Source organism: Mytilus trossulus, chromosome 11 (genome assembly GCF_036588685.1).
Source record: "Mytilus trossulus isolate FHL-02 chromosome 11, PNRI_Mtr1.1.1.hap1, whole genome shotgun sequence".
Lineage (NCBI taxonomy): Eukaryota > Metazoa > Mollusca > Bivalvia > Mytilida > Mytilidae > Mytilus > Mytilus trossulus.
Window position 1 is genome coordinate 45475819 of NC_086383.1, and position 59799 is coordinate 45535617.

General features: G+C 32.1%; 1 protein-coding gene across 3 annotated transcripts; it reads right to left on the reverse strand.

The window, feature by feature from the left end:
- Positions 1 to 6545: 6545 nt before the first annotated feature.
- LOC134691181 (cAMP-dependent protein kinase inhibitor alpha-like) lies at positions 6546 to 51858 on the reverse strand. Of its 3 annotated transcripts, XM_063551504.1 has the most exons (4): positions 51737 to 51858; positions 39026 to 39195; positions 13131 to 13311; positions 6546 to 9863 (listed from the first exon to the last, which is right to left on the reverse strand). In XM_063551504.1, the coding sequence occupies exons 1-4, from the start codon at positions 51780 to 51782 to the stop codon at positions 9799 to 9801; spliced, it is 462 nt and encodes a 153-aa protein (XP_063407574.1). In that variant the 5' UTR covers positions 51783 to 51858; the 3' UTR covers positions 6546 to 9798. The 3 variants fall into 3 exon arrangements, 2 of the variants coding, with proteins under 2 accessions (XP_063407574.1, XP_063407575.1); XM_063551505.1 differs by lacking the exons at positions 39026 to 39195; positions 51737 to 51858 and adding an exon at positions 38574 to 38949; XR_010102102.1 differs by lacking the exons at positions 6546 to 9863; positions 13131 to 13311 and having other exon boundaries at positions 39023 to 39195; positions 51720 to 51858.
- Between the last annotated feature and the right edge of the window lie 7941 nt (positions 51859 to 59799).

The following is a 59799-nucleotide window of genomic DNA, read 5'->3' on the forward strand; positions in this document are numbered from 1 at the left end:
AATCTTAAACTTTGACGTGTATAATTATAAGCCATCTGTAAATGTCTTATAAAATCTTACTTATTTATTAATAGTTTTTGAGAAAGATAAAGATATGAAAAATCAAGAGAGAATATTTTCCAACCAAAACTTCAATGGCTAATATCTCGAAGCAAGCATGTACATTGACCTTATTTTTTTTTTGCTCTTTTGATTCCTTAATCATGTTAATGAATCTCCTATCAATATATACTAGTGTTATGGAAAGCTCTTTATTTTAAAATTGAGTACCGAACTTCCTTTTATTTTATATAAAATCTTTGAATACATTTGGGACAGGATGATTAGTTTTGAAATTAAATATCCCGACCTAGTCAGTAACAAGCTTAAAACAAATAACATTGCATAAGGAAAGGCCCAGCGAACATAAATATTCCGGCCGCTTTTTAAAACATGCATGTGCGTTGAAACAGCTGCCGGATGAAAGTAACCCCCTCTCCTGCCATATATCAACCAATCGACTCCAATCTGTCGATCCCTTCATTCTGGCGTCGTACATGCCGGTCACATTTTGAACCAACGGTAAATGATTGAATAATTTATTGATTGATTGATTGATGTTAAATGTCACTTTCCGCACACAGGCACTTGTCTCATATATTAAGGTATATAGGTAAAAACAATTTCTGAGACAAGTGCCTGTGTTTCCGCACCAGAGATAACCAACGACCTTCCGCGGTGGTTGGAAAATTGACAATCATAGGCACTGGTTAAGTTTGAAGTCGAGTACGTGCGGCGTTTGACCTCAAATAACTTCAATGTTGACAGGTTACTCATGATACAGAAGTTATACTATTATAACACTACTCGCGGCCAGTGACTAGTGACGTCTAAATTTACAATGAATTCAATTGAAGTTGCTTGATTCAGTGATATTTTAGTCTTTTATACTAATTCGTGATTTAAAAAAATTATGCCTGAATTATTATTGGCTTTGAACTACTTTCAGTATCTGTGATGATATTCTCAGATCTGTACTCTTGCCTTTTTGTAAGTGGTTCATGTTGTTTGTGTGGCTTTGCATCGATCTGATCAAAAGGGGTTTAGAGGAGAGGGAAGAGGGCACACCTACCACTTTTTGATCGCTAACCAAAAAAAAATGTTTTAAACGATATTTATAAATGTTTAAAATAAAATTGTCCTATACAATTACATTTGGAATTATGACCCGCAAATGGGTTTTATTTATATAAAAAAAATTAAACTGAAACAAAAGGTTGTCTTCAAATCAAATTGTTTTCACGGAAAGTGTATTGCAAGAATCAACTTGACTTCTTTTCATTCTGATGTTTTAGTTTTCAGAGTTGATGGTCAATTGTTTGTACTTCTGTGTCCCGGGTTTGTCTTTAGATATAGGAAAATGTGGTGTGAGTGCCAATGAGACAACTCTCCATCCAAATAACAATTTAAAAAGTAAACCATTAAAGGTTAAAGTACGGCCTTCAACACGGAGCCTTGGCTCACACCGAACAACATTTATTGTGCGAGAAAATATTTTAAGAACACACGATGCCTACTGGAGACAAAAAGACCTGGTCGTTTCTGCACAGTGAATTGAACTTGCCATCAAAGAATACAAAACAGTTAACTGGCTCTTTTTTGTAGATAAAACTAGATAGCTGACATAGTTTGAATTAAAGTAAGAGCACCAATTTCCCGGTATCAAATCATTTAAAAACCACCAATGCCATATATATATAAAAGAAGATGTGGTATGATTGCCAATGAGAAAACTATCCACAAGAGACCAAAATGACACAGACATTAACAACTATAGGTCAACGTAAGGTCTTCAACAATAAGCAAAGCCCATACCGCATAGGAAGCTATAAAAGGCCCCGATATGACAATGTAAAACAATTCAAACGAGAAAACTAACGGCATTATTTGTATAAGAATATGAACGAAAAACAAATATATAACACATAAACAAACGACAACGGCACTGATTAACAGGCTCCTGACTTATAGCGTTCCGGAAGGGTCAACATGCAGTTTAGGGTCAACATGCCGTTTCTGTTCCTTTATAACAAAATGACCCTGTGTTAATTCTCGATCCCCCCATGGGTGTTCATTGCGAGATAAGCTTATGTTAATTAAATTGTCGAGATGATAAGTATAATAATAAGTGTATTTTTTCATTTGGTATATTTGTAAGCATATTTGGAAACCGTCTAAATGATGATGTAATACTTATTACAGCCTATTACACGCGACCTTCTATCGCGAACCATAATATCACAAGTATAGAACGCATTGTTTGTGTATTGCACCTGTTGGAATTTCAAAAGATGTCTTTCGTAACTCGATATGTTTTGTAAAGGACATCTGAAATTTCTCTTTTTGTTCTGACGTTAGTTTTGATCTCCCCCGTCCTCTGAAAAAGAGTTTCGGAATACGCCTAGCTATGAGTACATGGAGTATGTATTGAGGAGTAAACTAATCTAATTTACGCAATTGAAAAATGTCCAAGCAATTTACAGCGCATGCATATGATCTAACTGTAAAAATAAATACATGAGGAAGAATTAAAATACAAGGAAACACTTAATAAACCCGGAAGAACAAATATCTAATATTTATGTATATTTAATTTGTAGATCATTCAAATTGCTGCGAACGCATACAATCTGTAATTTCTTCGGTTATGGATGTTCCTGCATGTTGAATGTAATTCCAAAATTGTCCTTCACGGACGCATATCATTTGAAAAGCGTTATTTAAAATTTTTATACATATTTTTTTTCTTCAGATTTGAACGACACAGCATGAAAACACGCTAAAATGTGCACCTTACATAACATCTGATAGTTTATAACATATATAAACATTTCAGAGAAGATACAGAAAAAAAGTATTGCAACTATTTAATTGCAATGTCATTTCAAGGAATATATATTGCTTTCGCCATGTGCACAATCAAACTTCCATTTTGTAGAGTGACATATGATATTTTCGTTTAAAATTCGTTTGAAAGTTATATTGACCTGATCATGTTGATCAACTTGATTTGAGAATGGAAAAGGGAGTTTTTCAAAGAGACAACTCAACTACTCAATCATAGAGCAGAAAACAGTACACTTTTTAATTGTTTGTTTATTTGTATGTTCAGTGTAGTGCAAATGAAAAAAAAAGAAACATATCAGATGGCTACATGTAAAGGGTAAGGTTTAGATCTCACAAAACATGTTTAACCCAGTGGCGGATCTAGATTTTTTTACTAAGTGGGGGCCCGTTGACTGCCTGAGAGGGGGCACACTCCCGTCACGCTTCAGTGATTCCCTATGTAATCAACCAATTTTGTTTCTCAAAAGGGGGCCTGGGCCCCCTGTCCCCCCATAAATCCGCCTTTGTAATCCGCCGTATTTTGGCTCTTGTTAGTCTTGTATGTTTTTTTTAATTCTAATAATAGCTGTATTTGGTACAACTTTTTGGAATTTTGGATCCTCAATGCTCTTCAACTTTGTAATTGTTTGGGTTTATAAATATTTTGATATGAGCGTCACTGATGAGTCTTATGTAGACGAAACGCGCGTCTGGCGTACTAAATTATAATCCTGGTATACCTTTGATAACTATTTTCACCACTGGGTCGATGCCACTGCTGGTGAACGTTTCGTCCCCGAGGGTATCACCAGCCCAGTAATCAACACTTCGGTGTTGACATGAATATCAATAATGTGGTCTTATTTTATAAATTTCCCGTTAACAAAAGTTTAATTTTTCGAAAAACTAAGGATTTTCTTATTCCAGGCATAGATTTCCTTAGCCGTATTTGGCACAACTTTTTGGAACTTTGGATCCTCAATGCTCTTCAACTTTGTAATTGTTTTGCTTTATAAATATTTTGATAAGAGCGTCACTGATGAGTCTTATGTAGACGAAACGCGCGTCTGGCGTTCTAAATTATAATCCTGGTACCTTTGATAACTATTATTTAATAAATGTTATGGAGTTGAGTGTGACGGCCATTTTCACTAAACTAGTTACACATTTTTTTCGTGACCAGCTGAGGACCACCACCTCAGGTTGCGGGATTTTCTCGCTGCGTTGAATACCCATTGGTGGCCTTCGGCTGTTTCCCATTTCCCCATTCTCGATTTTATTTGACTTGTATTTTAAAGAGGTATTGCCCCTTTAATTACGATCTATATATGATATTATTGCCCCTTTAATTACAATCTATATATGATATTATTGCCCCTTTAATTACAATCTATGATATTAGGGGTGACATGTTCACTGTAACTTGTTAACTGTAAATTATAGAGAGGAACTGAACGTAGCAGAAATGTTCAGCAGATCTTATTTTAAAAACTGGAAAAGAAAGGAAAATTGTAAACATTAAAAAAAGATAAGCAAATAAGATATACAAAAACGTGAATTCAAATTGTTGATTAACTACTAATATAGGACTTATTTACCTAGCATGTTGATTTATTGACAGATATATAGCTTTAACCTCGAAAACTAGTATTTATGAGAGAAAAAAATATTTTGTGATCAGCAGAAAACGATTTTCTTAATATGTCAATAGAAGCTGTTATGCAGTATGTCCTTTAAATGATCTATACTTTTTTTTAGATATTATCTTGAAAACTATGAAAGAAAATTAGACGGAAACTTTAAAGAGCACAACTAGCATTGAAATTTACAACGGACTACTTATTGTAGTTACTGCTTTTAAATGAACAATTTCACCATTTGTTTCTTTTTGGCAGTAATTTAAAACTAATAATAAAATGAAACTGTTGTTCCATTGATGTGGTTCATAAGGGTTTCTTTTTTTTTTCATAGATTATGCCGTTGGTTTTAATGTTTTTATTGCGTCACACTAGTCATTGTCATTTTGGGGCCCTTTATTGCTTGCTGTTCGGTGTGAGCATAGGCTCCTTGCTGAAGGCTGTACTTTGGCCTATAATTGTTTTCTTTATACAACTTTTATAGGGTCTTTGCAGGGGTATACCTCGACTAACAAACGATGAGATCAAGTAACTGTTAAGTCCATTGGGATGATATATTATAGTATTTTTATGCCTACAGAAATATAAATTGATGTCTAGCAAGGATTTGTATACAAGTATACAAATCCTTGATGTGTAACAAACATATATAAGTATACACCATTCATATAAATTAAGAAATGGGATTTCAGAATGTAAAATAATGCAATATAGAGGGTCATTACGTAATTAACAACAGCACAATGACAAAAAACGTTCATTTTTCATCTGTATTAATGGGCATTTGCCTCCTTCTTCTAGCATAACAGCTGATGAAAATTTCTAAATGTATCAATAAGAGATTTGAATGCATGTTTGGGTTCCAGAAGGTACAAATAATATAAAACTGGTTTATTTTCTAGCAGGATAAGTGGACAGCTCTCTTATGTAAATATAAGTAAATTTCTCAGTGGTAATTTCACCAAACCTGCAACCAAATAAATATGGAATCACCCTTTTTATATGTCCTGTACTGTCTTTAATGGGAGATGTCTGTTGTTGTTCTGTGGTGTACTATTGTTTTGTTCATTTATGCATTTATCTGCTGGGTGTTCTTGCATTTGTTTGTGCTATGTTCCGGTCACATGGAGTTGTCATTTAGGTGATATTTTTTGTATATTGGAGGTGGGGTTGGCTGGCTGTAAGACCGTGTTCAAGCCATGTTCTGTGCCTGGTCAGGAGTTGTTCCAATTTTTGTCATATGGTCCGTTTCCTGTCTGTGTTGGCATTTGTTTTTGTGGCAGATTGTTGTCATCTTCTATAGCTTATGTATTTCACTCTGTTTTAGTTTTTTAACCAGTTTTTTTTTCTTGGTTGATTTAAGTCTTATGAACAGCGGTATACTGCTACTGCTTTTATATATTATAATAGATAAATTTTAATGCAATGTATATTAATGATGTGCTTATTTATAGAAATCAGTTGAGGCCAGGGTGACGATGGTGGATCTAGAAAAAGTGAGGGCCCACTGGCTGCCTAAGAGGGGGTCTGCTACTGTCACGCTTCAGTGACTCCTGTATAATCTACCATTTTTTTCTCAAAAGGGGCCCCTCTAAATCCGCCTCTGGATGACTTTTATATATATTGCATTTTTACTTTAGAAAGTACTCTTTCAAACATAGATTTGTTCATGATAAAAGATTGAACAGACATATAATTAATATTTCCATAATTGTTTGCCCAACTTCAATTCTCTAACATAATTAGTAAGCCAAATGATCTTATTTTACAATAAATCTTAATCTGAAATTTTCTTTCAATTGGCCACATGGTGCGATGCCAACAACTTAAACTCACTCTTTGCGCTTGGTAAATAGAAAATTCCAAATACTCTTGGATCAGCTTCCTTTATTTTTGGGGTTTGACAACAAGTGGAAGTTTTTAACGATCTTCACTGGCTATACAGCCCTACTTGGATCAGGTTTGAGACATGAGATATGTCAGTTTATTTAAAGCTCATTTTCATTCTTAGAAAAGTTTGTGGCCTAGCAATCAAAAATATAATAGTATTTTAAAAACTTTATTTCATCAAATTTGAATAATATACACAAATAGAAACAAATACATTAAAAATGTTTATAGTATGAACAAAATTATTACAAAAGGAAGCAAGATAACAACAAAACATATGTAAACATGTTAAAGTTCCTGGATGAACAAAAAAGCATATAACTTAAGTATTTCTACTAGTAAAGTTTTTCAGTGATCCAGCAGTCAGAGGTTCAATATATTGTTCATTTGGTTTTAGTTCCAACTTACATTCTCCTTCTTTCAAAGAAAGTAAGAAGACTATGTTTAGCCTTCCATACAGATAATGTCAGAACCAAAAAGGGTTCTTTCCAATTACCATTAATTATAAGGAAAAGCATGGCTGTCAGAAAAGTAGGTTTCAAACTACAGTCGCAATACATGTCCCCTTCAGTACAGAGGGAAGATCCAAGCATCAGTGGCTATCAGAAAATTATTTATATTCAACAAAACTTGGAAGATTTTTGTAAAACATTTTTCATCTGATCTTCAAAATCATTCTCCTGTCTTATATTGAATAGATGAAAGAAGTTTTCTTTATAAACCAACTGCTTCTATTGTTTCATTGAAAGGGTAGTTGGACAGAGTGTAAAATGTTACTAGTTTTATCCACACTTTCCTTAATCCAAAGACTAGTAAGTTGCAGTAATTAGTACATTACATATCCAGCTCAGTGTGCCAGTCAAGCACAGCAAATATTTCTTATTCATCTCCTCTAGAATATGCATTGTGCTTTACATCGATCTGTCCACTCATTTATCCATTCATTCACCTATAAACCTTTTCAGAAGACAGACAACTCTTATACATTTGGAAAATATGGATTTAGTACAGAAATGAATCATATAACATTCAACTACTTCAGAAATATGGATTTCAACTGATGTCATAAATAAAATATAGATCTACTTTTAACAGCATTTCTTATAATAAATGAACTATTTAAAATGAATGAAAAAACAGCTATAAATTCAAGTATACATTGTGTTATCAAAGAAATTGTACATTGTTTAAAAAACCCACAAAACGAGATAACTCTGATAATTATCTCCCTTTGAATACATATTGTACATTAACACAGATTTATATACAAGTCATGAAAAATGCATTGTGTCGACAATAAAATGTGGTTGTTTTAAAACTTTATTTCAATATACAAGTACCAGTATAATATTGAAAATCATTAAAATACAATTTATAAGAGAATAATAAGATTAATGATGTAAGATGATAAATGTATAGACAAACATTCTAATGAAATATTTAAATAATGAATAAAAAGTTCAATGTCTGACTCTTAGCTACTTGATGTAATTTAATGTTACTGCCCTAAAACATAATATTTGTTTTATCACATTGGTTATCCGGATCCAAAATCCACAGAGGGATATGAATCCTGAGAAGAAATTAAAGAAACAATATAAACTGTGGGAAAGTTTCCTCCGCAGATCATTATCCCTCTGTGTGAATCAGATCATCATTTTACTAATCCACTGCTTACATCTTGCATTGATTCTCCTCAGGATGCAAACACTCAGGGGATTGCGGATACGGATACCCAATATGTTCATATTGATCATATAAACATAACCCTTAAATCTAAAGTAAACATCTAGATAAAAAGTTTACCAAAAAATTATACCACTATGCCACAATAAAACCTTTACAATTAAAATCTAAAATAAACAAATTGTTCTAAAACTGAAACTGTCATAATTTGATACACAACATGTTCTTTAAGTTTTGATATGTCTTTTATTTTCATGTTGTTCACATCACATCAGATATTTCCCTCATGAAAATTACTGGAAAAGTGTTTTGGAAAGAGATATTGGGTATACATAAAAGAGACATTAAACAAAAGGCTTTTAGAGGTCAACATGGGGGCTGGTTTTTTTTAAATAAGTTTCAATTCGTTGTCAATTATTACACCATGTGAAGAAACAAGCAATGCTTTGAGTAACTTTGAACTTGGGGGATGGAGTGGGGGGTAGAAGTAGAAGTTTGTAAGCTGATTTAGAAACTTGGAGGAGGAGGCTACATAATTCTTGATTATCGTTACAAAACCTTATGCACACCACCTTAATAAATTATCCAAACACCTAAAGAGTTTAATTAAAAATTTAAAGATCTGATCTCAATGTGGATCTATAAATTTTCATGAAGGAGGTGGAGGTGTTCTGACTTCCATAAATGCAGCCTGCTTCAGTGAGTCCCTAAAAAAACAACGAATTTTTCTACAAAGATGGGGCCCTGGTTTCCCCTAAATCTGCCTCAGATCTATAAATTTTCACTTACTGCCAAAGAGGCAGCCCACTGCAGTCATGCAAAATGATTCACTATATAAACAACTGTATTTTTCTGACTAAAAGCCCCTCCCCCCTAAACACCATCCCTCTCTGAAGATGACAGTCAAACTGTAGACTAAACATGGTTTTAAATAAGTGTACATAACGATGTAAATTCATTATTACTTTGCAGATCAATAGACATAAAAATGTAGATTAATTATTGCTTTTTAAGGAAATGCTACACAAAAATGATGTTATCAAATTTTAAATATATACGAGTTTTTAATTGTGCAAGGCAAAAAAAAATGTACAAAATTTTCTGAATTTACAGTACATGTATATTTGAAGGATTTTGAAGATAACATCTCACTGGCAGATCAAGCAACTGTAAGAATCAAGTTAACCTCTAGGAAATAGGAGTGGTCTGGGATGAAGGGGATGTACATAAGAGATAGACCTTTACTTACTTCCTCATGGATTTCTTAATCTTACAGAAGAAATGGGGTTCACATTACCTGAACCCTTTCCTTTGATCAAACTCATCATACTTTAAACAACATAACTGTCCATTTACACCACATGTTAAAAGGTATAAAAATGTCACACTCTAATTATTAAAGGAATATTTCCTTTAAATTATATAACATTCATTTTCCCACAAAAAGTTGTCAAACAAGCACATATGAAAATAGCACATGACCTTTGGTAATCTTCACAATGTCATTTCTAGCAATGATGATAATCATGTTTTAAGTTTTTTTCTGAACTGTGAAAAATCACTCTATACCAAAACTAAGTGTTTAGTGGCATGTTAAGGCTAATGATTCTGAACACTGTGTTGACTAGCAGTAAATCTAAATGTAGTTCTGAAAGACTTTGGACTACTGAAGAGCTGTCACTCCAGGATGACGATTTTCTCTACATATTTCTTCTCTCTGTTATGACCCTTGACCTTGACTTTTCTCTCCCTCTGACGGAGGCTTGGAATCTGGTTTGCTGTCATCTGAAAAGATTCAATATAAAATACATGTATTAAAGTTTACAGAGAAGTACAATACAATTCAAGTCTTTATATATTGACTATTTTAGTTTTTTTTGTTTTAAATTATAATAACTCTATCTCATAACTTTTTGAAGGTTACAATAATGTGATTCAACACTAGCTTATAGGAAAGATGTCTACTTGTCTTATTTCTGAATGGGTCTAATAAAATATGAAGAGTTCCAGCTGCATACAGTTTTATTTTGACATTTTCAAAACCAATGATGAGAACAGCAGCTAATAAAGATGGTGACTAATTTGATTGTATGAAAGGTTAAATAACATTTTGGGCAGATCTCGATTTCTCCTATACAAAATGTCATTTCTGTGTTCTATTCATTAAATACTCAGTGACCTGACTTTGTATATGACAACCCCTCCAGTTCAGCATGCTTCTGAAATTCTGCATACCAAGTTTGAGGAACCTAGGTATTGAAGTACAAAATTTATTACACTCAGTCTGACGAGGTTTTACTATCATGGAGGTGAAAGGTCAAGGTAAGGTCACAGTGACCTATCTCTGGTCTCTGTATCCTCCCAGCCTGTGACATATCTCTTTAACAAGTTTTATCAACCTAATTTCAATGGTACAGAAGCTATGTGCTGGTCACAAAGGGGAACAGATGGACAGACAGGCAGACATGGTGATTTGTTTGCAAGTATGAAGAAAAGAACATTTCTACAGTGATTCAATTCATTTTTCACACTGACTGAGTTCACAAACTATCTTGATCTTGTCATATATACTGTAACCTAGGAAATAATTATGGCATATTTATTTTTAGGAAAAGTTAAAATGTAAAATTAAAATTGTTGCAAAATTTGCAGGCATAATGCGCTCCATCAGTATGTGCCAGACCAATAATAGCTATAATACAATGAGAACAGTTATCCCAACATGATTCAGCAATAGAAATAATTCCCTGTAATTAAGTCAGTAAACAATTTTGTAAAGGCCATAGTGAAAAGTCAGCTTTTGTATTGATTAGGATCAATGTCTAGAAATAATTGATAAACTGGGGTAATTATCTCCTATTTTTGCTCCATTTAACATAAATATTGGCATCTTTCTACAAAACCAAATATCACATGAAAACAATTTCTATATTGAGCTGAAATATTCAGGAAAACTTCCATTGTGACAAATATCACTGAATGTGGAAAGGACATTAAAGGAAATACCAAGGGAATTTTTACAACAAAGTTAACAATATGTCATGTTTTATTTACTGTTTCATAAATCATTCAAACTGCTTAATTACAAAATCTCCTGACTACCATACAATACAATTCTTTAATAGCAGCATAAACCTGAGTAAACAACAGTGATTTCATGCTTCATAACCAAATAAACTAATAAATTTTAAAATTCAATGTAAAACTATACTAGTATTTCCAAACATTGAAACAAGTCAATGCAGAATTACAACGTAGAAACATGTTCATTCAGCACTAGGGATCTAGAGGACAGATATAATTATCTGGTTTTCAACCTATTGCAATAACGAAATATTCCCTGCATATCTATCTTTTTCAGCTTAATTCAAGACTTTAAAACAAAGTTCCAATTTCTCCCTTGCATATTTGATCTTTCCAAGGTACAAGAGCAATAAACTAGAGGCTCTAAAGAGCCTGTGTCGCTCACCTTGGTCAACTGACCATTTCAGTCATGCTGACTTATTCGTAAATCTTACTTTGCTGAATATAATTGCTGTTTAAAGTTTATCTCTATCTATAATAATATTCAAGATAATAACCAAAAACGGCAAAATTTCCTTAAAATTACCAATTCAGGGACAGCAACCCAACAACAGGTTGTCCAATTCATCTGAAAATTTCAGGGCAGATACATTTTGACCTAATGAACAATTTTGCCCCATGTCAGATTTGCTCTAAATGCTTTGGTTTTTTGAGTTATTAGCCAAAAACTGTATTTTACCCCTATGTTTTATTTTTAGCCATGGCGGCCATCTTGGTTGGTTGACCGGGTCACCGGACACAATTTTTAAACTAGATACCCAAGTGATGATTGTGGCCAAGTTTGGTCTAATTTGGCCCAGTAGTTTCAGAGGAGAAGATTTTTGTAAAAGTTAACGATGACCGATGACAACAGATGATGGACGCAAAGTGATGGAAAAAGCTCACTTGGCCCTTCTGGCCAGGTGAGCTAAAAAGTAAATGCAGACTGTGCCCATAGGACACAGATACATATCATATAAAGTTATAAAAAGACATAACTGATAAACTATATAAGTGATTATACCTTGACCTAAGATTTATGGTAGTAAATATTGTGTTTAATTTTCATTTGGTTGAGGCCAACTCTTAAGAAAGGAAACAAAAAAAGTCGTCAATTTTTCCATTTGTAAAGAGGCATAACTCCAGAATGGTTAGAGTAAAGACATCAACATTCAATATCTTTAATTCTTGATTTGCATTATGTGGTAATACACATTGTGTAAAAGTTTCCTAACAGTTGATTGAAGGAGCATAACTCTAGAATGGTTACGGTAAACTGACGCCACCAACAATCAAACTTGATCTGAGTTTTGTGGTAATAAGCATTGTGTATAAGTTTCATAACATTTGGTTGAGGTAAATCAATTTTAGGAAATACTGAGTGACGACCATATAGACAAGGGTAAAACTTAAAAGCCCCGGCTTCACTACCTGACTACAGCAGAGGCATAAAAATAATTGATCAGCACTGATTAATGATATAAAGCTTTTATATAAATTTCATAATAATCTGGCAAATTGTAAATAATAGAGCGCTCATTAGGCAATTTTCAATAAATTTAATATTTGAAAGGGGCATAACTCTCAATTATTTTTTGTTGACACTGATTTTTGAACTCATCAAAGACATAGCTGATATAAACCTATGTTATAAGTTTCATAAAATTCAAACAAGAGTTGTACAATTGAGAGCGCTAACAAGACAGGACAAACAGATGCCCTGTGTTTCTATGCTATGCTGCAATGCTTTGCAAGGGGACACAAATATGACTTTATTATAGGAGTTTGAATAAGCTGTGTGTGTGTGTGTGTGTGTGTATGTTTGCTTTAGAGCCGTATTAAAAAGTCTAATAAAAGGACCTGATCATCAGATGTTAAGATGTTGAATACTGTTTTAGTTTTGTTTTTAATGGTTTCTTGAATAGAGAGCAGAAGCACATGTTTTCGCTGATGAATCTAGAAATCTTTTCATAAGCAGACATTAAATACCTGAACAATTTAATTTTTCCATGTCAAAAGGAAGCCCTCCTGTTGACACTGCTGCCGCCTTCTCGTCCAGAATATCTGGTACGGCATTCCTCCTTCCTGTACGACCAGAGTTTACAAAGTCCTCTAACACCACGGAACATTCAACATCTGTCATGGCATCTGGGCTTTTGGCATTTAACTTCTGAAAAATATTAAGAAAATCAGCATTTTAAACCTAAACTAGTATCTCAATTGTTTGTAAAACAATTGAAAGGTCTTTCCTGTAAAAGTGATGTTTTCGTAATGTTCTTTGTACGACCTTTCGTTTGATATACGACAAGCATACCTTCTGAAACTTTTCGCTTTTTACACTTAATGACCTCATCCGCTTACATTTTTGAGATCAAAAGTATGATATATGTAACACAGGACAGAGCTTTCATTTGATATGCAACAACACCATGTTCTAAAAAGTTTGATTTTTGCACTTAATAACCCCATCCAACCAATTTTTGGAGGTTGGGAATTTGATATTTCAAATGTACACATCATGACCTTTCATTTGATATACAACAACCCTATAGTAAAAGAAAATTATTTTTTTGCACTCAATGACCCCATCCAACCCATTTTTGGGGGACGTCAATTTAAAATTTGATATGTACGCTTTATGTTCTTTCATTTGATATGCGACAACCTTACCATCTGAGAAATTTGAATTTTGGCCCCACCCTTCCGCCTGGGATGAAAAAGAGGTTTAAAATTTTCATTTTTAAGTAGAGTTTATTGAGACCTTCAATTTGATATATCAGATGACCCCATTTGACGAAGTGCAAAAAATGATGCAATATCAACTATATAAATAGAAGGTATGAAACTTACAAAGTCAATGCAAAACTTGAAAATTTCAAATTGAATTTATGGCGTTTTTTTCCATGGAATGTTTTTGGTATTTGGTCAAACATATAACTATGTTAACCTCTTCAATTTCTAAAACATTTTAAGAGGTACGCTCTTGTTGATTCAGAAATACATGCCTCCGCTCGCAAAACTTCAAACTGCATTATCTCTACAACGACAATAGATATCTCAAATCTGTTAAATGATAAATGATCTACAGTTGAAGGACAACATTATAGAAAAAGAATTGGGACAATTTCAAAGTTCACCAAGGTCACAATTAATCATCAAATACATGACGCAATACCAAACTTAAGAACCGGAAGTCGTAGAGACATGGGACTAGCACCATTCAACTCAGGACCACTTGACCTTTCAAATATCACAAGGTCAAGGTCATAGTTTTATGTGAAGGTCAAGGTGAAATTTCATCATGACCTGAAATTGACCTCAAATTGAAGGTCTTGAACTACTGATCATCTTTGCAGTTTGTAGTAGGTTGATAGCTGTTACCTTTAAACATATATATACACACAATACTATACTTTTAAGAATCATCCCGTCGTAACTTTTGAACAGACAGTCGGACTCTTTTGAGCTCAGTGTATAAAATGTAGAGCTCGTCGAGAGGAATATTTTATATGCTGTAAGTATGCAGCAAATTCTTTTCGTTTTCTTCATATGAAAGGTTGAAATTGCAGCGTAATTTTTTTTTACACTCTGTGACCTTTGACCTTGGGTGCAAATTGAAGGTCACATGAACTTAAGATTATTGGTGTAGGTCCCAAGTGTTTACGACTTCCAGTTTTCGAGATACAACTTTTCAAAAATTTAGTATATTTTTTCAAGGGAAATAACTCCTTATAAGGGTTAACAACAAAATGATTGTATATGTTAAATAACATTGCCATTTGGTCTTGTACATGTTGCCGTTTTCAAATGGATTCTATCTTGGATACTTTTTGAGAAAAATGTAAAAGAAAGAAATTGCTTCAAGGGGACATAACTATCATAGGGAATGATGAAATCCTTAGCAGCCTCATATGGTAACACATCATGATGAGATCTAACTATTGTACAAATAAGGTCATGATATCTTCAAAAACAACGAGGGGGGGCCATGTCGAAAAAAATCAATAAAAGGGAGATAACTTCTAAAGGGGATGATGAAATCCTACACAGCCTCATCTGGTAATACTTCATGATGAGGTCTACCGATGGTCCATATTTGGTCTTGATAACTCCAATAGAAACAAGGGGAGGCCATGTTAAACAAATGCTGGATGAAAAAAAAAAAAAAAAAAAAACATGCGAAAAACAATAAGGTCTTTCCTCGCGGAGAGGAAAGACCTTAATTATAGATTGTTGAACCATTCAAACAGTAGCTGCTGGTATAACATATGTTGTTTATGGTCCTGTCAATTCGTTTTTTCTTTAGATTTATATTCTAAATTTTGATGCTTTGGATTAGTCATTTTTCACGCGATACCTAGTGACTTTTCCCATGGTTTTCGTATACATGAATAAACATTAACACATTTAAATTTAAATATTCAAAAATTTTGTGCAAAATTTATCAAATAATGAATTCCCGAACATATTGTGTATATTCATCATTATATACTTTTTACCAGAATCCAAAAATAATCAGTACACATGAAATCAAAGGATAATTCTGCTGCATTTTTTTTGGTACATATTATTATAATAATTTTATTTGCAAAAATACACCCATATGGGTCAAGCAAACACAAATACAACATTTAATACAGGCAGTGAAGAATTACAAATATAAACATAAAAAAAACATAGTTATAAATGGTAATTAATGTAGCCTTTGATGGACATGGACCTCATTTTCGCAATTCTAATGATTGCTTTATAAAGTCACCAATTTTTGTCAAAAGCTCAGATTTAGGATTTAAAAGTTGTTTTAGCTTTAAAAGTGGTTGATAATTTGTAAAATCAGGATTTAAATTATAAATCTTTAAAAATAAGCAATCTCTTAAAGTTGAGTTTAGTTTGCAGTATAGTAAAAAATGGTATTCATCATCAATTTTATTACAAAGTTTACATAACCTTTGATCTCTGGGTACATTTTTATATCTTCCCATTTCAACTTCTAGGTTATGGTCACTAACCCTTAATTTAGAAATTAATTGTCTGGTTTTAAAATTTGATTCTTTTAGTATATAATTTTCAATTTTTATCTCAGTTTTTATTTGACCATATAGAAATAATTTCGAACTGTCTGTTATAGAAGAAAGTTTATTCAAGACTTTTTTTGTATAAAATTCATGTGATACCTGTTTAAACTTCATCTTTAAGGAATATTTAATTTTATTGTATGGTTTATCACAAGTTTCAAAATCTTTAGCATTTAATCCAGTCTCTTTAAAAATATTTAGAGCAAATGTATACCAACTATGAAAACCATCATTATGCAGGGACTTATTTAATTCATAGGCTTCTTTTAACAGAGGATTAATATCATGGGTATGAAATCTACAGAAATATAGCATAACTTGTGGTTTAATAAATGAAGCCATAGAAAATCTGCCCAGTTCTGTTTTGGCTGAAATATTACATGCAGTTTTCCTAAGTCCTAGGACAGATTTACAGTATTTATTATGAATCATTTCATAGCAAAATTTATCTTCTAACGACAAAGTATCACAAACAGAACCATGTTGTTCTGAACGTTTCAAAGATTTAAACATGGATAAGTAATCTTCCATAAACCATACCTCACTATTATATAATAAAACAGGTCTTATTAAGACATCAAAAAGTTTGCATGATAAATTAACAGGGATGGATTGAAAGTTAGAAAATCTACTTTTTAAAGCAAATAGGACCTTCAATCCCTTTTTTGATAGTTCTTGGATAGCATTTTTAAAATTACCCTTATAGTTAATAATGTTTCCTAAAAAATTGTATTCTTTAGTTTCATTTAATTGGATGTTTTTATAGCATACCACAGGGGTGGGAGAAAATTTATTCTGAAACGTAATAACTTTAGTTTTTTTAGTATTAACTGTTAATTGCCAGTCATAGCAGTACTTCTCTAGTTTATTTATTGCATTCTGCAGTCCTATATGTGAACTTGACATTATTACCAAATCGTCTGCAAAACTTAAGCTGGACAATTCAGATTTTTGAAGGACTAAAGGTTTACAAGTATTGTCAAAAATCTGATGTATATCATTAATAAAACAATTAAAAATAGTAGGGCTTAAACTATCCCCTTGCTTAACACCTCTTTCCAATATGAAGGATTTAGAGATTTTATTATCAATTTTAATAGAAGATTCTGTTAAGTTATACATATCACTAATTACCTCATAAAATTTTTTCCCTAGCCCATTTTTTATGAGTTTGTATCGTAACCCATTATGCCACAAAGTGTCAAATGCTCTGCGTAAATCAACAAAGCAGGCAAATATCTTTTCTTTCTTTTTATTTACATATTTTGAAATTAAAGATTTTAATATAAACAAACTATCTGTGGTTCTATGATTGACTCTAAATCCAAACTGTTGATTTGCAAAAATGTTTTCATAATGTAATGTTAGTCTATTATTTAATGCAGAGCTAAAGAGTTTTGCAATACAATTTTGGAGAGATATACCCCTATAATTATTAAGATCAGTACAGTCTCCAGATTTAAAAAATAATATAGTGTATGACTTTCTCCATTGAATCGGATATTTACCTGTTTCTAAAATTAAATTAAAAAGTTTAGTTATGGATTTACATGTAACATAATTGCTATATTTAATGACTTCATTTGCAATTCTATCTGGTCCTGCACTTTTCCCCATTTTTAATTTGTTTATACACTTTTTAACTTCTGTTATAGTAAAAGGTGCATCTGTCAATACATTTTCCTTTAAAATATTTTTATAATCTTTAACATATGCATCTATTTTATCCATAAAAGGTACATTTATATTTTCAGGTTTCCCCTGGGACTGAAAATGTTGACTTACATTTCCCATATTAATAAGTTTACTTAAGTTTGAAGAACTACTATCATCATTTTTAAGTGAATTTAAATGCTGCCAGTACTGTTTTGGATCAGTTTCTTTCCAATTTAAAAGTTTATCATAAATATTTTTCTTAAATAGATATTTTTCTTAAATATTACACTTCCGGGTTCATTTCAGTCACAGATGTATAAATGAAAAAAGAAATAAATTCCACTTTCAGCTTAAAAGTCTAATTCATACCATATAATGTCTTACTGGATAAATGCTACATACAGTGTATTGTTTTCCTTCAAAAAGTCCACATAGTAAATATCTCGAAATTATTCAGATTTTTTGATAATTAATATGATTTGCTTTCAATATTTACACTCGAATATGTCACAGTAAAGAACATACATATAAGTAAATCAATTTGTACAAGAAATGACACTTATCATTATAGATATGATGTAATGTAATTGTATGCAATTGTTAGGATGCATTGTTTTTTAAAGTACAAGTACTTCATCTGGAATGTCAATACAAACTTCCTCAATGCATAATTCTCAAATTCCCTGACTACATGTACGTCAGTCAATTGTACATGTGTGAAAACTTTCGGTCAATGATGTTGTTGGGGAAATTATTTGCCATTTCCTAAAATTGAAAATTTCCCAAATCTGCTTGTCCTTAAGAGGTAAATTTTATTCATGTCAAGTCTCTTGCTAAGCATTCTTATATTTCTTCAGAATCTTTACTGTACAACAAAGTATTTGCACTTTTGTTAACAATTCTGAGTGAGTGCCCATCCAGAAGAGGGGTTCCATGTGTTGGAACCCCCCATCTTTTTGGGACGAACAATGAATTTGAATGGGGACATAGTTGGAACCCCCCCTTTTTCAAATGGCTGGATCTGCCTCTGTAAATTGATTCCTGCATTTTGTCTTGCAGAATATTCAAGTTCATCCTGTCTAATGCAAGGTTATATATATACAGTTTTCAGCTTTTACCTGGCCGAGCTGGCCAGTATATCAATGTTTAACATCCTCCTGCAATTGCTTCATGAATGGGTTAAAATGACAGATGGTCAAATCATAACTTCATACAGTGATACTGGAAAGCAACAAACTTTGATAGCCATATTTGACTTATAATACTTAAATTAAAATAATTAGTTGAAATTGTAATGAACAATCCTAATGTATCATGTGATCTCACTCAGATTAGCAAATGTACCTATATACTGACATTCATAGATATACAAATCTCAATGATATCCTCTTTATTAATGATTTTTATTATTCCCTTTACATCTATAAAGATCAATGGTGCAATTTCTATATTGCTGAGAGACCCCAAAGGTTGTGCTTTTATGGACAAACAAGAAATAAAACAGCAAAAGCATATTTTTTAATGGAAAAAAGAGATAGGATTGTTTTAGCCAGTAAGGTGCTTGCTATGATTAATGAACAATTAAAATAATATTACTCACTTAACTATTATTGTGATAAACAACTGTTTTTATAACTGACCTGAGCAGACCACAAAAGTTTTTCTTTTACCATATTGCATAAATCATTATAAAAGCAGATAACTTAAAAAAACTGAAAAAGAGATGCTACCCAAGTTGGAACTAGATTTGTGTTTTATGGTAAAAAAAAATATGTATAAGCATTGTCTATAAGATCATTGGTTGAAACCAATTTTGAGACATACATATGTATAGACTGATAACCATAACACTTTATTTCTCTTAAGCGAACTCATACATACATTTAAAAATAAATTTCTTTAATTTTCAGTGACGTAGTTCTCAATCTCCGGCGCAGAGCTCACATCCGTTCCGTACTCACTACGTATCACTACACTAAATATGATTGTATTGTAGTGTACTAAGTATACGGAAAGGAAACGAGCGCTGTACGGAGATTGCGTAGTTCTATGGATAATAAAATAAAAATAACAGTTTTCCATGTTAATCTCAGTTATTGCAGAAGGCTCCAAAATAGCTACAAAGTTTCAAGGAAGTCCTCTATTGCATTAAGATTCTTTATTTCAAAAACTTTTAAAATAATATTGGCTTTTTATTAAGATAATGAGTAGTTCTACCTGAGCAATATTGCATGTTATCATATACTTGTATAAAATATCACTAAAATTCTACAGTTCTAGAACATTTGAAAATATCAAAAGGCTATGAAAGGATTACTAGGTTTATTGACCAAATTCTTAAGAATTTCCATAGCGGGCTGATAAAGGTACCTTTATTGACTGCTTCCGGAATGTTATCACATGCCTTTCCGTTAATTTCCGTGACGTTTATCACATGCAACTTCGTGCATTTCCGGAAATTTGATTGAAACAACAGAACGCGGAAAACGGCACTGAGTGATAAGACTTTTCCCAAAATTGTTGAGGAGCAAAAATGAATTAAGTTAAACTTGTTTTGAAAGACATAAATGAGGTGACAATATTATTAAAGAACATAAAAAAAACCAAATAAAATGCTTTTTTTTTTATCAATAAAACAATTAAAGTAAAGAATTTGTTTTGGTTGTCTGTAAATATTTTCTGAAAGTGCAAAGACAAACAAAATCAAATTTTAATAGTTCTTAGATATAGGAAGATGTGGTGTGAGTGCCAATGTGACAACTCTCCATCCAAATAACAATTTAAAAATTAAACCATTATAGGTTAAAGTACGGCCTTCAACACGGAGCCTTGGCTCACACCGAACAACAAGCTATAAAGGGCCCCAAAATTACTAGTGTAAAACCATTCAAACGGGAAAACCAACGGTCTAATCTATATAAACAAAACGAGAAACGAGAATTCTTGTCTGTATATCTTCTGCTGAAGTATATGATAAAAAGATAATTACATGTCATTTTTCATATCTGACCCTTTATCGGCCCTCGTTCATGATATCAGCCCTCGAGCCTACGGCTCTTGGGCTGATATCACAACCTAGGGCCGATAAAGGGTTTGATATGAAAAATGCCATGTAATAATCTATACATATCAGCTATGTCATTTTGTATGTATGTTCTTTAATTATGTAATTGACCATTTGCAAAAAAATCAAAGAACAAATTTGTAGATAATTAGGGTAAGTTATTATATGACTTCAGGAAAATACAATTAAGTAATTGGACTTCTTTTTCTAGTGAAATCTGCAGAGAAAACGGTCATAAATTGAATAAAGGATTACTTTAGCCAATATCACAGGTGATTATGTCTGGTTGATGCATATTATAAATCCAATTAAGATTTGATCATGCAAGAAGAGGATCCAAGCAATCTTTTTGGCTGATGTAAATGCTTAAAAAAAATACTTAGAAATATACATGATATAGGATGTCTAAGTTATATGTAAACATTCATTGGTATCATGACCTTAACTTATCTAAATATTTGTTATTGTATATATAAAGCACTTATAATTCTGAAATACAGCATGGAGACTTCAGAGATTATCATTTCATTTATAAGTTAAAGTATACTAATAGGTGTTAAAATAAGTTAAAAACAGTCTGCAATAACAAGTTTAATCACCTTTATCTGATTAATCCTGCTTATAAATTTGTTTAATGAAAATTATAAAAATAAGGACTTTAAAAATATGAGATATTTGTTTTACATTCATTTTTTAGTACATAAATTATAGGCCATTAGTGTACTCATTTGGATAGTTTGACATTTGTCATTTAGGATCCATTTATAGCTGACTATGCGGTGTGGGCTTTGTTCATTGTTGAAGGCCGTACAATGACCTATAGTTGTTATTATCTGTATCCTTTGATCTCTTGTGAAGAGTTGTCTCATTGGCAATCACACCACAACATTTTTTTTTAAATTTTGTGGAGATAGAAATATGTATAAATTGCACAGGGTATAAAAATGGATGAGCAAATTGCTCTTATATTTGTATTATAACACAACAGCTGTTTTATAATAAGTTTAATAATTTCCAGGATAATTTACAGTAACTGCTGAGATTTTTCTATGAGGTTGTATCAAAGTTATATTGTATCATCAATTTATAAATGCTTGAAGTAAGTTCAAAAGGGCAAACGTGCAACAGTTGTAGACAAGTTTCTATCATTCTAACAAAAACTACAAAATCCTGTTTTTTCAAACAAATAATTCTATTTGAAGTTTAGACCTTATAACTGTCTTAAAAAATGTACAATTTAATTCTTTTTTATATTGTTATGTCTTTCCATATAAAAGGTTACCATAACATGAAAAATTTGTTCCCAACAGCAATTAATTTTATGTAAAGCACTTAATTTACATTTTTAATTTTATGGTTATATACATAAAATTATTGGAAAATCTTTTAGAACTTCATTCTTCTACATAGACTGAACTCTCTCTGGTATAATCTTTCCCTAGGATTTCATGAATGTTTAAAATCAAACACATTCAGGAAAATTGGCCATGATCATAAATAAAAGAAGATGTGGTATGATTGTCAAGGAGATAACTCTCAACAAGAGACGAAATGATATAGAAGTTAAACAACCTATAGATCACCGTACAACCTTCAACAATGAACAAATCCCATATCAAATTATTAAGACAGCTATAAAAGGCCCTGCATGACAAATGTTACACAACTCAAAGAAGAAAACTAACAGCCTGCTTTATGTACAAAGCAAGGCTGTATGATGAAAGAAAACAAATATGATATACAGCAACAAATGACAACCACGAAAAAAAACCCAACTGCAGGCTCCTGACTTGGGACATTTATAATTAGAATGGTGTGGTTTGAAGGCACCAACCCTTCCCAGTGTAACATCAGCACAACATACAAACTCAATAAACAAAAAAATATGTATTAGAAACAGCAAAAAACAACAACCACTGAATTACAGGCTGCTGATTTAGTGAGGCACATATTGAAGGTGGCATGGTTCAACTAGCTGGTTTTGTATTGTATACATTGTTATTTTTATTGAAGGTATGTAAAAAACATAAAGATTTCCAATTTGGCTTTGACTGATATACCAACAATAAATACTTATTGACTTAAAACACAATCTGTCTCCCCAACCATTAGTAAATCAATGAAAAACTATAAAACATGATCTTGCCATCGATGATGATACGGGGAAAAAAGCTTTCATTGATCTCAGCTAACTATGTAAAAACCAAAACAATATACAATGTAAACAATACATTTTCTATATCATGATGCAAATATTCATTTCAAGTGAATGGGGGATATATTACCTTTAAACATGAATCATAAACATTTCTATATAAGTACTGCATTCATCTGTTTATCTTAGGGGAAAACTTTCCAATTGTAGTCAAACAAAGAAACACATACTTCAATACGTTGCATGTCATGATTCACTCATGAAAGACAACCTAGGTGACATGTGAAATTCAAAATAAGATCAAACCAGAATATAAGTCTACAGGACACTGTCACTGTTGCCTTGTTCACCATGTGACTATCATGTCTCCATATATAAATAAGGAGATGTTATTGATATGATTGTCAATGAGACAACTATCCACCAGAGTTCAAATAAAGTTGATATGAACAATTTATATTTCACTGTATGGCCTTCAACAACACAATACCATATATAGTCATGAGGTCCTAATATAAAAAAAAAATGAAACAATTCAAATGAGAATGGGTTTGAGCATGAGGAAACAATGTTTTTTGGCAATAATATATATTCCATGTATTACTAAAGATTTCACTACATAATGAACTGTATACTAACTTTTATGTCAAAGTCGCAGTAAACTACATGTACCTTACACCTAAGCTTAAGCTTGATGCTGGGCAAAAAGCTTGTAATAATTGTTTCACCTGAAATCAGGTTCATTAAATCGGTAACAACAATATTGTAAACTATTTAAGCTTTGGATACATTTTTCCATTACTTTCTGTTCTATAAAGGTCTTTTGAATCCTTCTAGAATACATACTAATTGAATTTAACCTGTGCTAAAGCAGCTTTATTAGTCTGCATGCTTAACAGTATTATTTTTTCCTGAAATCAATAGCTTAAGCTTTAGGCTCCCAACATTTGTTTTTAATTATGTTTGTTTCCTTTCTTTGGTGGGTTTTGCTTGTTAGCTATGATGTCTATTATGTGAAGTAAGTCTGTGATCTCAGCACTCATAAATCTCAGGGGCAGTACTGTACTAAGATCATGTTCTTGCAGGGTTCTCACAAGGAATTCTTGTATAATAAGTCTATCTGTCTGTCTGTCTGTCACTGTTAGTGTGTATTTCAACAAATAAGTTACAGATATTGTGCTTTTGCATTTAAGATTCCAATTAATGCCTTAATCTAATCATAAAGTCGCCTGGTTGACTAAAAAATGTCAAGGCTTATACATCTGTGCAGATTTTATCAGTATATTTAGTTAAAGCCTTCTCATATATCCTGCTCACATTGATTTTTGTCTTTTTAGTCTTACAAACTATCATGACTGATCTTACAGATGAAACACGTGTTCAAGTCATTAAATTTAGCATTGGTATATTAATATAGTCAAATATTTGACGTTAACAAAAATTGATGCTGTTCCATCCTGATTTTCAGGATCTTTTGCTGGCCATCCACTTAAACACACATTTACTTATGAAGTATATAAACAGGCAAAGAAATCAGACATATAAACATTGAAATTTTTTCAAAAAATCACATAATGTATAAAATTTGTACTAGAATGATATTTTAAACTCAGAGTATTATCTATGGGAAAAAAATAAGTATAAAAAAGAAGATGTGGTATGATTGCCAATGAGACAACTCTCTCATGTACAAGAGACCAAATGAAACAGAAATTAACAACTATAGCTATAGGTCACTGTACAGCCTTCAACAATGAGCAATTCCCATACAGCATAGTCAGTAATAAAAGGCCCCAAAATGATAATGTAAAACTATTCAAACAACAAAACTAAAGATCTAAGTTGATCTTTATACTTCACTTCTAGATAAAATTAAACTATTGAAAACTAGTTTTCTGTGGAAAGTAATAATGGACCAGAGGAAGGAAAAGTTAAAGGATTATTTTTTCTAAAATTGTTTACTTTTTGCTGATAATACCATGTATTATATTCTGTTGTTGTGTTTTATTTTATCAAATAGCAAGCTGTTGAAACAGATATATCATAATGATTTGTTTATTGTCATAATAAAACTTTTAATCAAACTAAATTATTATTATATATTAACTGTAAATATAATATCTAAGATTTAGGCCTTTGCCTTTGGTGAACATCAGAGAAACATGGCACTCAGGAGTGAATAAATTTGCTAATTGAATGTTATTGATAAAAAATCATTTTTTGTTTAAACCAAGGACGTGTTAGTTATACGTCCTTGTTTAAACAGTTATAATTAATTTCAATATTTTGAAAATCATTTACCTTTCAAATATCCTGAAAATCTATCATAAACTGCAGTCAACTTGTTTTATTCCCAGGAAATAGATGATATAGAAATATGTCCACACAATATATTAATACACTTAAAAAAAAAACTCAATAAATCCTCTAAATGTGTTTAGTCCATAAAAACCATAAAATCCAAGAAATTCACTAAAATTTATATCCACATGGCATCTGAATCACATGTTTACAAAATGCACACAAAACATAAAATCGTCCAGATTACTACAATCCCCTCTATTCATGTATTAATTCCACGTCTAATTAGTCAGAATCAATACTTAAATCCTGACTGAATAAATATTTAAAATCCCCTTGTACTATACTTTATTGTTTTCATACACAGTACCGCTACAAACTGTAACAATACAATTGTTCACCACTATAGGTATTATAAATCCACACCAAACTCATAACACTGATATTTCCATTCAAATGTGCCAACTACTTTTTGTCTGCACAAGTTTCACGACAGAATCATTTAATACAACACTGTAGCTCTAGTCATCAAGGATTGCAAGTCAATTATTTCAGAGTGTAAATTGAATCCCAATGCGTTTGTCAATAAATGTCTTACTTGAATAAACATACCTCTCCCTAATTAATTTCAAATTAAATCGTCAGTAACTAATTTGTATCCATTAAATAGTATCAGGTTGACAAAATGAAATTCGATGACAAGAATAAGACGTAAAACATTAGGATGGATTACTGCAGAGTATAAAGTTGTATCGACCAGGGATAACTGTGAGAGTATTTTTATTAGGTATTATACTGTATCTTGACTTAGAATTAATTTAGGATTGATTCAGTGTTGTTGGGTCGCTCTCTCTTGACATTTACCCAATATCTCTTATATTGACAGTAAAGATGAAGTAAACAGAAAATACAGGATAAATGTGAGTTTAATCCATTACCCAAGTTTTTGGTAGGTTCATGTTGCTCAGCACTTAGTTTTATATACCCTATTTAGTAAACTTATTTACATCCCTAAATCTTGAAAGCTTGCTGTTTCGTGTCAGCTAAGGTTCCATGTTGAACGCCCTACTTTGACCTATAATGGTTTACTTTTTACAAATTGCAACTTGGATGGAGAGCTCTCTTCAATTAAGAGAAAAAAATTACAAATGTGGAATATATTATTCAATGCTTTTTCTGGTCCCCATAACATAACTAACTACAAATAGAACAGAAAATCCAAAATAATTCTTGTCAACAGTCAATAACGCCCTTAGTCTGAGATTTAATATAAAAATAATAAGATATTTAATGATTACAAATAAGACATTTTATCAACCTGTGACAAAAGAACAAGTTTGTCCTGAGAATAAAATGTTCACTGTTAAATGTTTAGCTTCACAACATAACACATCCTAGACCAATACAAGCTTATTGTTTTGCATCTGTTAATAGATCAACCAGAGAAAAATTGCTGTCAGTTTCAGATGTGTTGGTGCTTGAACATATTTAAGTTGTTGTATGATAATGGCTTACATGAATGTTTTTTTTCTGGCTCAAAAGCAAAAAAAAGACACACGCTCCTATGATTTAGTTGTATATCATATATTGTTCTGCTAGTATGCAGTTAATTAAGTGCATATTCTAAATTGATAAATAAAGTGTAGGCACCAGTGACCTTTTTTATTTCATTAATCAAGATTTAAAATAGATGTCCATATTGTTTACGGTCCTGATTCAAGTTATGAGTACTAGACTTATAAAATTGGTCACTGTTTGTTATCAAATTTATTCACATCATACTATGGTGAAAATCTTAGTAACTGATTTTTTTTTTAAAACACTGACAGTATGTTTTAGCTTTTCTAAACTATCAGTGGCAGATCCAGAACTTTTCATAAAGGGGGGGGGGGGGGGGCTGACTGACCTAAAAGGGGGGACTCCAGTCATGCTTCAGTGATTCCCTATATAATCAACCAATCTTTTCCCACAAAAAGGGGGGGGGGGGGAACCGCCTATGACTATTTATGCTCTATTCAGATATCCATATGTCATTGTAAAAGATCATTTTGACAACAAATCAACATGCAAAAACTCTTTATCATTTTTACCCTATTTTTTTTTAGTTCTTCATAGCTTTTAAACATTGCATGTTCTTGGAAAACCAATATTTTTTAAAGCTTAAAGTTGTAAAACCCCTATTGATCAGCAAGCACTTCCAGTATTTCATAGTTCGTTTGGTATAAGTTCAATAAAGGGAATTTAATCAGTCACTTAATTTCACTGTCATTAAGTTAAATGTCAGGCAAGATAACATTTAGTTTAGTTTCTCTAAATAATTATACATCAATGTTTTTTTCTTTTGAAAGTCAAATTTAGCTGAAAGTTTATTCATGTCTTCTAGTTATAATTCAGGCAGAATTACTTAACTGATATTAATTACAAAGTAAATTGCAAAGGACCAAACAAGTCCTGGTAGTTAAATGCACTTTCAAATATCTGGATTCAATATTATTGTTTGGGAAACAATATTGGGGATTTGAGGGAAAATAAATTAAAGCTTTTAAGAAAAATAGCTGGAAATTTGATTCATTTTTTTTTTATAGGAATTATTGATCGATCATTAAAAGTATCATAAAATTATATATATATCAGACTGCTATGGGACTATTTGTCTACAGAATTTTTCCTCAATCACAGAACATCAATGCATCAGAAAATAGATCAATTAACAGTAGCATCCATAGACATACATAAGTTATAGCTTTAAACAACTTGCCCTTAACATCTGAGATCACCCCTGTTTTTTATTAGAGCTTGTGCTGCTCATGCAGTCTTTAGACTAGGTGCTATTTGTCTCTTAACATAATAAAAATCATTGCTTTTGTTTTCTTTGTCAGCTCTCTCTGTATTGAATTGTTTCATTTTGTTTGGTGTTGTGGCACTTCAAAGCTGATCATACAGATTTTTTTTCATTGTTGAAGGCTATACAGTTGCCTATTATTGCTAACAACCACTTCATTTGAATTTTGGCAGATAACTTTGTCTCACTGGCAATAATACCACATCTCCTATGATATTTCTTTAATTCATGAGTTTATATTCTCCCTTTGGTATGTTCTGTCTTTTTTGTGTGTTATCAATTTCAATGTATGACATATCAGGTTAGGGACAGAGTTAAGACCATGTATTTTCTTTATTAAGGATTTTAATTCCTTTAAATCCCAGGATTATTCCCTCATTCCACTGTTTTTTTTGTTTTGTTCATGGCTTCTATTAAATTATTTACTTGCTATATGGATTTTTGCTCATTCAACTTTCAATTTATATATAATTCAGTGAAATGCATTTCTAAACTTTTAATCTTTTATATTGTGAATATTTTCACTAAAATATAATCAAATTTCATACATTTTTATTAGAAAAATGTGCAAATAGTGTCTTAAAATTTCAAACTGTAAATTTCAAGTAGCATGAATGATAACTTAAAAAAAATTGGGAAACACAAAAACTATAGCTTCCAATAAAATAAAACTGTCAAGTAATCAGAGATTCCAAAGTAAAGTAAAATACAGTTTCTCCAATTTCTCCAATCTACAGCTGTGAAATAATTCTCATAACTATTTTAGTATCATTAAAAAAACACTCTACAAAATTGAAGTTCTATACACATTCCATTTCTTTACAGTCTGTTTACAAAGGTTGCCTAATTGTTCTGTTCATAAAATTATTCATGAATTTTAAGATGACTTGTCTGGCATGTTGTGTACAATTAAATACATATAAGAGTTATCCCCCTTTAGTTTTAATACCTTCCTCTTCTGATGAATTGAGTTAACAATATGCATGATGGATGAACAGAACAAAGACAAAATAAATTCATGTGATAAACATGAGACAGGACATTTTTTAGGGAAAGATTGAGAAAAACATACTTTGCTGAGTGTGTGATCATCTATAAAAACCTTAATATAGTGACTAATTTACTACATACTTTGTAAACTGCCTTAGATATCTAAATTTAATTATATAACTGTTAACCATCAGAACATCTATAAAATAAAGGTATCACAAGTAATTAATTTTGATCTATTTGATTATGAAGATATAAAAGAGGGACGAAAGATACCAAAGGGACAGTCAAACTCATAAATCTAAAACAAACTGACAAGGCCATGGCTAAAAATGAAAAAGACAAACAGAAAAACAATAGTACACATGACACAACATATAACTTAGATGGTGTAGGCAGAGATTGATTAAGAGACCTTTATTAAGAAAAAGATACAGACCACTTCTTCATTCTAATATTCACATAATCTGAACCTCAAGAAGATAGGTCGCGTAAAATGATAGAAAACTTTGTAAATACAATACAATTTCCTTCCACAGCTTTAAGTCTTGACTAATAAAGCCGACTAAGCTGGAGGGCCATAACAACGTATTGAAATGTTAACCAATCTGTCATACGACTGAACAGTGTAGGCTTCAGTTAAATCCCCATAAGATTTTAATGACTACATCTTCCTAATCAAAATGTCATCACTGCATTATAACAATCATATACATATAAGGTTAGTTATTTTTTGGATACATTGCCAAGAGCATTATCATATGCGTTGAGTTATTTCTAAAAGGCTCCTGGTAATTTTGTGGGAATTAGATGTACCAGTAAAAGTATGGTAATAGTACAGAAAATAATAATTGAATTCCAAAAATTGAAAATATCTTGCTGAGTTTTCATGCTAAGATAATTATAACATAATTCAAATAGTTTACAACTTCAAAAAAACATTACAGACACAACATAAACAATTTGTCCATATCTAATCTAATTTTATTTTAACAAGTCAGTCATTTTAGTTTTTATCAGGAATGAAAAAAAATCCATCTAAAACTTGTTAGCTATAAGTTTCAATATTGCTCACCTGATACAGGTTGGTTAATTAAACGCCATACAATTTACTGTTTTATCTGCAGAATTCTGGTTTTAGCACTTTCAGCTTTTTTTCAAATTGAAATTTGCTAGAAATGTTTTTTAAACATAAAAGATTTATAAACATATGATATCAAATTGTTTCAAATTATCCTATAGATAAATAATTTGTTGACACCTCTGTGTCTGGTCTGTATGTAGTTTTGATAGTATTATGCACACTTATGCAAATGACATATTGATATGGCAAGTCTTTAACATGAAAATTATGCAAAAAATCCTAAGTAAATGAACCATATCATACTGAAGGTTCAGGGCCATATAACCTCTATGGAAATCAGATATACCAATGCTTATACAATCATATACCAAATATCATTGACATATCATTAAAACAATGCATCTGCATGTTTTTTGGGCATTTACAGTTGAACCATGGCTAAAGGTTCAGGGCCATATATTCTCTATAGAAATCAGATATGCCAATGAAAATATACCTGTGCATACCAAATATCTTTGACATATATATATCACAAACAATGCATGCATATTTTGTTGAGGCTCAGTTGAACAAAATGGAATTCATCAGCAAATGGCCTTTCAAACAAGTGAAACTGCGAGCTACTGCTCACTGATGATACCCCCGCCGCAAGTGGAATATAAATAGTGTAAAAATATGCAAGTGTTCGGTAAACAGGAAGTTGTCGAGTGATGAATCTGAAAACGCATCACACGGTATAGCTGACTAATATAAATCCTGAAACCAAATTTCAGAAATCCTTGTATTGTAGTTCCTGAGAAAAATGTGACAAAAATTTTCAACTTGGCTATCATGTGTAAAATCATACAAGTGTTCAGTAAACAGGAAGTTGTCAAGTGATCAATCTGAAAACGCATCGCACGGTATAGCTGACTTATATAAACCCTGAAACCAAATTTCAGAAATCCTTGTATTGTAGTTCCTGAGAAAAATGTGACGAAAGTTTTCAACTTGGCTATCATGCGTAAAATCATACAGGTGTTCGGTAAACAGGAAGTTGTCAAGTGATCAATCTGAAAACGCATCGCACGGTATAGCTGACTTAGATAAACCCTGAAACCAAATTTCAGAGATCCTTGTATTGTAGTTCCTGAGAAAAATGTGACGAAAGTTTTCAACTTGGCTATCATGTGTAAAATCATACAAGTTTTCGGTAAACAGGAAGTTGTCAAGTGATCAATCTGAAAACGCATCGCACAGTATAGCTGACTTATATAAACCCTGAAACCAAATTTCAGAAATCCTTGTATTGTAGTTCCTGAGAAAAATGTGACGAAAATTTTCAACTTGGCTATCATGTGTAAAATTATACAAGTGTTTGGTAAACAGGAAGTTGTCAAGTGATCAATCTGAAAACGCATCACACGGTATAGCTGACTTAGATAAACCCTGAAACCAAATTTCAGAAATCCTTGTATTGTAGTTCCTGAGAAAAATGCGACGAAAAATATTCATGGGACGGACGGACTGATGGAAGGACAGACAGAGGTTAAACAGTATACCCCCCTTTTTTAAAGCGGGGGTATAATTATGCATGAAGACAGATCATATAAAATACACATTCTATACTTGTTTCTCAAGTATGTTCGAAACCAAAAATTATCAATTCAAGCATTATTAAAACACCAAAGAAATTTTGAATAATGTTGAAAAAAGAGGGACGAAAGATACCAAAGGGACAGCCAAACTCGTACGTCATAATATCATGTGTAAAATTATACAAGTGTTTGGTAAACAGGAAGTTGTCAAGTGATCAATCTAAAAACGCATCGCACGGTATAGCTGACTTAGATAAACCCTGAAACCAAATTTCATAAATCCTTGTATTGCAGTTCCTGAGAAAAATGAAGATGATTTCATATAGATATAAGAAGATGTGTTATGAGTGCCAATGAGACAATTCACTCTCTCATATAAGTCACCATTTGTAAAAGTAAACCATTATAGGTCAAATTACAGTCTTCAACACAGAGCCTTATAATTCATTTTAAGATTTTGACTGCATTATTTTGTGCATATAAATTTTTCTGCACAAAAATATTTACTTAATTAAACAGACATAAACAGTGTATATCAGCTGTCTGACTATAGAACAAAGTTATGATGTAAGCAACAAAGGAGCCACTTAGTTAGACTAAGGAAAGTGTAATTAACATCTTAAACATACATCTGTGTACACTATAAAACTCTACACATGTTTCTATGTTGTTTAAGAGTCTATAAACACTAGCTAAGAGGTAGAGCTCCAGCTCCAATCTATACTTGATAGAGCTGTTCTTGAAACTGCAAAGTTCAAGGTCAAATAATGATTTTTATAGTGTATGTACTATTTCAGAAAAGCACAGTATAATGAAATAAAATATCCATTGAATTTACAAAGTTAGTGTTTTTCCAGTTTTATTTGCGAGTAAAAAGAAATAAGAAAATCTGGCATGATCAGTGCTGAATGAGACAACTCTTAACCATGTGTTATAACAATTATAGGTTAAAGTACGAAACTTTGACTGAGGCTCATATTTTGTATGAAGCCTGGAAGTACTTCAAGCTCATAACGTTTGTTTTTGAAATTCTTTTTTACTAAAAAGAAAGAAATACAAGTAGCTTAAAAGAATTCAGTTTAGTGCTAAAACTACTATAAACTTCTATCTTGTTTCTTTTTATATTCCTATACATTGCCATGGATTTACTTTCACTATTTACAATTATAATTCACTTCAGCTTTCAGATTTCATCACAAGCCTTACTTCTGTTCTATGTCGAAAACATGTTAATTTTTTATATTATCTTAGTATTCTTTAAAAGGCTAATCAAGGCTGTTTTGTGCCAGTAAGTCATGGTATAACTATTAAAGCATGGCTGTAAAACATTGCTCTCGGGAGATTGGTTAAGACACGATTGTTCCTGTTCATACACAGAATCATAAAAACTTTAATAGTCCCCTATGACCAATATGGTAATATAGGATTCTAATAGATTTGTGTTCATCATCATGTACAATTAAACATAAGTACAGGTATCAATATTGTCATGAAAGAGATCCCAGTTCTTGTACTCATTTAATTTCTTACAGGTGAAATGATTATTTATATATTTACACATGCATAGTCTTAGAAATCATGATATATATAATATACATGTGTGAGCTTTAAAGTATAGAGCCCCTACCTATATACTGTGACTATTATAGTATACTGTGAATTACTTCATTTTTATGATTACAGTACATGTACCAATTTCCATTGATGGAGACAAAGATAGATTTTTGTTGATCTCAGTTGCCAAAATCTGCAAATAATCTTACAGAAAATTTAAAATTCCTTGAACATTTAATTCATGATTCACCAGTATCCACGATATCCACAAAAATTGGTATCTCACAAATAATAGTCAATCCACAGTAATAGTCCCAGATATATACATGCATCTATTTTGGGATTAGATGTTGGTAGCTGATCTTTGATATTCTTGCTAGAATAATCTATTTTTCTATACTCAGCCATTTAGGTCATGACATATAAAATAGAAGATTTTGAATGATTGGCAATGTAACAACTCACAAGAGATCAAATGACACAGAAATTAACAACTATATGTCACTGTACAGTCTTCAAAAATGAGCAACGTCAGCTATAAAAGGCCATCAAATGAAAAATGTAAAACAATTCAAATGCTAACCTCCTAATTTATACACAAAAAATAGAACAAAAAATAAATATATATAGAACAGACACCTTTCTATTGACGAAGACTGAGTGTTGACTTGTAGATGTCCTTTTGGCTTGTGTGTGGTTTTGTTGTTGTCTCATTGGTATTTACCTAATGAACCCTTCATTTCTATTAAAGACAACTAAATATAAATATGCAAGGTCTACAAACATTTAGATAATAAATAATCTATACTTAAAACCCTACCTTAAGGTAGCACAATACAAAGATTTTTTGACTTCCAATCACTAACCTTTGAAATGCTGTAACTTTCTTATGAATGCATAGAAAATAATAAAAGAGGTATATATAGATAGATAAAAGATCAATCTTTTAAATGAATTCAATATTTTTATTATGCAATCATTAATTAATCAATTATTATGCAATTAGTTGCAAAATCTGGGTGAGGTCACTTGAATGAATTTAGCTCTTTCATCTCTTTAACTATACAGAAAATTTTAACGAAATCTTAATCAACACATCATGGGCTTCAAAAGGGTGTCTCAGAATGTCTCTATGGCATTTCATTCTCTCATATATCTCTAATTAGTGTAAACATCCTAACCACATAAAAGAAGATAATGTTTAATTAGGTGTAAAATTTGTTCTATACATTCTATCTGAAATCTGAGACACCCTTTTGTAGATAATGGCCATAGGAACAACATATAATAAAATCAACCCTCTAGGGATACCTATGTAGAAGCTAATTTCATTTGAAAGTGGAAATTTGGTGAAAAATATTTTAGACACAGTTAACCTTATAATTGGTTACATAATTTTTGCATAATATTAACATTGCATTAACTTGAAAGAGTAATCTGTCAGCTGTCCAAAACTACCACTTATATAAATTTCAAAGCACTATTAAGAAAGTTACAGCATTTTAAAACTTGGGAGTTGGAGTTATAAAATCTTTGTATTGTGCTACCTTAAAGCCATAATATAAAATTAAAGATTTTTCCCGTACTTAATATACATCCACCATTGTTACATCTTTAATTATAAGACAGTTAAATTTCCTATTGATTACCAAGAAATTATGATTGATGTTTGAATTTAAAGACAGCGTGACAGCACAGTTCATGTCACGTCTTTTAGTTATAAATTTTCTAAAAATGGTGGACATTTCTGTTTGAAGACATGATACTATGATGTCAAGACACAGATATATTTTTGTTAAATATGAAGGCAAATTACCTGCCTTAAAAGGAGAGATTCCTTTAAATAGTTTGGTTGATATATGATTAGAGTTCATGATATTATGACGTACACATTTTCTTCTAATTCTTTTTGATAAATGGCTTTTCACTCAAGTACTTATCTAGTTAAAAGACGTTTATAAATTAAAATATGGCTTTTGTTGATGCCAGCATTTACAATTGTCAAAACACAAATAAAATTTCCCTATTTTTAAAGCAGCCAGTTTGAACATTGCCTCCTCAGGAGCTATTTGTCTGTCATAGTCCTGAATAAGTACAGATAATGGTGGTTTAAATAACTTGTACATCCATGGATAAAAAATCCATTTGCATTACAATCATTCTGGTTCTATAATAACTATGATCTCTTGGCTGAATGACCCCAAATCTGATGTGGATATGTATTCATACATCTGACACACAAAAACAAGAATACCTCAACATGCTCAACAAGGCTGTGGTGTTCACAATGCGCAAAAAATAGGCAAACGACGCCAAATCAAAGAGAGCAATGACAAACACTCCTGCAAGTACATGTATGACATCTTTCAGACAAACTGTCACAGAGATTGTGATTTCAAGACTGTAAGTTCCCCTACAATTTGATGCAAAACTGGAGCTCTATTTGTTGCGACTATTATAACTTATAAACATGAAATGTGGTTGCTATTTTTAATAGCCGAACGTAACACAATCCAAAACTACTAGTAGCTTTAAAATAAACAATTATTTTTAGTAACCGTGACCTTGACCTTTGACACCAAATTCAATAGGCTGCTTCAAATTTACCTTCCTTATAATTTCCATCTGATAATATCAACTTTCCATCCAATCTAGCAAGGGAAACTCATGCTGCTATCTGGAAAACATTTTCCCAATATTTTTTAATTACAGTTACAGGGACTTTGACAATTACATTGACCCCAAATCAATATCCATTCGAGCAAGCAGGCGAAACTCAAATTACCATCAGAAAACCATTTCTCAAAATCTTTTCTATTTCTATTAACATTGACCTAAAAATCAACATTTTGCCTATTTTCCTATTCATTTTACATTTTCAAATGCATCAATTGATGCAAGCAAGAAAACTAAAGTAACCATCCTGAAAGTATTTTTTATTTCTTTTTATTTGAGCAGCACTGACCTAAAACTTTCATTGTTGACCCCAAATATTATTAACTTTCTTCACATTCCCTATATCTTCCAACTATTAAGCAAGGGCAACTCAAGTTATTATCAAAAACAGTTTTTTCATTTGTTTTTCTATTTCTAGAAACACTCAGACGGTCATGAGTCCTCATGACTCATGACCTTGACTTTTGAACTATTGACTCCAAAATCAATGGACTTCCCCCTTCCTTCTAAAATCAATCTGTTTTTATTAAGTTTCATCTAAACAAAGCAAGGGATACTCAAGTTTTATTCTATTTTCCAGATATCATTTCTTTTGGCAGAAAAGCAAATAAAAAAAATTCCAGTGAAAAAGACAAAAATTCCAAATGGTAAAGCAGTCTGTCCAATCTAATCTATTGGTATACCAGTTCATGTATCTCTTTCAGTTTGAAACAACTGCTTTTTCAGATAATAAACAAATCAATTATTTAGGTATTGTAGACATATTTGAAGCCAAAATTTGACCTACTTTCGTGGACTTTTCAAAAGACATTGATCTTCATGTCTGATATCATTTTAACCAGAGCTATTTATAGTAACATATAATTGTAAAATTTCATTAGGCTTAAGTTATTGATTGTCTATAAAGTATTGATATACTGCAAATGTCATAAAGGTGTATATTTACATTATATAATATCAACTAACATTGACAAGATTAAAATTATTTCAGCTTTGTGACAAATTAAAGCCTTCCACATACATGTATATGATATAGTATGTTATAAGAGTGAGGAGATGATGTGTGCTTATATCAAAATATTTCCATGAGCAACAAGAATATGTGTCTATTTCAGGGACACCATGACTTTTTCATACTATCACATATCCATGTGAAATCTTAGTCAAATCTGTAATTTTGGCCTCACAAAAACTGTAATTTTGGCCTCACAAAAACTGTAATTTTGGCCTCACAAAAACTTTAATTTTGGCCTCACAAAAACTGTTATTTTGGCCTCTGAAACAAAAACTTTAATTTTGGCTTCACATTTCAAATTGTTTATTTCATAAATGATCATGTGTAGTAAATTTAATTTCATTAAAAAAAAATACAACAGGAGAAAGAAACCAGAAAGATCAAGATTAAGGCTAAGCTGCCAAAAAACAGTTCAGCAAGAGTGCTTTTCTTCAGATGGATAAAATACAACATGGATATTGGAAAAAAGTAATTACTCAAAAGTTTACAGAAATCAGCATTCACAGCTGCTATTCATTAACAACAATAAAGATAAGCATTTTCTGTGCATTGTCACAAAATGTTAAACTCTTGAATTTAAGTAAGGGGCAATAACTCTGTGCCACTGACATTTACATATGTAACTACACATGATATTTGATTTGCAACACTAACAGCCTAATGATACCATTTAGGTAGAATCTCAGAAAAACTCAGGCAACACTTCTTAATGTTTTTTTATGATTAAAAGAGCATACACATGGTCATCATGCAGATATTTAAGAAAGCAACTCAGCTATAATAATTTATATACTGATATATTATAAAAAAAAAGTCTGCAAAGCCAACAACATAATGACACCTAAGGCAGTAATTCTGCTTAATTTCAAGATAAATGAGTCAGAAACACTTTAAGCAGACTTATAATTGAGAATGGAAATGGGGAATGTGTCAAACAGACAACAACCTGACCATAGAACAGACAACAGCAGAAGGTCAACAATAGGTCTTCAATGCAGCCAGAAACTCCCACACCAGGAGTCGTCCTTCAGCTTATATCAAGGGTAATATCACTGCTCATTACTTTGATATCAGGGTCAATAACTCCGTAACTATGACAACAGCTGATACCAAAAGGAAACTTATGGTGATTATAGATAAAACTATATACCCCCTCCCCCTTCCAACCTTTAGGGAAAACTTGAAAAAAAATATATTCCGATATAATAATATTGACAGGTCAAATAACTCTTCAAAAGTATCAAGGGCAATAACTCTCCTATATAGACTAGCCTTTTCCATACACAAACAATTCCTCTGGTCTGTAATTCATTCAACTTTGTGATACTAAGGGCAATAACTCTTCTATACAGACTTACCTTTTCCATACACATATAATTCCTCCAGTGTGTAATTCATTAACTTTGTGATAATAAGGGCAATAACTCTCCTATATAGACTCACCTTATCCATACACATATAATTCCTCCAGTCGATAATTCATTAACCACACAACTGAGATCAATAATCATCACATAAGATTTGTCACATAGACATTTCTCTCATTAATCCATATATAATAATGGCAATAAATTACCAATAACCGTGTCCTTAAAGTTCACTGCGGCTTATGGTTAAACCTTTTTTTTCTGTACCACTACTCGCAATAGTGGTATATTAATATTGATAGGTTTCAGGTTACTGCATGTGGCTAAAAATGTGTTAACATGCTTAAATAAGTATTAGAAAGTCTAGCCTTGTCTAATTATAAACAAAGTTACAAATAATGCAACAGCACTTTTTCTGATTGTTCCTAAATTGTGTAACTTAAAACCACTCCATTGATCAAATAATTTGTTAGTGTTGCTGTGTTACTTAAATATTAGATATATAGTCCAATTTAAAAGCTTTGATACCTTGTCAATTAAAACCTTCCAATATTCGGAAGCAAGGCTGGAATTAATCTCTGTCAATCTTTGCACACCAATTTCTTTCCAATTACGTTGAGTTTTTCGTTCCTCGTAAATTTTGATTACGTCTGGAGTCTTCAATAGTTTTCTCAGATCACCCCACGGAATGTGATTACCTGCAATGAGAGAAGATAATATGATGCTCAATTAAAGGTACGAAAGTATTGAGTTATGCTCCATCAAAGAATTCCACAGCATCATACGACTGACTATGTGTTACGTAATCATAAGTAATTGATCATCATGTTTATTTTATGACAACTTAATTTATTATCCGATTTTTTAATGACAACAGACAAACTATAAAATATAACTTGATTTTTATCCAAATATTATATGAACAAACAAAAGCATGTCTCTGATACATTAATACATTCGATATTCACTATGATAAAGCAATTCAACCTAGTAATGTGCAGCAGATAAGATCAAAATAGTTCACATATATAAATAAGACCACACGCATAATTAAACTTTCCAAAAATATTTCACCAGATTAAATATAGTATACAATTTAGAGATCATTGATTATAAATACAGATCTCAATTGTTTTATCGTACATTTATAAACATACATGAACAGTGCGCTATTATCATCACCTTTTTCAAATACAGCCAGGTTTTTTTTATATATATATACATGTAGCATTGATAAATACCAAAATAAATAAAAAAGGTATGTGAAATATTCATGAAGTAATATTTCCAGGTGCAAGTATTCTACATTGGTGTTGTAGTTTTCGGATGGCATTTGTTTGATTATCAGGTGTAAATTTCACCATGTGCAAATCCTCGTTAGCACCTGTTTCCACCAATTATTACTGGGAAATAGATTATTGAATTATATACAATCAGTGCAACTGAAGTTTGATCTAGATAATAAAGACACTTTATCAGTTTAGGTATAGTTTATTTTAATACAATAAATTTTCAACTCCTCAAAGCTTATCAAAATGACTGACACAATAATCAGAGCTGCCTGTATTGTATGAGAATTTGTATTGTGTCTAGATAAAATGAGGTTTAGATCTATAAATAGATGTCAATGAGACAGCAACCCAATTATACAATTTGTCTTTTCTAAAACTTCAGTCAGTTTAGGACTATATTGTTTGAAAGTTGTCACTATAACAGACAAATATGACAGAGTTGTCTCCCGAGTTGTCTCATTGGAATTTATTAAATATCATGTATTCTTTTAATTTTTTAGGACTAGAGATTATTTACTATTTTTTATATTTTGGTACCTCATTTAATATTCTCGTTTTTTTGTTTTTATCATTTGGTTCATTTTTCTCTATTCTATAATTTCCCCCCTCCCACCCCCATTATTTTCTGTTCTGTTTTTGAACCCTGTTTACACTCTCATAGATCTGACAAAATTTGTCAAATTAAAAATGTTCACCACGAAGGATGACTTCTTATCAAATTAACTTATATGAAATCAAATTCAAAGAAAATTCTACATTATGGAAGAAACAATTTGAAAATATCTGTTTCTCATGCTGTCAACTTTTTTTCAAGTTATTTTTTTTTATGTTTTATAAAAGATGCAAGTTTGAATTTTGTTTTATCGAACATATAAACATCCTGTGGAATTTGGGCATACAAATTTAGACATTTGTTTATCACAGGTGGAATATATATTAATAAACTGGCTTGCCAAGTTCAACTTAGTTGGGGTTAAAAAAAAGTCAAATGTATTGGTCAGAAGTATAAGTTGGCACATAAATCATGTAACTTTTGGCTTGATTATAATTTTCTGTTTTATAATGAATTGGGCATGTGTAGCCGATATTGTGTTCAAATTTAAATGACCCTTGTTGAATTAGGCAAGAATTTGTTAACCCACTAATTAGCTTTTAATGAAAAATTGCAAATGTTATCATCAAAGAAGCAAACATTCCTCGATCATTTTAACTTGGAATTTTTCTAGTTAAATTTAGAAAAAAAAGATAATAAAATATGTATAACTGTAGTGTATAAACCTTAGATGTGACTGATACTAGATACAAGATGAAGGTGATTTTTTAAATATCAAATAATTAGTTTATTTAGATAAATTGCTGAAATAACACTAAGTATCAATAAGAAAAAATTAAGTGGACTCCCAATTCCTAGGTAAAACCTTCCTACTTCACTGTTCACAACTTGAAAACTCTATGAAATAAATTAGGAATATTTCCATGGTTCATAGATAATGGCCCTCTCCCTTTTCTGCTTGCATATAACATAAAGGGACATAACTCAAGAAACATTTAAGTAACACTGCCTCAATTCTTACTTGATCTTTAAGTTTTGTCAGGTAATAAGCAATGTGTATAAATTTCATAGCATTTGTTTAATGAAGACTAAAGTGAGAGAATGGAAACTAAAGATTCATTTCTATTTATAAAGAAGGCATAAAACTCTAGAAAGATAAAAGTGATGCTGACCAAATTAAATCTTAATCTGTTTTTTTTTGGTTACAGGCATTGCGTAAGTTTCTTAACATTTGGTTGAGGAAAACTAAAGTAAGACATATGTTAAAGAAAGAATACCAATTTCAGGACATATTGTGAGCCAGACAGACAAGGGTAAGCTTATTGCCCCTGCCATACAACAGGGGCATAAAAATGTTCATAAACATTGCTGTTGCTGGATCTTGAATCAATATAAGCAAAATTTAAAAGCTTGAAGTTGGCATGGCCTTATTATATAGACTTCTAAGCAGACACACGTCAATTTGATAAGGTTGAAGATTCTGCTATAGAGATTATGTTTAATCTGTTACATTCAATACAATATAATGAACAGAAATGTCACATTGTAATGTAAAGACATTATATCTCCCATGAGACGGTGGAATCATTAAGCCAGATTTGTCAAATAAATGGGAATTATGTTCCATAAATAAATCACCTTTAAAAGTGCACATAAACAATACAGCTTAATAAGGTCATGGTCATATTTAAGTCAATAATCTGCCTACTCCTGCAGAGAGTGGGTACAAATATAACATATATAATCTCAACCTTGAATTCAGAGATAAAACAGCCACATTGTGTAATCCATGATGATTGTTGCTCTTAAGTTGTAATTATACAATCTATCTTTTATCACCACCCTCCTGTTACATTTCTAATTGACTTTCTATTCCTGTCATAATTGAGACAATTTTGTGTAATCACATTAATCAGGAACAATGGCGACCTGACAGAAATGAGCAACAATCATAATTACGCAAAATAAATCACATTTCACACCTGCTGCTGTGATTTACAAAACTGCTCCTATAAATATTTTGCACTTCAGCACAGATTACAGTGACAGATCCAGAAATTTTCATAAGAGGGGCCCTCACTCCAGCCATGCTTCATTGATTCCTTATATATCTATCCAATTTAGTTCAACGAAAGGGGTGGGGGGGACCTGAACCCCCCTCTTAATTAGCCTCTAAATAAAGGGATGTGTGAGGGTTAGTCAATAAGATAGCAAAATATCAACAATTGAAGGTGCAGTTCATTCACGAAATGTTGGCTTACTTTAAGTTTGGTGGCAATTTATGGCCATTCATAAAATTGAAAATGGAAATGGGGAATGTGTCAAAGGGACAACAACCCGACCAAATAAAAAAACACAACAGCAGAAGGTCACCAACAGGTCTTCAATGTAATGAGAAATTCCCACACCCCGAGGCGTCCTTCAGCTGGCCCCTAAACAAATATATACTAGTTCAGTGATAATGAATGCCATACTAATTTCCAAATTGTACACAAGAAACTAAAATTAAAATAATACAAGACTAACAAAGGCCAGAGGCTCTTGACTTGGGACAGGCGCAAAAATGCGGCGGGGTTAAACATGTTTGTGAGATCTCAACCCTCCCCCTATACCTCTAACCAATGTAGAAAAGTAAACGCATAACAATACGCACATTAAAATTCAGTTCAAGAGAAGTCCGAGTCTGATGTCAGAAGATGTTTTCTTTCTGTGACTGTGTTTTTCCTAGAAGAAGGTTTATCTAAGAGTAAACTGAATTTTAAAAATGTATGTGTGGTTAGGGGACCAAATCAATATAGGATTACACCACTATGCATGAAACCTGACATAAATGTGCACTTTAAAAATTTGGAAGCAATAAAGAAAAATAGCCTGTAAATCAGCTCCCAGTATGACAGCCTCATCAAACAATAGTGTTGTTATGATTTATTATGACAATGCATTGAATTGATATTTACTGAAAGTGCAAACACACATATACTCCTGTGGTTACATTATATTATCCACCCCCTCTGACAGTATTATGGCATATTTATCAGTTACTTCATGGTTTTCATTGGCAATATTTACAGATATATTCTGACACAAAAGAGGTTTTGTAATTGTCTTGTCACCCTGAAACACCAATTTTATTACAATGTATGATGATACAATGTATGAATTTTTGCAAATGAACTTGATGTTATGACATAGGTTATGATTTTTTACTTTAATTTGTTTGCTATAGATTTCATTTAACATTGTTTTTCAAAAAGTATTGTTGGCATTTATGATTGGGTTTTTACAAACCATGTTGAAAACAAGAATGTGTCCCCCCAGTACAAGGATGCTCCACTTGCACTATCATTTTCTATGTTCATTGCATGATTGGACCGTGAAATTGGGGTCAGAACTCTAATTTGACATTAAAATTAAAAGATCATATGATAAGGAACATATATACGAAGTTTCAGGTTGATTGGACTTCAACTTCATCAAAAATTACCTGGACTAAACTGACCAGACGAACGAACGAAAGACAAACAGACGTACGAACGGATGAACAGACCCACAGACCAGAAAACATTATGATCCTCTGATTTAGGTGGGGCATAAAAAACATCATTGTCTAAAGTATAAATTTATAAATTTGTTCTTAAGGTTTTCTATTCTCTAGATGACAACATGAAAAATATATGTTTTTACCAATCAATTTGGTTGAAATATATAGAAAATATTATACATTTGTACTTGTATCTAATCATCAAACTGATTCACAACAAAAATATAACTTGATTAAAATGTGACAATTTTAGTTCCATTGGTATAAAACTGATTAAATTCCAACCTGAAGAGACCTCACAATAACTTATGAAGAAAGAAATGTAGAAATGAAATATTCAGCCAAAGACTGTTTGTGATGAAATCTTATTGAATAACTCTGTACCTATTGTTTTATTTTCTAAAGGGAGTCAACAGAATGTGTAAGTTGCCATGAGTGACTGAATGTGATACATGTATTAGAACATCTTTTTCACACCACGCAGTTCTGAAGCTTCATAACAGACAACATATATGCTGTTTTGAATATTGGATCATTTTCGTGAAAACCAATTCATCAGCTAAATAAACTTGGGAAACAGAAGATGGAATGTGTTTATTTAAAAAGTGACGTCCATCTAAAATAAACACCAGATAATCAAACAATTTCTAAGAAAATATTTTTCAATCAACCTGTTATGTACCTCCTAAAGTAGAATATCTTGCTAGGTCTACCTTCTAATATAGAGCATCCAACTTTTATGTCACAAATATATATACAATGTATATAATATATATATATTATCCTGCCACACATCATATATATTGTCCTTTCAGGCTTTCTTTTGTTAAAAAATCTACAATATCCTTACATTATGAAAACATACATCTGAAAAAGAAAGTCAGATGGACATGAATGGGAGGTAAATGTATGTACTGGTATATATAAATAAATAGGAAAATTAAGAATCATAAACTTTGGAATCTTTGCAGGTATAAATGTCAGGGATATTCTACTTTAGGAGGTACCAAACAGCTTGATTTAAAATTGAACTTGAAATGGATTTAATTCACTTATCTCCTGTGACTGTCTATAAATAAAGTAACAGTTACTAGTATAGATTTCACAAATGAGACAAAAATCCAACCACAAAGGACATGCAGTGGTCAGCAGACAATTTTCAATATAATTCAACCTTTTAAAGCTGCCCCAAGTCTTAAAAGTTGGTATAATTTTACAGAGACTAACAGAAAACATTTCCTTTCATATCAAATTCTCCAAATACGAAAAAAAAATAAAAATAAGGATATATATGTGACATAACACAATGTTAGTGAGGTTCCTATCCTGGGACAATCATACATGTGGCCTTCAGCTGTTTTCTACTTTGGTTTGGTAGTTGTCTATTTGACACATTCCCCATGCAGGGGCACATCCAGCCAATTTCAAAAAGGGGCTTGCAACCAAGGATAAAGTGAAGGAGAGAGGGAGGGGTTCCAACCATATGTCCCCTATTCAACCCCTGGAAACCCCTTGGATAGATCTGTCACTACCATTTCCATACTCAATTTTATGTAAAAAGAATTGCTCATGCTGAATTTGACAATAACATTAAATGCATGCATCACATCTAAATTTACAAAATGCTTACACAGCAACATTTGTAAACATGTATTTTTTTATATGAAGTCATGTAAAAATAATATTTAACATTGATGTTAAGTAACCTTGTCAGTTCATTACACTGTTCATGTCATAACAACTTTTAAAACCTTCATGTTCTTTCCTATTGGTTTATTGTTAACATCTTTATATCTACTGAGAACCAGATTTTGCCCTCAAGGTGGAATGAGTGTCTTCCATCATCTAGGATTGTTTAAAACAGAACAAAATAGATCTAGATTTTTGATTAATTAAGTCAGCAAATTTAGATGCAGGAAAATTTTCTTTGTTAATTAATTAATGATAATAACTGAACAAGTTTATCAAATGTGATATTAAGAATAGATCCTGATATTTTCACACAAACACTGTAGAATTTGTTTTGCCAGAAATCCATTTTTTTTAAAACTTTGCAAATTAAGGGGAGGTAAATCTGAAAATGTATAATTAAGAACAGAATTACATGTATCAGGAAATTTTTCTATTTTTATGTGATCATGGCATGGTGATAGCAGGAAAATATTTACCCCATTTTTTCTTTTATTATTCTTCAAGCACTATCTTCCCATTTTTGAATTCAAAATTGTATCATTTAGTATACATTTGAACCTTCAGAGGTTCTATTCACTTTACATGCTTTATGATGCTTTTTTTTGCTTAACTGTTGTTTTTTTGGTTGAGTCGATGTCTCTTTGACACATGCCCTGTTTCCCTTCTCTGTACTATTACAAAATTGTACAGGAAAATATCCAAATAATGTCATTGGAAACTAATTCAACAAACTTAATATCCAGTTTTAGTATTTACATCTCACCAAAATATAACAAAAAGTATTCACATTTCAAAGCATAATTCAACAAATTCTAATCATTATAAATGAAAATTACAAAGCAAATGTTACAATTATTTCTGGAATTAAGTCTTTTAATAGGAATTAATTTCCACTGATTTTTCTCTTAACAAAAGAGTCTGTATTAATTAAGATGAAAAATGTATTTCAGAAATTCCATAGTTTACATAGTAGTTCAATAGCAAAAACATGTTATTAATTACTCCAATATTTACATAACACTATAAACTGAATCTTGTGCACTACACTTTAAAACAATAACGTAAAAAAATTGAATATACTTTATCAATACATGTTTGAACAATCCTTTGGTGCAGCTGCAATGTCATCTAATTGGGAAATTTTTGGCAATGATCCATTTTGAAGAATATTCCAAGAAAATATCGTTGGAATTGCCAGATAAATTTTCTTACTTAAAAAATGTATAAAAATGTACACAGATATTATGACAACAATACAATTAAAAGAAAAAAGCTGTAACTGTTAAAAACGTTAAACCCATTTTTTATTCAAACATTTTCCTTCACATCCTTTTTTTACTGTAAAGGATGCAGTACATGCATATATATAAACAATATGCATTGAATGTTTAATAGGATTTTTCTCAATATCTTAAAAATTAAAAGTCATAAATGACAAAATCGCAATAATAAATGCACACAATAATTTCTAAATTTACAGAAATTAGATTTTAGGTTTTTATATCTATGAAAGTATTTTTAAAAATGGTCCCACTTGACTTAAATAACTGCAAACTGAAAATAGCTAAATGTTTACAAACGCATTCCTCAAATATGTGAGACTGTTTATAATTATTTCATGTCTTTTGCTAAGCAGCAGAACTATTAAGAATAAATATTTAACAAGAAAATATCTAGTAGAAAAATTTTCTTTCACTTTTTTATATATAAACTTAGGTTATGAAAAAATACTTCATCATTTTGAGAGCTCTAGATTGTAATATAAATATTTACAAAACTTAAAATGCTGGATACATATATTTTAAGGGGAAAAAAAAGAAATGTGCATAAAAGAAATAAATGAAATGAGTCCATGATGCCCCCAGTTGGTATATAATGTAATAATTAATTAGAGGGGCATAACTCTAGAATTTCAAAAGTGACACCACCAAAATTTGAATTCTTAAATCTAAGTTTCATGCTGATAAGCATTGTGTAGATAAGTTTCATTACATTTTCATGTTGAGGTAAACTAATGTTAGAGAACAGAAACCAATTTCTGGATGTAAGTACAGACTACAGACAGACAAGGGTAAACCTTATAATTAATGCCTCCTCCGCTATGGGTATTGAAACAAAAAGAGATCATGGAGATAGTAACAAATTGTTTTAAATTATAATTACTTAGAACATAGACATATATATAATAAAGACTTATGCACAATAATTAAATAATGGGGGACAGTAAAAGTGAAACCACCCAAATTTGAACTTGATCATAGTTTTGTCTTTTATTAGTATTTTGTATAAGTTTCATAACATTTGGTAGCTCGACAAACTTAAGCAAGAGAACAGAATCGAAAAAATTCAGCAAGTTTTCCATTTGTAAAATAGGATCATACAGTAACTCGATCTAGAATGGTAAAAATGTGCCACCAAAATTCAAACTTGATCTGTGTTTCGTGGTACTATTAAAGGGACACTAGCTGCCAAATTCATGTTCACCGATTTGACTCATATTCTGATATTTTATTTACAACCAATGTAAAAACATTTTTTCAAACTATCAAAAGTATATAATAAACAATTTATAGGACATGGTCTCAATAAGATGTAGCTTTGTTTTGTATGAATTTTAGCCAAGACGCCATCTTATTAACTATCGAGTTGACCATCTATGACCATATAAGCGAAGTAAACATAAACATAGATATAAATAGATTAAGCAACTCGTGCAATTGTATTTTTATAGGTATGTTAAATTTATATTGTAAATTAAACATTTATGATTATCGTTGTTTTTACCTTTATAAGAATGATTTTGTGTGGATCGAATCAGTTAAATAAATTATTTACCTACTTTCACTTTCAATGTTGACATTCCACGGACAATGCATGCGTTATTCTATCTCTTTCGACAGGGTTAAATTGGAGTTCACATGAATACGGATTTAATGAGGTTGAATTATTCACTTGCAAGTGAATAAGCCATTATCAATGTTTATATATAGCTTAATTTGACAAAATTGAACCATTTTAGCTGATAAAAGCAAATTATTACTTCACTATTTCACTTTCATTGATGGTTGATCAAAAACAATCATACTTTTGATTTTTTATATATCTCGTAGCTAGTGCCCCTTTAAAGCATCCTAATAAAGTTTCCTAACATTTAGTTGATGCAATTTTATGATAAGAGATGGAAAGAAAAATTCAGTAATTTTCTGTTGGTAAAGGCGCATAACTCTAAAACAGTAACCACCAAAATTTAACCTTGACCTGTTTTTTTTGTGGTAACATACATTGTGTAAAAGTTTTTTCACATTTGCATGTGGCAAACTTAAGTTAAAGAACGGAAACAAATTCAGAGGCGGGTTTAGAGCCCCCCCCTTCCCTTTTTGGAAAAATTTGGTTGGATTGCTGAAGCATGACCAGAGCAGACCCCTTTGAGGCACTTATGAAATTTCTGGATTTGCCACTGTAATTTCAGGACCTACAGACAGACAAGAGTAAAACTTATTATGCTCCTTTTGCTGCAGCAGGAGCATAAATAAGCAAAATTAGTAAAAACGAAATGAAGATCAGGAAATTTATGCTATACATGTGTATATAGAGACAGAGGAATTCAGTCTAGTTAAAACAGAGCCATAATCCTCATTTATAGAGTACATATAAGAAGCCAAGAAAGGCCTGAGAGTAAGAGGGTATAGGAATGCCTTGTAAAGTCAGGCATCAAATGGTCATTTTCGGCTACCATATTGTGAAATTAGTTAAAATCAGAAAGTGTACATTTTATCTTCATCATGTTCATGCACCAAAAGTTACTGTTAATGTCTTTATGCGAGAATCTTGACTGTTATACCTTTAAACCTTTATCTTCCAATCCAATGGCTTTTACTGACCCCTCATCTTAAGATTGTCGCAAATGCAATTTCTCATGGCATAATAATATATTTATATGGGGACCAATTAAAGGCAATTATAGTAGAAAAATCAATCAGAAAAATTTTAAACAACAAAAATCAATCTACTAATGAACTCAAAATTGTTAACTTTTATTTTCTTACTTTTTTATTTTCCAGCATTTGTGTAGAAATCACTTTCTTTCTTTTGGTCTAGTTTTCCAAGGGACTTTGAGTAAAATGTATATTGATCAGTCTGGTATATCATGTATATATGAATGAGCACAAATAACAATTTCATTTTATTTATTCTTTGACATTCATGAAAAAAAAATGTTACCTGATGATCATGATGATAGCATTTCTTTGTTAACATTGAAAACAATGTAACGAATTATATGATGTCACATCTAAAATCCCTAACAACAGAACCAACATTGGAAACGTTACGGTTTCTTTTTGAACATTAAAACATGTTAGAATGAAAAAAAAAAATTGATACAGACTTAATCCCCTTTCACAGGTAATGCCTGCCTTCATTGATAACTCAACGTTTATTACCTATTTACCTTCTTACCTTTCGACACAAAAACCTAAACAGGAAATGGTAACTTCTATTTTTTTTTACTGACTTTTCTGATATCAATTTCGCGTTTTCTTACTTTTTCTCTGTCAGGATCAATTTTGTAAACAAAAATGTCAACTGAATTTTTTTGAGTTAGACATTTTCAAAAAGCGGTAGATTTTAAATTTTAATGAAAGGGACAGAAGAGGTTCTGAAAAGTGGGAGATTTTGACTCCCACCGGCACCAGAACAATCGCATACATATCATCGTGTAATGTGTTTTCGTACTAATAACAATTTTCACTGCTTACGGTTTTTACTGTTGAGTTTTTATTTAGGTGTTTACTCAGATTTAAAAAGCATGTCCTGTAGATTGATTTTAGATATCTAGTTTTTTTGTCAATGATTTCTACGATTTTTTACTGTTTCAGATTACTTTGCGATTTTTGTATGTCAAAAAAACGGCGTCATATGTTTTCGTATGAAATAAAAACTGGATCAGTACACGGACAGAAAATGACTACAAAATCCGGAAATAATTTTTTTCTAAAGTCGTGGTTCAGGTGATCGGTTGAATCATAAAAAAAATTATTAAATACTTTTCAGTACTAAAAATTACTAGTAAATAGTGTAAGGTTGGTGTTTCGTGTGATGAAATTTTTAGATTTTGATTAATTTCAGATTGGCACCTGGTTTGTACAAAATACATTATTTTTTCTAAAATAAAATGCAGTTTTCAAAATTTATGATTAAATATAAAAAGTTAAGACTGTTTTCATCTTCATGTATCAAGGATGTATAAAAAAAAATTGTCAATGAAGTTTTGAATAGTTAGATTTTGAACAAAAATTTTATATAAGAACCCTGCTAATTTTAACTCGATGGTTTGTAATTAAAACGGCCAAAAAAACACATGACAGTCATATGTCTTGAAGATCCGGTGTCTGACTTGCAAAAAACATATCTGGACTTTATTTTAACCCTTCAGAAATTTTTTTCCACAACTATTCTAGTGATGCGTATTTTTGACATTAAATAAAAATGGCTAAATAGGTCAGTTTTATTTAATTTGTTCTAACGTCTTTAAAAAAGCGACATTGAATATGTTTTAAATAGAATAGAATAGAATAGAATAGAATAGAATAGAATAGAATAGAATAGAATAGAATATTTTTATTTCCCAAATTACAGGGCCCATAAAGGGCATAAAATCAGATACAATTGATTTACATAATTAGTAACAACAGCAATAATAGAGGCATATACATATATAATTGGAATATAAGCATTATATCAAGTTGTAGTGGTGTTGCTGTTCTAAATATAGAAACAGAAAAACATGCCACAATGTACGCGTATGCAGTCGAAACCGACGAAACGTGGTTGATACGAAAACATATGACATACGAAAACATATGACACGACGATACATGCATGGAATGTGTAGAGTGCGAGAGTGAAAGGGGGCAAATGTAAAAAAATATTCACGTGAATGTGTTTTAGGGCGAACCGACCTGAATTCAACCTGGGAACAGTATATTTAACATACATGTATATGTTCCTGATTCAACAATTAACAAGTTTATTTGTCTTACATGAAGTACATTTACCCCCATTTCGACCCTCCTAAATCAGCTTTTCTTGTCAATAATTTCTTCTGCAGCTTTTTTCGAAATACGTTAGGATCTTTAAATTTACCTGTCGTAAGAAACAACTATGTCTATGATATCGAGTGTTTCTTCCGTCTCTTGTATATTTCATGTAATTCAAACGTTTGTGAAATGTTGCTATAACAAAAACATAAATATCACGCAGATTATTGACGGTCGGTTTGGAATTGTAAATTACAAATCAATAGACGGAGACAGGCACGGGAATAAAGTGTGTTTTAACAATGATACACTCGGTGTTGGGAGGTTGGGGGCTACTTCAATACTAAATTGATAGGTGTGCCCGCTGGGGTTTTGTTACCCCACCGTTTTCATATAATATGTATTATGAAAATATCTCTAGATTTAATCAAATTATTATTTGTAATAATTTTTTTTAACTTTGATCTACCAAAGATTTGTATAGTTAGACTATACAAATTCTTGGATCTACACGAAATTAATAACCATAGATCGACATACGGCCTTCAAAATTCAGTAAAGTCCATACCGCATATCTATAGTCAGCTATGAAAGGTTCAAGTCCAAAATTACTAAATGTAGAACACTTTAAACGAGAAAACTAACAGCCTTACTAATGTAAGCATATTTCCAATTTTTTATTTCAGAAGAGAGCGTTACATCGGATTTGCAGCAAATATATTTTAAAGCAGATATTTCAAATGAACTTTTAGGATAATAATCTAAGAGGAATACTTTGTTGGGTAAGATTGTGTAAGTGAAGCCTACAGGATCGAAACGTCATAACTATCAACCGAGTTGATCGAGTGGACCATCAAAAGCATGTGAATTATCCACTAGTGTCAAGCTATCCAGCAATTCTCATCCTGCAATTCTCTTTACAAAAATCTATCCTGCAATTCGTCATCCTGCAATTGCGTTTGGTAAACTACTTGAGCGACAAGTTTTTTCTTCTTTAAAATCATAGTTTTTGACTTTTTTGTTCACTGCAAGATTTATATAGAAAATAAAAAAAGTTTTATATCCCATTAACAACATTCTAAATTTAGTTTGCAAATTTCTAACTCATATTTACAGTTTTGTAATTAGCATTTACCATTATATCGATTATCTAACTTCAGGATGTCATCAAAGCATGTTTAATCCACATTTGTGGTTTTCAAAACCCATATTAACAACCAAATATAGAATTTTGATGTAAAATAAATTTGTCATGATATATATACTATACTGGTACCCACAACACAACCTCTTTTTAAACCATGTAAACAGGGTCACCTCACTTGTTCAAACCCATTGTCCCGGCTGTTCTTTGTGGCTAGGGATTATAGACTCTGCTCTAATGAATAGCTATTGGGTAGTGTTACAACGAGGGGGTAAAGAATTTCTGGGGTAAGCATTCTTAAAGGCCGAATTTTTCGTCCGTAACACGAAACAAAAAGTCAAATTTGATAAGATATGCACTGGGGTCACCTCACTTGTTCAAACCCATTGCCCCGGCAGTTCTTTATGGCTAGGGATTATAGACTCTGCTCTAACAAATAGCTATTGGGTAGTATTACAACGAGGGGGCAAAGAATTTCTGGGGTAAGCATTCCTAAAGGACGAAAATTGCGTCCGAAATATGGAAATAAGCCTTAATTCGATAAAATACGCATTGGGGGTGCCCACTTTCCGACCTATTGTCTCGGTAGTTCTTTATGGCTAGGCATTATAGCAGCTACTCTTATGAATAGCTATTGGACAGTACTACAACGTGAGGGTAAAGAATTTCTGGGGTAAGCATTCTTAAAGGCCGAATTCTTCGTCCGTAACACGAAAAAAAGAGTCAAATTTGATAAGATATGCACTGGGGTCACCTCACTTGTTCAAACCCATTGTCCCGGCTGTTCTTTGTGGCTAGGGATTATAGACTCTGCTCTAATGAATAGCTATTGGGTAGTGTTACAACGAGGGGGTAAAGAATTTCTGGGGTAAGCATTCTTAAAGGCCGAATTTTTCGTCCGTAACACGAAACAAAAAGTCAAATTTGATAAGATATGCACTGGGGTCACCTCACTTGTTCAAACCCATTGCTCCGGTAGTTCTTTATGGCTAGGGATTATAGACTCTGCTCTAACAAATAGCTATTGGGTAGTATTACAACGAGGGGGCAAAGAATTTCTGGGGTAAGCATTCCTAAAGGACGAAAATTGCGTCCGAAATATGGAAATAAGCCTTAATTCGATAAAATACGCATTGGTGGTGCCCACTTTCCGACCTATTGTCTCGGTAGTTCTTTATGGGTATGCATTATAGCAGCTACTCTTATGAATAGCTATTGGACAGTACTACAACGTGAGGGTAAAGAATTTCTGGGGTAAGCATTCTTAAAGGCCGAATTCTTCGTCCGTAACACGAAAAAAAAAGTCAAATTTGATAAGATATGCACTGGGGTCACCTCACTTGTTCAAACCCATTGCCCTGGCAGTTCTGTATGGCTAGGGATTATAGACTTTGCTCTAATAAATAGCTATTGGGTAGAATTACAACCTAAAACTAAAGCCGGCCACTCTAAAAACATTCAGAAATATAAATATAAATATCTATGGAAAGCCAAAAAAGAATAAATATATGGTGAAAACCTACGTGAGACCACTCAGATGACAGTGAGAACCCTGGTGTTTCAATATTTAAAAATGCAACGATATTATAGACTCTGTAGTATATAAATCTGGGTGTACATATACACGTGACTAAATAGATCTTTGGTTATGGGTATGAAAAATACGTAAATGGGCAACTTTGAACCTCTGTTTTGGACAGATGGGCCCGGATCCCAGTAAAATATTTAAGTGGGGAATAGCTTGAGTCAATACCTTTAAAATGAGCTAGGTCCGGTTCGGATCTTTGCCGTAGGGATATACCGAAGAGTACCGAATGTGTGATTGAAAGAAAAATACGTAAATGGGCAACTTTGAACCTCTGTTTTGGACAGATGGGCCCGGATCCCAGAAAAATATTTAAGTGGGGAATAGCTTGGGTCAATACCTTTAAAATGAGCTAGATCCGGTTCGGAACTTTGCCGTAGGGATATACCGAAGAGTACCGAATGTGTGATTGATATGAAAAATACGTAAATGGGCAACTTTGAACCTCTGTGGTGGCCAGACGGGCCCGGATCCCAGAAAAATATTTAAGTGGGGAATAGCTTGGGACAATACCTTTAAAATGGGCTAGGTCCGGTTCGGATCTTTGCCGTAGGGATATACCGAAGAGTACCGAATGTGTGATTGAAAGAAAAATACGTAAATGGGCAACTTTGAACCTCTGTTTTGGACAGATGGGCCCGGATCCCAGAAAAATATTTAAGTGGGGAATAGCTTGGGTCAATACCTTTAAAATGAGCTAGGTCCGGTTCGGAACTTTGCCGTAGGGATATACTACGGGGCGCCGAATGGGACTCTTGTGGTTTTGTACTCAAAATTCAATTTTGTACGGACAAAAGTGACTTTTGTTCAACAAAAATGAGTTCAGTTTAACAAAATTTGTATCATACTACAAATTTGAAATTTTGTCATACAAAATTATCTATCAGCGGACAAAAGTCACTTTTGTCATGACAAAATTAATTTTTGTTACACAGACTTGACTTTTGTTACCTAATTTGAAAATTGAGCGACAAAAGTCAATTTTGTTTTTAAATTAGTTTAGTTTGGTTTCTGTGAACTAATTTGCATACAAAATCGACTTTTGTTACACAAAATTGACTTTTGTTACACAAAAATGACTTTTGTTACACAAAATTGACTTTTGTTACACAAAATTGACTTTTGTTACACAAAATTGACTTTTGTTACACAAAATTGACTTTTGTTACACAAAATTGACTTTTGTTACACAAAATTGACTTTTGTGAGACAAAATTGACAAAATTGATTGTCTCAACAAAATAGACAAAATTGACTTTTGTCTCAACAAAATAGACAAAATTGAATTTTGTCTCAACAAAATTAACAAAATTGAATGTACCGAATGTGTGATTGATATGAAAAATACGTAAATGGGCAACTTTGAACCTCTGTGGTGGCCAGACGGGCCCGGATCCCAGAAAAAAACATTTAAGTGGGGAATAGCTTGGGACAATACCTTTAAAATGAGCTAGGTCCGGTTCGGAACTTTGCCGTAGGGATATACCGAAGAGTACCGAATGTGTGATTGAAAGAAAAATACGTAAACGGGCAACTTTGAACCTCTGTTTTGGACAGATGGGCCTGGATCCCAGAAAAATATTTAAGTGGGGAATAGCTTGGGTCAATACCTTTAAAATGAGCTAGGTCCGGTTCGGAACTTTGCCGTAGGGATATACCGAAGAGTACCGAATGTGTGATTGATATGAAAAATACGTAAATGGGCAACTTTGAACCTCTGTTTTGGACAGATGGGCCCGGATCCCAGAAAATATAACTTCATATGATAAAAGAGGGACGAAAGATACCAGAGGTACAGTAAAACTCATAGTTCGAAAATAAACCGACAACGCAATGGCTAAAAACTAAAGGGACAAACAGACAGACAAAAGTACACATGACACAACATATAAAACTAAAGAATACGCAACACGAACCCCACCAAAAACTGGGGATGATTGCAGGTGCTCCGGAAGAGTAAGCAGATCATTCTCCACATGTGGCCCCGTCGTGGTGCTCATGTTATAACAAATCTGGTAAATAGTTTTATTCGGTAGGTAGGTCACATTCATGAAAGAAAAGGGGTTTGTAGATACGACATTAGAAACATATCCGATATCATCTGTGCAACGGTTATTCTATAACGGTCAACCAACTCATAATGAAAAAAAAAAGAAATCACCAATTCACCAACACTCAAACTGACTCCATTTTCAGAAAACGACTTCGGTAACAAACATAAACTTTAAGCTACTGCTTTACAAGCAGCGCCAAATATAATGAAAGTCCCAACTATGTATTCACACACCTAATTAAATGGGCATTTAAAAAGTCAGAATGTGAAGATATATGTTCAAACTCTTTTAGGTAATTTTTTAGTAGCAATAACCAAAAGAAAACTATGTCAATTGGACATACTTTGATACTATATACATGTTTTTTTTACTAGATAACATCTTTGTTCGCTTTGGGGTTTCCGTTTAACCCCACCGCATTTTGGCGCCTGTCCCAAGTCAGGAGCCTCTGGCCTTTGTTAGTCTTGTATTATTTTAATTTTAGATTCTTGTACATACAATTTGGAAATTAGTATTGCGTTCATTATCAGTGAACTAGTATATATTTGTTTAGGGGCCAGCCGAAGGACGCCTCCGGCTCCGGGAATTTCTCGGTAAATTTAAGACCTGTTGGTGACCTTCTGCTGTTGTTTTTTTTCTTTAGTCGGGTTGTTGTCTCTTTGACACATTTCCCTTTTCCATTCTCAATTTTATAATGAACGCGTCCGTAAAATTTACAAAGGGATGATTTCAACTTCACCATTTGGAACTCTTGGTTTAATAGCTTCCTTGTGAGCAGCATCCCTCTATAAAGAAAATCATAATAGGAAATACAAAATAAGATCAGATCAGATAAAATAAGATAAGATAAGATACGATATGTTATTGTTTTTTTCCAATAATTCTAATTATATCATAAGTCATAATGATTTGAAAGAATAAAGTATTTATTAAAGTAGAACACACATAACAACATTCGGCACTGTTCATTGTTATGTTGACAGTAAATAAATAAGACCGATCGTGCGTCCCATATTTCTTAGACTACTAGTACTTAAATGTCATTTAATGTGCTAGATCTCCATCAAACACATTCCACATTTCAAAGATTCGAATATTCGCATCTCAGGAATGTTTACGCCAACAAATCCGGTTATATCTAAATGTAGTGTTATCTAATAACGTTTTCACTATATTCATTTTGGCATTCATACTCTGAAACGGCCTTCCATACTCTCGGCATCCTGTAAAGTAGTTCCTAAAAAATAACAATAGGTTTAAGTTAAATGCTTAACTTATAGTATCTGTATTATAGCAAATGTCTTGTTAAATACATCAGAAAAAGTGTACTTCGCATTTTTCATGCAAGTAACTTGAGCTAAAATTTGGATATGTTGGTGGATTTATTTTTTGTAATTAATTTATGGCAAGCAAAGAAAAAATGAAATAACTTATGGCGCTCTCTTCTGTTCTAGTTGAATCCAGTGCATATTTCAGCAAATATGACTTTTTTCCGTGTTACCCCCAAAAATTCTTTACCCTCACGTTGTAGTACTGTCCAATAGCTATCCATTAGAGTAGCTGTTATAATGCCTAGCCATAAAGAATTACCGCGACAGTGGATCGGAAAATGGGCGCCCCCCAATGCGTATTGTATCGAATTAAGGCTAATTTCAACGTTTCGGACGCAATTTACGTCCACTAGTCATGCTTACCCCAGAAATTCTTTGCCCCCTCGTTGAAGTACCCCCAAATAGCTATTGATTAGAGCAGAGTCTATAACCCCTAGCCATACAGAATTGCCGGGACATTGATCAAGTGAGGTGACCCCAGTGCATATCTGATCATTTTTTTTTTTTTTTTTTTTTTCGTGTTACGGACAAAATTTCGGCCTTTAAGAATACTTACCCCAAAAATTCTATACCCTCACGTTGTAGTACTGTCCAATAGCTATCCATTAGAGTAGCTGTTATAATGACTAGCCATAAAGAATTACCGCGACAGTGGATCGGAAAATGGGCGCCCCCCAATGCGTATTGTATCGAATTAAGGCTAATTTCCACGTTTCGGACGCAATTTACGTCCACTAGTCATGCTTACCCCAGAAATTCTTTGCCCCCTCGTTGAAGTACCCCCAAATAGCTATTGATTAGAGCAGAGTCTATAACCCCTAGCCATACAGAATTGCCGGGACATTGATCAAGTGAGGTGACCCCAGTGCATATCTGATCATTTTTTTTTTATTTTTTTTTTCGTATTACGGACGAAAATTTCGGCCTTTAAGAATACTTACCCCAAAAATTCTATACCCTCACGTTGTAGTACTGTCCAATAGCTATCCATTAGAGTAGCTGTTATAATGCCTAGCCATAAAGAATTACCGCGACAGAGGATCGGAAAATGGGCGCCCCCCAATGCGTATTGTATCGAATTAAGGCTAATTTCCACGTTTCGGACGCAATTTACGTCCACTAGTCATGCTTACCCCAGAAATTCTTTGCCCCCTCGTTGAAGTACCCCCAAATATCTATTGATTAGAGCAGTCTATAACCCCTAGCCATACAGAATTGCCGGGACATTGATCAAGTGAGGTGACCCCAGTGCATATCTGATCATTTTTTTTTTATTTATTTTTTTCGTGTTACGGACGAAAATTTCGGCCTTTAAGAATACTTACCCCAAAAATTCTATACCCTCAAGTTGTAGTACTGTCCAATAGCTATCCATTAGAGTAGCTGTTATAATGCCTAGCCATAAAGAATTACCGCGACAGTGGGTCGGAAAGTGGGCGCCCCCAATGCGTATTGTATCGAATTAAGGCATATTTCCGTATTTCGGACGCAATTTTCGTCTTTTAGGAATGCTTTCCTCAGAAAATCTTTGCCTCCTTATTGTAGTACTACCCAATAGCTATTTATTAGAGCAGAGTGTATAATCCCTAGCCATAAAGAACTGCCGCGGCAATGGGTTTGAACAAGTGAGGTGACCCTTTTTAAAAAGAAGTTGTGTTGTTGGTACTAGTTTAGTATATCTTGACAAATTTATTTTACATCAAAATTCTATTCTTGGTCGGTAATATGAGTTTTGAAAACCACAAATGTGGATTAAACATGCGTTCATCACATCCTGAACTTAACAGATAATTGAATTGTCATCATGATATTATGGTAAATGCTAATTACAAAACCGTAAATATGAGTTAGAAATTTGCAAACTTAATTTAAAATTGTGTTAATGGGATATAAAACTTTATTTATTTTCTATCTAAATCTTGCAGTGAACAAAAAAGTCAAAAACTATGATTTTAAAGAAAAAAAAATTGTCGCTCAAGTAGTTTACCAAACGCAATTGCAGGATGACGAATTGCAGGATAGATTTTTATAAAGAGAATTGCAGGATGAGAATTGCTGGATAGCTTGACACT

Excerpts from the sequence above, each read along its gene's own strand:
- LOC134691181 (XM_063551504.1), bottom strand. The coding sequence starts at position 51,782 with ATGAAATATACAAGAGACGGAAGAAACACTCGATATCATAGACATA. Across the intron at positions 39,196-51,736 it reads CACTCGATATCATAGACATA|GTAATCACATTCCGTGGGGT; the intron begins GTTGTTTCTTAC and ends CTCTCATTGCAG. Across the intron at positions 9,864-13,130 it reads GGAAAAATTAAATTGTTCAG|ATGACAGCAAACCAGATTCC; the intron begins GTATTTAATGTC and ends GAATCTTTTCAG.